Source organism: Capra hircus (assembly GCF_001704415.2).
Source record: "Capra hircus breed San Clemente chromosome X unlocalized genomic scaffold, ASM170441v1, whole genome shotgun sequence".
Classification (NCBI taxonomy): Eukaryota; Metazoa; Chordata; class Mammalia; order Artiodactyla; family Bovidae; genus Capra; species Capra hircus.
In genome coordinates, this window is record NW_017189516.1 from 21,442,872 (window position 1) to 21,514,960 (window position 72,089).

General features: G+C 39.3%; 2 pseudogenes; both read right to left on the minus strand.

Moving 5' to 3' along the window:
• Positions 1-6,827: 6,827 nt before the first annotated feature.
• On the minus strand, positions 6,828-31,568 carry LOC102178343 (annotated as a pseudogene).
• Positions 31,569-60,988: 29,420 nt separating this feature from the next.
• LOC108634291 lies at positions 60,989-63,419 on the minus strand (annotated as a pseudogene).
• Between the last annotated feature and the right edge of the window lie 8,670 nt (positions 63,420-72,089).

Genomic DNA, 72,089 nt, shown 5'->3' on the forward strand with positions numbered 1-72,089 from the left:
CCTGACAGACAGAAGGACCAAGGCAAGCTTGGCAGTCAGCCCAAACAGGCCTCATATTTGCACACTACTATCGTCAGGAACTCATACCTACCATGTAGTGCAGATGGGCCAATAAATAGTCACCCTCAAAGCCAGTGGACAAAAAAATTACCTCTAAAATGAGAACACTTTTCTATTTGATATTTTAAAACACTCCAGATATTAATGAATTCTGTACAGTGATTTCAACACCTTATTGTTTTTATTTTGAATTACATATTGGCAAGGGGACCAGAATCTATTCAACTTTTGAGGCCTTTAAAGGTTTTCCCCTGATGTGCCACCATGGATCTAGGGGCTAGTGTACAGTGATGAAATGACATGCTTTCCTTCTGGACCTGTTTGGATGCCTCTCTGACTGCTCATTTTCAATCATTTTGTCAGAGTCCTTGGACAAGAAGTAGAAACTTTCGAGCCAAAGCCTGTCCTTTGGGGGTTGCAAGGACCAGTAGGGAGAGAACAAAGAGATTTGACCAAGAAAGTGAAGAAGGGGTGTCTAATATACTAGTAAGGCATTGGACCACATAGGCTTAAGGCCCAACTTTGCCCTAAAAACAGTGTGAGCTTCAGTATGTGACTTTATCCTTCTGAAATTCAACATCCTTTTTAATAAAATAGAGCTAATATCCATCTTGGAGAAGGAAATGGCAACCCACTCCAGTACTCTTGCCTGGAGAATCCCATGGAGGGAGGAGCCTGGTAGGCTACAGTCCATGGGGTCGCAAAGAGTCGGACATGACTGAGCGACTTGCCAGAGTACTCATGACGTTGACAAGAGAATAAACCATTAGAAACTACAAGTGTTTCTAATACTCGGGTGGTTCAGTGGTCAAGACTGTTGTTGTTGCTCAGTCGTTAAGTTCTGTCTGACTCTTTGTGACTCCATAGACTTCAGTACACCAGGCTGCTCTGTCCTCCACTGTCTCCCGGAGTTTGTTCAACTTTATGTCCATTGAGTTGGCAATGCTATCTAAACTTATCTCATCTTCTGTCGGCCCCCTTCTCCTTTTGCCTTCAATCTTTCCCAGCATCACGGTCTTTTTCATTGAGTCGGCTCTTCACATTTGGTGGCCGAAGTATTGAAGCTTCAGCTTCAGCAACAGTGGTTAAGAATCTTCCTGCCAAAGCCTGGGTTTGATCCCTGGTCTTAGAAGATCCCACATGCTGTGAGGCAACTAAGCCCATCTACCACAACTACTGAAGCCTTCGTGCCCTAGAGCCCATACTCTACAACAAGTGAAGCCCCCACAAGGAAAAGCCTTGAAAGCAGCCTCTGCTCACCGCAACTAGTAAAAGCCTGTGTGCAGCAATGAAAACCCAGAACAGTCAATAAGTTAAAAAAATAAATTAAAAGAAAATAAAGAATCTACAAGTGTGAGAAGAGTTCAAATTATTACAAATAGTTTTGGGGAATGCCAGACCATTAAAGAAAACACACTTCCTGGTACAGATGAGGCAACACAGATTTTCTGAATTTTGCTAGGGCAGGAACAGGAGGAGAAAGCAAGAAATCCTGAAAGAAGCCTGGGGAAAAATGGGAAACTGGAGGAGGGGGTTAAAAATGGAAACCTATATTTATTGTCTTAAGAAGAACTGAAATGTGATTAATGATGTGTTTATGGCCATGTTTGGGCTTTGTTTGGTGATAGGTTGGGGAGGAATTATAAATATGTCTAATATGTAGGGAGCTTTTTGTAAGAAACCATTGAAAAGGGAGTATGGCCAGCCCGTCAGAGACCCAGAAACTAGCCAGCTCCTTGCCAACAAGAATCTGAGCAAGAAGCCTTAGGAGATGAAGGGCACCGTAAAAGTCTCCAATCTGGCCAAATGTCACTTCTGGGGATTTCGTGGCTCCCCAGTACCTATGAGATTAATTCTAAACTCCATTTTGTAGTAAGTCCCTGCTTGATCCCTCACTGCTTTCCCCCAGCCCCATCTATGACTTTTCTTCACTGCAATGTCATATATCATAGCCATATTAAACTTCTGAACACCATACTCCATATGTACTATCTATCGGAAATGCATCCATGCCACCCCTCCTTTTGCTTAGCTAAACTAACTTGTTCTTCAGAATTTAGCTAAAAATCACCTTTCCTAGGAAATCTTCCTTAACCATCTTTTATCCCCAGTCTGGAATCTCATAATTTCTGATTAATGCCATCTCCATTTAATGTCATCTGGATTGATATTGTTTGACATTATGTGTCCCCATGTCTTTTTCTCCCATAAGATAATGACTATTTCGAGGATGGGGACGATATCATTAACATTTTTGTGATAACTATAGGTGGCATTACCTATCTATGCTATACACTTTACACACATGAACTCTCACATGAACTTCATTAAGGTGAACACTATGAAAAAGCTCAGGTTATATAATGAGATATCACTATAAACCCACAAAAATGTCTAAAGTAAAAAAATGACAGCACCAAATGCTGATAACGATGAAGAAACTGAATCATTCATACATTGCTGGTATGAATTCAAAATGGCACAACTCTGAAAGTTTGGCACTTTTTAAAAAATAAATTTACTTATTTTAATTGGAGGTTAATTACTTTACAATATTGTATTGGTTTTTCCATACATCAACATGAATCTGCCATAGGTATACACATGTTCCTTATGCAATTAAAAATGCAACTACCATGTGATCTAACAATTACACTTGGGCATTTATCTAGATAAGTGAAAATTTCTGTTCACACAAAAACCTGTGTGAAAGTTCATAATGGCTTTGTTCATAGTAGCCCCAAATTGGAAACCAACCAAATGTCCTTCAGTGGGTGAATGGTTGAACAAGCTATGGTGTATCCATAACATGGAATACAACTCAGCAATAAAAAGGGAATGGACTATTAAGACACACAACACCAATGTATGAACCTCAACAACAGAAGAATTATGCTGAGTGAAAAAAGTCAGTCTCCAAAGATACAATTGCAAAATTATATTCACTTAACATTCCTGAAATGAAAAAAAATTATATATATGGAAAACAGATAAGAGGCTACAAGAAATTAAGAATGGAGTGGAATTAGGAGAGTGGTGAGTGTGGCTATAATATAACAGGAAAACATGAGGGGTCCTTGTAGTAATGAAAATATTATGTACTTTAACTGTATCAATGTCAATATCCTGGTTGTGATATTGAACTATAGTTGTAGGTAACTAGGAAAATACTGCAGAGGATACCCCTGTCTTATTTCTTATAACTGCATGTGAATCTATCACTATCTCAAAATTAAGAGTTAATTCTTTTTTAAAAGGAGTAGAGTACTGATACATATTATGGCATGGATGAGCCATGTAAAAATTATACTAAGTGAAAGAAGTCAGTAACAAAAGACCACATAATGCACGGTTCTATTTATATGAAATATTCAGAAAAGACAAATCCATAGAGACAGAAATTGGACTAGTCATTGCCTAGAGCTGGAGGAGGGGTGGAATGGAAAGGGACTGATAAAGTCACTTTTTATGGTGATGAAAATGTTTGAAATTAAGATAATGATGATGATTGCAAAACTCTGTGATACACTAAAGCCCACTGAATTGTACATTTTTAAAGGTAAAGTTGATAGCACTTGACTATATCTCAATAAAGCTATTGTTTAAAAAATTATAGATCATATAACAAAACAACAGAGTAGACAATTCCAAGCTCTCATTTCTCCACAGAAACATCAAAAAATAAGCAGAAACTGTCAGAGCCAACTTTGTCAGAGCTCTGAAAATCAGTCAAATATTTCTGGCAATCAAGTGGAGATTAAATCAAGAAAAAGACAACTGCAAATAAGAGAGTTTGTGGTGCATTTGCATGCCTTTGCCTCACCCCTTCCTGGGTATTGTGGCAGCTATTTTCTTTCTTTGAGCTTTGTGTTTTTTATTTTTTTCCTTTATATGCAAGGACTTTTGCTTTCAATGTAAACAGAAATTCAAGTCTATAACAGAGTTGCAGCTCAAGTAAAATACCATGCACAACATTTGAGTACTTCAAAACAGTAAGCACACACAGGGTGAAGCGAATGGTCAAATAGGGCTTACTGTTCTCAAAAATTAGGTATAACAGCAAAAGCATTACCATCCATAGCTAAAGTTATTCCTCGAGCCCTAGCTTGTGAGGCAGATAATAAAAGCATCAATTACTGGTAGATGAAGTAGGGCTTCTTAAACTTATCAGTTTAATCAATAAACAAGTTTTTTTTTTTAAGTTACTTTTTTGTGTCAGTTCCACGAAGGAAAATCATTTGATTTGTACTTAAAAATTTATTATTCCACTTAAAGAGTATGAAATATGTTTATGGAGGACATTGATGGACTTCAGATCAGACTGCACCTCTTTAAATTCTTCCAACATGTGTGTGTATGTGTCATACAAAAACGTCTTGATCCATAGCACACAATTTCCCAAAGGAATATCAAGTGGGCTGACATGCCACCACTTCACTTCAGTTCAGTTGCTCAGTCATGTCAAACTCTTTGGACTGCAGCACCCATGGAATGCAGCACACCAGGCTTCCCTGTCCCTCACCAAATTCCGGAGCTTACTCAAGCTCATGTCCATGGAGTCAGTGATGCTATCCAACCATCTCATCCTCTGTCATCCCCTTCTCCTCCTGCCTCCAATCATTCCCAACATCAGGGCCTTTTCAAATGAGTCAGTTATTTGCATCAGGTGGCCAAAGTATTGGAGTTTCAGCTTCAGCATCAGTCCTTCCAATGAACATTCAGGACTGATTTCCTTTAGGATGGACTGGTTGGATCTCCTTGCAATCCAAGGGACTCCCAAGAGTCTTCTCCAACACCACAGTTCGAAAGCATCAATTTTTCAGTGCTTAGCTTTCTTTATAATCCAACTCTCACATCCATACATGACTACTGGAAAAACTAAAGCTTTGAATATATGAACCTTTGTTGGCAAAGTAATGTCTCTGCTTTAAAATATGCTGCAAATGTTGGTCATAATTTTTCTTCCAAGACACAAACATCTTTTATTTATTTATTCTTTTTACTTTACAATATTGTATTGGTTTTGCCATACTTGAACATGAATCTGCCACGGGTGTACACGTGTTCCCAATCCTGAACCCCCCTCCCACCTCCCTCCCCATACCATCCCTCTGGGTCATCCCAGTGCACCAGCCCCAAGCATCCTGTATCCTGCATCAAACGTAGACTGGTGATTCATTTCTTATATTATACATGGTTCAGTGCCATAGCTGCAGTCACCATCTGCAGTGATTTTGGAGCCCCCAAAAATAGTCAGTCACTGTTTCCATTGTTTCCCCTTCTATTTGCCATGAAGTGATGGGATCAGATGTCATGATTTTAGTTTTCTGAATGTTGAGTTTTAAGCCAACTTTTCCACTCTCATCTTTCACTTTCATTAAGAGGCTCTTTAGTTCTTCTTCACTTTCTGCCATAAGGGTGGTGTCATCTGCATACCTGAGGTTATTGATATTTCTCCTAGCAATCTTGATTCCAGCTTGTGCTTCTTCCAGGCCAGCATTTCTCATGATGTACTCTGCATATAAGTTAAATAAGCAGAGTGACAATATACAGCCTTGATGTACTCCTTTCTTGATTTGGAGCCAGTCTGTTGTTCCATGTCCAGTTCTAACTGTTGCTTCCTGACCTGCATACAGATTTCTCAAGAGGCAGGTCAGGTGGTCTGGTATTCCCATCTCTTGAAGAATTTTCCTCAGTTTGTTGTTATCCATACAGTCAAAAGCTTTGGTATAGTCAATAAAGCAGAAATAGATGTTTTTCTGGAACTCTCTCTTTTTCAATGTTCCAATGAATGTTGGTAATTTGACCTCTGGTTCCTCTGCCTTTTCTAAATCCAGGTTGAACATCTGGAAGTTAATGGTTCACATACTTTTGAAGCTTGGCTTGGAGAATTTTGAGCATTACTTTACTAGCGTGTGAGATGAGGACAATTGTGCAGCAGTTTGAGCCTTCTTTGACATTGCTTTTCTTTGGGATTGGAATGAAAATTGACCTTTTCCAGTCCTGTGGCCACTGCTGAGTTTTCCAAATTTGCTGGCATATTGAGTGCAGCACTTTCACAGCATAATCTTCCAGGATTTGAAACAGCTCAACTGGAATTCCATCACCTCCACTAGCTTTGTTCATAGTGATGTTTTCTAAGGCCAACTTGACTTCACATTCCAGGATGTCTGGCTCTAGGTGAGTGCCCATACCATCGTGGTTATCTGGGTCATAAAGGTCTTTTTTGTATAGTTCTTCTGTGTATTTTTGCCACTTCTTCTTAATATTTTCTGCTACTGTTAGGCCCATACTATTTCTGTCCTTTATTGTGCCCATTTTTACATGAAATGTTCCCTTGGTATCTCTAATTTTCTTGAAGAGATCGCTAGTCTTTCCCTTTGTATTGTCTTCCTCTATTTCTTTTCATTGATCGCAGAGGAAGGCTTTTTTACAATCTCTCCTTGGTTTTTTCTGGAGCAAAGCTACCACCTCAGAATATTTTAAACTGGTTACTGCACTTGTCAGCATGTGGCACCAGGGAACAGGGAAAATAGGGTAGTTGAGGTTGTTAAAGGAGAATTCTAAAACAGTTTAAGCAATTATATGCCTTTATAGTCCATTTGATTAGTGACTTTTGGCATTTGCAGAGTGATTGAGACATGGCTTGCTTTAGAAGCATCAAAACAAGGGGGCATGTATGTTTTGGAGCCTTTTCTAGTTGTTGTTTTTGTTACTTGGTAGCCATCTGGTGGTGCTTCACATTGATTGTGGGAAACATGCTGCACTCAATTGAACTCAAATATAAATTCTTTTGTTTGAAGGTTGGCTGTTGGATCAAAGTTGTAAGTAACTCCTTGTGTTGCTTCACAATGAGGCTAGGATTTTCATCAATATCGTTGCCAGAGAAATACTGATCTATGATTTCAAATGCTAAATATATGTCTTCATTTTTATATTGCTGTAAAACTTCTCCAAACCACTGCATTCTTTATTACTTCAGCTATCATGCTTGCTTGATCACTAGCCATTATAGACCATCTAAAACCACCTGAAAAACTTGAGAATCTTTTACTGAAAGTAAATTAGAGAAAGGCGGTATTGTGCTGTACTCAACTTGATATTTTTTGCCACTTATTATTAAGCTGCTAATTGCCCCCAAAGCTCCCTTTTGTGTTCCAAAGTCCCCCTTAGCAAGCTTATAAATAATCATAGGATTAATCCAGCATCTATTACAGCTTGAACTTTTTGCTGGTTGCCTGCTGTAATGTTGGAAAGGAATCACACTGCTTCCTTATTTATCTTCTCCTTTGGAAGTGATAAGATATTTGGAAATGTGACAGGACATTGCAGTTGAGAACAACCTGGGTCTGCTCGTTGGCACCTGTCCCTATGTTGCCAACTGCTCTGAGTGCTGCTGTTTGAACTTTCATTTCCTGATGGCTCAGAAGGGGCACAATAAATGCCACAGCCCTTGAATCAATAGCCATCTGTATCTGCTCTTTAACTCCATCTATCAGATGTGACAGCACCCAAACAGTATTCACAAGAGTGTCTATGTCCATATGATATATTAAGACACACAATCCTGGCAAAATCTCCAGACTCTCTACATAGGTGATAGAGTCGGTCCTTATTTCTGCAGAGACTGAAAATAACCCATAAGACATTCCAAAAGAAGGCAATAGAAGATGGCAGAGGAATAGGATGGTGAGACCAATTTCTCCCCCACAAATTCATTAAAAGAACATTTAAACACTTAGTAAATTCCACAAAACAACTTCTGAATGCCGGCAAAGGACATCAGGCACCCAGAAAAGCAGGTAGTAAAAAATATAAAAGACAAAAAAGGAGACAAAAGAGGTAGGGAAGGAGCTTCATCCCAAGAAGGGAGTCTTAAAAAGAGAGAAGTTTCCAAACACCAGGAAACACTCTCACTGCCGAGTCTGTGGCGAGCCTTGGAAGCACAGAGGGCAACATAACAGGGAGGAAAAATAAATAAATAATTAAAACCCACAGATTAGGAGCCCAATGGAAACTCCCCCAGTGGAGAAGCAGCACAGATGCCTGCATCTGCCACTAGCAAGTGGGGACTGGGCAGGGAGGGGCAGGCTGTATTGCTTAGAGTAGGGACCAGGCCTGAATGCCCCGAGGGCAATCTGAAGGAACTAACTTGGGCTAGCAAACCAGACTGTGGGATAGCTACCACGCAAAAAGCCCTAACCTAAGACACCGCCAGACCCACACACAGAACAAAGGACTGAACAGAACTAGCTGGCTTCAGACCATCCCCCTCTGGTGACAGGCAGCCAGAGCCAGAAGAGGGCAACTGCAGCCCCAGAGAGACATTATCTACCAAGCTGCAAGCAGGCTTCTTTGCTAACTAAGACTTCCTGGGGTTCTTGACAGTCAACATTTGCCTGAGAAGGTGCGCCAGTTGTACACCCAGAAAAATGAATGGCAAGGATGGGGGAGGTGATAAGTCACAGCGACTGCACTCGCCAAACACCTCATCACCTGAGCTGCTCGGACCTAGGAAGGGTACAAAACGCAGGCCCAACCGAGTCTGCACCTCTGAGGACTACCCAAGTGCCTGAACCTGAGCAGATTAGACCTGGGAGGTGCATGCAGCACAGGGCCGGCCTCGCATGGTTCCTGGCGGAGCAACCTAGAGCCTGAGCTGTGTGGGCAGAGAGGGCACACGCGCCATGAGCAGGGGCAGGCCCAGTGTGTCTGAGACACTGTGAGCACATACCAGTGTTATTTGTTTGCAGTGTCCCTCCCTCCCCACAGTGCGACTGAAAAAGTGAGCCTAAAAATAGTGTCCACCACTGCCCCCCTTGTGTCAGGGTGGAAATCAGACACTGGAGACCAGCAAACAGAAGCTAAAACAGGGAACCACCTTAGAAGTGACCGTTGCAATAGATGACAATGCTGTAGTTAGTACTGACTACATAAGAAGGGGCCTATAGATCTTGAGAAATATAAGCCGGACTAAGGAACTATCCGAAAATGAACTGACCCCACACTGCCCACAACAACACCAGAGAAATTCCTAGATATATTTTTACAATTTTTATAATCATTGTTCTTTTTCTTTTTTTAAAAAAAAACTTTAGATCCTCTATTACTCCTTTAATTTTCATTTTTATAACCTACTATTACTTAAAAAAAAACCCTATTTTTTTTTAGCAAACTTCATATATATATATATTTAAATAATTTTTGTGAACTTTTTTCTTCTTCTTTTCTTTAATATTGTAATTTTCAAAATCCAACCTCTACTCTAGATTTTTAATCTTTACTTTTTGGTATATGTTATCAATTTTATACCTTTAAGAACCCAATCTTCAGTACACATTTTTACATGGAAGTGAGATTACTGGCTTGACTGCTCTCTCCCCCTTTGGAATCTCCTTTTTCTCCAGCAGATCGCATCTGTCTCATCCCTCCCCCTTCTCTTCTCTACCCAACTCTGTGAATCTCTTTGTGTTCCAGATGGTGGAGAACACTTAGGGAATTGATTACTGACTCGATCTGTCTCTCTCCTTTTGATTCCCTCCGTTTATCCTCCTGGCCACCTCTGTCTCCTTCCTCCCTCTTGTCTTCTCTGTATAACTCCGTGAACATCTCTCAGCAGTCCAGACTGTGGAGCACACATAAGGAACTCATTACTGGCTAACATGCTCTCTCCTCTTTTAATTCCACCTCATGTCATTTGGGTCAACTCTAACTCCCTCCTCCCTCTTCTCTTCTCCATGTAACTCTGTGAATCTCTCTGGGTGTCCCTTACCATGGAGAAACTTTTCATCTTCAAACTAGATGTTTTATCACTGGAGCTGTATAGGAGAAGTCTTGAGACTACTGTAAAAATAAGACTGAAAACCAAAAGCAGGAGGCTTAAGTCCAAATCCTGAGAACACCAGAGAATTCCTGACTCCAGGGAACATTAATTGATAGGAGCTCATCAAATGCCTCCACACCTGCACTGAAACGAGGAACCACCCAAGGCCCAACAAGTTCCAGAGCAAGACATACCATACAAATTCTCCAGAAACACGGGAACACAGCCCTGAGCTTCAATATACAGGCTGCCCAAAGTTACTCCAAAACCATCGACATCTCATAACTCATTACTGGACACTTCATTGCACCCCAGAGAGAATAAATCCAGCTCCACTCACCAGAACACTGATACAAGCTTCCCTAACCAAGAAACCTTGACAAGCCACCTGTACAACATCACACACAGCGAGGAAACTCCACAATAAAGAGAACTCCACAAACTGCCAGAATACAGAAGGGCCACCCCAAACTCAGCAATATTAACAAGATGAAGAGACAGAGGTATATCCAGCAGGTAAAGAACAGGATAAATGCCGACCAAACCAAACAAAAGAGGAAGAGATAGGGAATCTACCTGATAAAGAATTCTGAATAATGATAGTGAAAATGATCCAAAATATTGAAATCAAAATGGAATCACAGATAAATAGCCTGGAGACAAGGATTGAGAAGATGCAAGAAAGGTTTAACAAGGACCTAGAAGAAATAAAAAAGAGTCAATATATAATGAATAATGCAATAAATGAGATCAAAAGCACTCTGGAGGCAAAAAATAGTAGAATAATGGAGGCAGAAGATAAGATCTGTGAAGTAGAAGATAGAATGGTAGAAATTAATGAATCATAAAGGAAAGAAGAAAAATGAATTAAAAGAAATGAGGACAATCTCAGGGACCTCCGGGACAATATTAAACCCTCCAACATTTGAATCATAGGAGTCCCAGAAGAAGAAGACAAAAAGAAAGACCATGAGAAAATACTTGAGGAGATAATAGTTGAAAACGTCCCTAAAATGGGGAAGGAAATAATCACCCAAGTCCAAGAAACCCAGAGAGTCCCAAACAGGATATATCCAAGGTGAAACACCCCAAGACACATATTAATCAAATTAACAAAGATCTAACACAAAGAACAAATATTAAAAGCAGCAAGGGGAAACCAACAAATAACACACAAGGGGATTCCCATAAGGATAATAGCTGATCTTACTATAGAAACACTTCAGGCCAGGAGGGAATGGCAAAACATACTGAAAGGGATGAAAGAAAATAACCTACAGCCCAGATTACTGTACCCAGCAAAGATCTCATTCAAATATGAAGGAGAAATCAAAAGCTTTACAGACAAGCAAAAGCTGAGAGAAATCAGCAGCACCGAACCAGCTTTCCAACAAATGCTAAAGGATCTTCTCTAGACAGGAAACACAAAAAGGGTGTATAACCTCGAATGCAAAACAATAAAGTAAATGGCAAAGCGATCATACTTATCAAAAAAACAATACAATATTATAAAGTAATTAACCTTCAATTAAAATAAATAAATTTATATTTTTTAAAAATAATAATTGCCTTAAATATAAATGGGTTGAATGCCTCAACCAAAAGACAAAGACTGGCTGAATGGATACAAAAACAAGTCCCCTATATATTTTGTCTACAAGAGACCCACCTCAGAACAAAGGACACATACAGACTGAAAGTGAAGGGCTAGAAAAAGATATTCCATGCAAACAGAGACCAAAAGAAAGCAGGAGTTGCAATACTCATATCAGATAATATAGACTTTAAAACAAAGGCCGTGAAAAGAGGCAAAGAAGGACACTACATAATGATCAAAGGATCAATCGAAGAAGAAGATATAAATATATATGCACCCAACATAGGAGCACTGCAACTCAGTTCAGTTCAGTTCAGTTCAGTCACTTAGTCGTGTCCGACTCTTTGCGATCCCATGAATCACAGTACGCCGGGCCTCCCTGTCCATCACCAACTCCCAGGGTTCACTCAGACTCACGTCCATGGAGTCAGTGATGCCATCCAGCCATCTCATCCTTTGTCGTCCCCTTCTCCTCCTGCCCCCAATTCCTCCCAACATCAGTCTTTTCCAATGAGCCAACCCTTTGCATGAGGTGGCCAAAGTACTGGAGTTTCAACTTCAGTATCATTCCATCCAAAGAAATCTCAGGGCTGATCTCTTTCACAATGGACTGGTTGAATCTCCCTGCAGTCCAAGGGACCCTCAAGAGTCTTTTCCAACACCACAGTTCAAAACCATCAATTCTTTGGTGCTCAGCTTTCTTCACAGTCCAACTCTCACATCCATACATGACTACTGGAAAAACCATAGCCTTGACTAGACAGATCTTGTTGGCAAAGTAATGTCTCTGCTTTTGAATATGCTATCTAGGTTGGTCATAACTTTTCTTCCAAGGCGTAAGCATCTTTTAATTTCATGGCTGCAATCACCATCTGCAGTGATTTGGGAGCCCCCCAAAAATAAAGTCTGCCTCTCTTTCCACTGTTTCCCCATCTATTTCCCATGAAGTGATGGGGCCAGATGCCATGATCTTCTTTTTCTAAGTGTTGAGCTTTAAATCAACTTTTCTACTCTCCTCTTTCACTTTCATCAAGAGACTTTTTAGTTCCTCTTTACTTTCTGCCATATGGGTGGTGTCATCTGCATATCTGAGGTTATTGATATTTCTACCAGTAATCTTGATTCCAGCTTGTGTTTCTTCCAGTCCAGTGTTTCTCATGATGTACTCTGCATAGAAGTTAAATAAGCAGGGTGACAATATACAGCCTTGATTTTCCTATTTGGAACCAGTCTGTTGTTCCATGTCCAGTTCTCACTGTTGCTTCCTGACCTGCATAAAGATTTCTTAAGAGGCAGGTCAGGTGGTCTGATATTCCCATCTCTTTCAGAATTTTCCACAGTTTATTGTGTTCCACACAGTCTAAAGCTTTGGCATAGTCAATAAAGCAGAAATAGATGTTTTCCTTGAACTCTCTTGCTTTTTCCATGATCTAGCAGACGTTGGCAATTTGATCTCTGGTTCGTCTGCCTTTTTTAAAACCAACTTGACGAGCGCGAAAAGGAAGAGTTGGAGAACCCCAGAGTTAGTAGAAGGAAAGAAATCTTAAAAATTAGGGCAGAAATAAATGCAAAAGAAACAAAAGAGACCATAGCAAAAATTAACAAAGCCAAAAGCTGGTTCTTTGAAAGGATAAATAAAATTGATAAACCATTAGCCAGACTCATCAAGAAGCAAAGAGCGAAAAATCAAATCAATAAAATTAGAAATGAAAATGGAGAGATCACAACAGACAACACAGAAATACAAAGGATCATAAGAGACTACTATGAGCAGTTGTATGCCAATAAAATGGACAACGTGGAAGAAATGGACAAATTCTTAGAAAAGTACAATTTTCCAAAACTGAACCAGGAAGAAATAGAAAATCTTAACAGACCCATCACAAGCACAGAAATTGAAATGGTAATCAGAAATCTTCCAGCAAACAAAAGCCCAGGTCCAGACGGCTTCACAGCTGAATTCTACCAAAAATTTCGAGAAGAGCTAACACCTATCCTCCTCAAACTCTTCCAGAAAATTGCAGAGGAAGGTAAACTTCCAAACTCATTCTATGAGGCCACCATCACCCTAATACCAAAACCTGACAAAGATGTCACAAAAAAGGAAAACTACAGGCCAATATCACTGATGAACATAGATGCAAAAATCCTCAACAAAATTCTAGCAATCAGAATCCAACAACACATTAAAAAGATCATACACCATGACCAAGTGGGCTTTATCCCAGGGATGCAAGGATTCTTCAATATCCGCAAATCAATCAATGTAATTCACCACATTAACAAACTGAAAAATAAAAACCATATGATTATCTCAATAGATGCAGAGAAAGCCTTTGACAAAATTCAACATCCATTTATGATAAAAACTCTCCAGAAAGCAGGAATAGAAGGAACATACCTCAACATAATAAAAGCAATATATGACAAACCCACAGCAAACATTATCCTCAATGGTGAAAAATTGAAAGCATTCCCCCTAAAGTCAGGAACAAGACAAGGGTGTCCACTTTCACCGCTACTATTCAACATAGTTCTGGAAGTTTTGGCCACAGCAATCAGAGCAGAAAAAGAAAGAAAAGGAATCCAAATTGGAAAAGAAGAAGTAAAACTCTCACTGTTTGCAGATGACATGATCCTCTACATGGAAAACCCTAAAGACTCCACCAGAAAATTACTAGACCTAATCAATGAATATAGTAAAGTTGCAGGATATAAAATCAACACACAGAAATCCCTTGCATTCCTATACACGAATAATGAGAAAGTAGAAAAAGAAATTAAGGAAACAATTCCATTCACCATTGCAACGAAAAGAATAAAATACTTAGGAATATATCTACCTAAAGAAACTAAAGACCTATATATAGAAAACTATAAAACACTGATGAAAGAAATCAAAGAGGACACTAATACATGGAGAAATATACCATGTTCATGGATCGGAAGAATCAATATAGTGAAAATGAGTATACTACCCAAAGCAATTTACAAATTTAATGCAATCCCTGTCAAGCTACCAGCCACATTTTTCACAGAACTAGAACAAATAATTTCAAGATTTGTATGGAAACACAAAAAACCTCGAATAGCCAAAGCAATCTTGAGAAAGAAGAATGGAACTGGAGGAATCAACTTGCCTGACTTCAGGCTCTACTACAAAGCCACAGTCATCAAGACAGTATGGTACTGGCACAAAGACAGACATATAGATCAATGGAACAAAATAGAAAGCCCAGAGATAAATCCACACATATATGGACACCTTATCTTTGACAAAGGAGGCAAGAATATACAATGGAGTAAAGACAATCTCTTTAACAAGTGGTGCTGGGAAAACTGGTCAACCACTTGTAAAAGAATGAAACTAGATCACTTTCTAACACCGTACACAAAAATAAACTCAAAATGGATTAAAGATCTAAATGTAAGATCAGAAACTATAAAACTCCTAGAGGAGAACATAGGCAAAACACTCTCAGACATAAATCACAGCAGGATCCTCTATGATCCACATCCCAGAATTCTGGAAATAAAAGCAAAAATAAACAAATGGGATCTAATTAAAATTAAAAGCTTCTGTACAACAAAGGAAAATATAAGCAAGGTGAAAAGACAGCCTTCTGAATGGGAGAAAATAATAGCAAATGAAACAACTGACAAACAACTAGTCTCAAAAATATACAAGCAACTTCTGCAGCTCAATTCCAGAAAAATAAACGACCCAATCAAAAAATGGGCCAAAGAACTAAATAGACATTTCTCCAAAGAAGACATACGGATGGCTAACAAACACATGAAAAGATGCTCAACATCACTCATTATTAGAGAAATGCAAATCAAAACCACAATGAGGTACCACTTCACACCAGTCAGAATGGCTGCGATCCAAAAATCTGCAAGCAATAAATGCTGGAGAGGGTGTGGAGAAAAGGGAACCCTCCTACACTGTTGGTGGGAATGCAAACTAGTACAGCCACTATGGAGAACAGTGTGGAGATTCCTTAAAAAATTGCAAATAGAACTACCTTATGACCCAGCAATCCCACTTCTGGGCATACACACGGAGGAAACCAGAATTGAAAGAGACACATGTACCCCAATGTTCATCGCAGCACTGTTTATAATAGCCAGGACATGGAAACAACCTAGATGTCCATCAGCAGATGAATGGATAAGAAAGCTGTGGTACATATACACAATGGAGTATTACTCAGCCGTTAAAAAGAATTCATTTGAATCAGTTCTGATGAGATGGATGAAACTGGAGCCAATTATACAGAGTGAAGTAAGCCAGAAAGAAAAACACCAATACAGTATACTAACACATATATATGGAATTTAGGAAGATGGCAATGACGACCCTGTATGCAAGACAGGAAAAAAGACACAGATGTGTATAACGGACTTTTGGACTCAGAGGGAGAGGGAGAGGGTGGGACGATTTGGGAGAATGGGAATTCTAACATGTATACTGTCATGTAAGAATTGAATCGCCAGTCCATGTCTGACGTAGGGTGCAGCTTGCTTGGGGCAGGTGCATGGGGATGACCCAGAGAGATGTTGTGGGGAGGGAGGTGGGAGGGGGGTTCATGTTTGGGAACGCATGTAAGAATTTAAGATTTTAAAATTTAAAAAAAAAATAAATTAAAAAAAAATAAAAAAATAAAACCAACTTGAACAACTGGAAGTTCACGGTTCACATATTGCTAAAGCCTGGCTTGGAGAATTTTGAGCATTACTTTACTAGCATGTGAGATAAGTGCAATTGTGCAGTAGTTTGAGCATTCTTTGGCATTGCCTTTCTTTGTGCTTGGAATGAAAACTGACCTTTTCCAGTCCTGAGGGCAGTGCTGAGTTTTCCAAATTTGCTGATATATTGAGTGCAGCACTTTCACAGCATCATCTTTTGGGATTTGAAATAGCTCCACTGGAATTCCATCACCTCCACTAGCTTCGTTCATAGTGATGCTTTCTAAGGCCCACTTGACTTCACATTCCAGGATGTCTGACTCTAGGTGAGTGATCACACCATTGTGATTATCTTGGTCATGAAGATCTTTTTTGTAAAATTCTTCTGTGTTTTCTTGCCACCTCTTTTTAATATCTTCTGCTTTTAAGGCCATACCATTTCTGTCCTTTACAGAGCCCATCCTTGCATGAAATGTTCCCTTGGTAGCTCTAATTTTTTTGAAGAGATCTCTAGTCTTTCCCATTCTATTGTTTTCCTGTATTTTTTTTTGCATTGATCGCTGAAGAAGGCTTTCTTATCTCTCCTTGCTATTCTTTGGAACTCTGCATTCAGATGCTTGTATCTGTCCTTTTCTCCTTTGCTTTTCACTTCTCTTCTTTTCACAGCGATTTATAAGGCCTCCCCAGACAGCCATTTTGCTTTTTTGCATTTCTTTTCCATGGGGATGGTCTTGATCCCTGTCTCCTGTATAATGTTATGAACCTCATTCCATAGATCATCACGCACTCTATCAGATCTAGGCCCTTAAATCTATTTCTCACTTCCACTGTGTAATCATAAGGGATTTGATTTAGGTCATGCCTGAATGGTCTAGCGGTTTTCCCTACCTTCTTCAATTCAAGTCTGAATTTGGCAATAAGGAGTTCATAGTCTGAGCCACAGTCAGCTCCTGGTCTTGTTTTCGTTGACTGTATATAGCTTCTCCATCTTTGGCTGCAAAGAATATAATCAGTCTGATTTCGGTGTTGACCATCTTGTGATGTCAATATGTAGAGTCTTCTCTTGTGTTGTTGGAAGAGGATGTTTGCCATGATCAGTGCATTTTCTTGGCAAAACTCTATCAGTCTTTGCCCTGCTTCATTCCACATTCTAAGGCCAAATTTGCCTGTTACTCCAGGTGTTTCTTGACTTCCTACTTTTGCATTCCTGTCCCCTATAATGAAAAGGACATCTTTTTGGGGTGTCTGTTCTATAAGATCTTGTAGGTCTTCATAGAACCGTTCAACTTCAGCTTCGTCAGCATTACTGGTTGGGGCATAGACTCGGATTACCGTAATATTGAATGGTTTGCCTTGGAAACGAACAGAGATCATTCTATCATTTTTGAGATTGCATCCAAGTACTACATTTCAGACTCTTTTGTTGACCATGATGGCTACTTCATTTCTTCTGAGGGATTCCTGCCCACAGTAGTAGATATAATGGTCATCTTAGTTAAATTCACCAATTCCAGTCCATTTTAGTTCGCTGATTCCTAGAATGTCGACGCTCAGTCTTGCCATCTCCTGTTTGACCACTTCCAATTTGCCTTGATTCATGGACCTGACATTCCAGGTTCCTATGCAATATTGCTCTTTACAGCATTGGACCTTGCTTCTATCACCAGTCATATCCACAGCTGGGTATTGTTTTTGCTTTGGCACCATCCCTTCATTCTTTCTGGAGTTATTTCTCCACTTATCTCCAGTAGCATATTGGGCACCTATTGACCTGGGGAGTTCCTCTTTCAGTATCCCATCATTTTGCCTTTTCATACTGTTCATGGGGTTCTCAAGGCAAGAATGCTGAAGTGGTTTGCCATTCCCTTCTCCAGTGGACCACATTGTGTCAGACCTCTCCACCAGGCTCGCCTGTCTTGGGTGGCCCTACAGAGCATGGCTTAATTTCATTGAGTTAGACAAGGCTGTGGTCCTAGTGTGATTAGATTGACTAGTTTTCTGTGATTATGGTTTCAATGTGTCTGCCCTTTTGCAACACCTACCGTCTTACTTGGGTTTCTCTTGCCTTGGACATAGGAGATCTCTTTACGGCTGCTCCAACAAAGCACAGCCACTGCTCCCTACCTTGGACATGCGATATCTCCTCACTGCTGACCCTCCCGACCTTGAACGTGAAATAGCTTCTCTAGGACCTCCGGTGCCTGCGCAGCCACTGCTCCTTGGACGTGGGGTCACTCCTCCTGGCTGCTGCCCCTGGCCTTGGCCAGGGGTAGCTCCTCTCAGCTGCTACTGCACTTTCACAGCCTGGCACTCTCTGCCAGTGTCCCTACCTTGGACACAGCGTAATTCCTCTCGGCTGCCACCCCTGACCTCGGACACGGGGTAGCTCCTCTAGGCACTGCAATATGTAAGACAAATGCTAACAAGTATGAAAGGGGAAATTAATAATAACACAATAATAGTGGGAGACTTTAATACCCCACTCACACCTATGGATAGATCAACTAAACAGAAAACTAACAAAGAAACACAAACTTTAAATGATACAATAGACCAGTTAGACCTAATTGATATCTATAGGACATTTCACCCGAAAATAATGAATTTCACCTTTTTCTCAAATGCTCACAGAACCCTCTCCAAGATAGATCACATCCTGGACCATAAATCTAGCCTTGGTAAATTCAAAAAACTTGAAATAATTCCAAGAATCTTTTCTGACCACACTGCAGTAAGGTTAGATCTCAATTACAAGAGAAAAACTATTAAGGATTCCAAAATATGGAAGCTGAATATCATGGTGCTGAATAACCAACAAATCACTGAAGAAATCAAAAAAGAAATAAAAATATACATAGAAACTAATGAAAATGAAAACACAACAAACCAAAACCTGTGGGACATTGTAAAAGCAGTGCTAAGGGGAAAGTTCATAGCAATACAGGCATACCTCAAGAAACAAGAAAAAAGTCAAATAATCTAATGCTACACCTAAAGCAATGAGAAAAGGAAGAAATGGAGAACCCCAGGGTTAGCAGAATGAAAGAAATCTTAAAAATTAGGGCAGAAATAAATGCAAAAGAAACAAAAGAGACCATAGCAAAAATCAACAAAGCCAAAAGCTGGTTCTTTGAAAGGATAAATAAAATTGACAAACCATTAGCCAGACTCATCAAGAAACAAAGGGAGAAAAATGAAATCAATAAAATTAGAAATGAAAATGGAGAGATCACAACAGACAACACAGAAATACAAAGGATCATAAGAGACTACTATCAGCAATTATATGCCAATAAAATGGACAACATAGAAGAAATGGACAAATTCATAGAAAACAACTTTTCAAAACTGGACCAGGAAGAAATAGAAAATGTTAACAGACCCATCACGAGCATGGAAATTGAAGCTGTAATCAGAACTCTTCCAGCAAACAAAGCCCAGGTTCAGACGGCTTCACAGCTGAATTCTACCAAAAATTTCGAGAAGAGCTAACACCTATCCTACTCAAACTCTTCCAGAAAATTGCAGAGGAAGGTAAACTTCCAAACTCATTCTATGAGGCCACCATCACCCTAATACCTAAACCTGACAAAGATGCCACAACAAAAGAAAACTACAGGCCAATATCACTGATGAGCATAGATGCAAAAGTCCTTAACAAAATCCTAGCAATCAGAATCCAACAACACAATAAAAAGATCATACACCATGACCAAGTGGGCTTTATCCCAGGGATGCAAGGATTCTTCAATATCCGCAAATCAATCAATGTAATACACCACATTAACAAATTGAAAAATAAAAGCCATATGATTATCTCAATAGATGCAGAGAAAGCCTTTGACAAAATTCAACATCCATTTATGACAAAAACTCCAGAAAGCAGGAATAGAAGGAACATACCTCAACATAGTAAAAGCTATGTATGACAAACCCACAGCAAACATTATCCTCAATGGTGAAAAATTGAAACCATTTCCCCTAAAGTCAGGAACAAGACAAGGGTGCCCACTGTCACCACTACTATTCAACATAGTTTTGGAAGTTTTGGCCACAGCAATCAGAGCAGAAAAAGAAAGAAAAGGAATCCAAATTGGAAAAGAAGAAGTAAAACTCTCACTGTTTGCAGATGACATGATCCTCTACATGGAAAACCCTAAAGACTCCACCAGAAAATTACTAGAGCTAATCAATGAATATAGTAATGTTGCAGCATATAAAATCAACACATAGAAATCCCTTGCATTCCTATACACTAATAATAAGTGAAAGAAAGAGAAATTAAGGAAACAATGCCATTCACCATTGCAATGAAAAGAATAAAATACTTAGGAATATATCTACCTAAAGAAACTATAGACCTATATATATAAAACTATAAAACACTGGTGAAAGAAATCAAAGAGGACACTAATAGATGGAAAATTGTACCATGTTCATGGATCTCAAAAATCAATGTAGTGAAAATGAGTATACTACCCAATGCAATCTACAGATTCAATGCAATCCCTATCAAGCTACCAATGGTATTTTTCACAGAGTTAGAACAAATAATTTCACAATGTGTATGGAAATACAAAAAAAAAAAAAACAAAACAACAAAAAACAAAAAAAATACAACCTCGAATAGCCAAAGCAATCTTGAGAAAGAAGAATGGAACTGGAGGAATCAACCTGCCTGACTTCAAGCTCTACTACAAAGCCACAGTCATCAAAAAAGTAGGGTACTGGCACAAAGACAGAAATATAGATCAATGGAACAAAATAGAAAGCCCAGAGATAAACCCATGCACCTATAGACACCTTATCTTTGACAAAGGAGGCAAAAAGATACAATGGATTAAAGACAATCTCTTTAACAAGTGGTGCTGGGAAAACTGGTCAACCACTTGTAAAAGAATGAAACTAGAACACTTTCTAATACCATACACAAAAATAAACTCAAAATAAATTAAAGATCTAAACGTAAGACCAGAAACTATAAATCTCCTAGAGGAGAACATAGGCAAAACTCTCTCCGACATAAATCACAGCAGGATCCTCTATGACCCACCTCCCAGAATATTGGAAATAAAAGCAAAAATAAACAAATGGGACCTAATTAAAATTAAAAGTTTCTGCACAACAAAAGAAACTATAAGCAAGGTGAAAAGACAGTCTTCAGAATGAGAGAAAATAATAGCAAATGAAGCAACTGACAAACAACTACTCTGAAAATATACAAGCAACCCCTGTAGCTCAATTCCAGAAAAATAAACGACCCAATCAAAAAACGGAACAAAAACCAAAATAAACATTTCTCCAAAGAAGGCATACAGACTGCTAACAAACACATGAAAAGATGCTCAATATCTCTCATTATCAGAGAAATGGAAATCAAAACCACAATGAGGTGCCATTTCATGCCAGTCAGAATGCCTGTGATCCAAATGTGTACAAGCAATAAATGCTGGAGAGGATGTGGAGAAAAGGGAAACCTCTTACACTGTTGGTGGGAATGCAAACTAGTACAGCCACTATGGAGAACAGTATGGAGATTCCTTAACAAACTGGAAATAGAACTGCCTTATGACACAGCAATCCCACTGCTGGGCATAAACACCAAGGAAACCAGAATTAAAAGAGACACATGTACCCCAATGTTCACTGTGGCACTGTTTGTATAAATGGATAAGAAAGCTGTGGTACATATACACAATGGAGAATTACTCAGCCATTAAAAAGAATACATTTGAATTAGTTCTAATGAGGTGGATGAAACTGGAGCCGATTATACAGAGTGAAGTAAGCCAGAAAGAAAAACATCAATACAGTATACTAATGCATATATATGGAATTTAGAAAGATGGTAATCAGTTCAGTTCAGTTCAGTTCAGTTGGTCAGTCGTGTCCAACTCTTTGCGACCCCATGAATCACAGCACGTCAGGCCTCCCTGTCCATCACCAACTCCCGGAGTTCACTCAGACTCACGTCCATCGAGTCCATGATGCCATCCAGCCATCTCATCTCTGTTGTCCCCTTCTCCTCCTGCCCCCAATCCCTCCCAGCATCAGAATCTTTTCCAATGAGTCAACTCTTCGCATGAGGTGGCCAAAGTACTGGAGTTTCAGCTTTAGCATCAGTCCTTCCAAAGAAATTCCAGGGTTGATCTCCTTCAGAATGGACTGGTTGGATCTCCTTGCAGTCCAAGGGATTCTCAAGACTCTTCTCCAACACCACAGTTCAAAAGCATCAATTCTTCGGCGCTCAGCCTTCTTCACAGTCCAACTCTCACATCCATACATGACCACAGGAAAAACCATAGCCTTGACTAGACAGACCTTAGTCGGCAAAGTAATGTCTCTGCTTTTGAATATACTGTCTAGGTTGGTCATAACTTTTCTTCCAAGGAGTAAGCGTCTTTTAATTTCATGGCTGCAATCACCATCTGCAGTGATTTTGGAGCCCCCCAAAATAAAGTCTGACACTGTTTCCACCGTTTCCTCATCTATTTCCCATGAAATGATGGGACCAGATGCCATGATCTTCGTTTTCTGAATGTTGAGCTTATTGATATTTCTTCCAGCAATCTTGATTCCAGCTTGTGTTTCTTCCAGTCCAGCGTTTCTCATGATGTACTTTGCATAGAAGTTAAATAAGCAGGGTGACAATATACAGCCTTTACATACTCCTTTTTCTATTTGGAACCAGTCTGTTGTTCCATGTCTAGTTCTCACTGTTGCTTCCTGACCTGCATACAGATTTCTCAAGAGGCAGGTCAGCTGGTCTGGTATTCCCATCTCTTTCAGTATTTTCCACAGTTTATTGTGATCCACACAGTCAAAGGCTTTGGCATAGTCAATAAAGCAGAAATAGATGATTTTCTGGAACTCTTTTGCTTTTTCCATGATCCAGCGGATGTTGACAATTTGATCTCTGGTTCCTCTGTCTTTTCTAAAACAAGCTTGAACATCAGGGAGTTCACCGTTCATGTATTGCTGAAGCCTGGCTTGGAGAATTTTGAGCATTACTTTAGTAGCATGTGAGATGACTGCAATTGTGCGGTAGTTTGAGCATTCTTTGGCATTGTCTTTCTTTGGGATTGAAATGAAAACTGACCTTTTCCAGTCCTGTGGCCACTGCTGAGTTTTCCAAATTTGCTGACATATTGACTGTAGCACTTTCACAGCATCATCTTTCACGATTTGAAACAGCTCAACTGGAATTCCATCACCTCCACTAGCTTTGTTCTTAGTGATGCTTTCTAAGGCCCACTTGACTTCACATTCCCAGATGTCTGGCTCTAGATGAGTGATCACATCATCATGATTATCTGGGTCGTGAAGATCTTTTTTTGTACAGTTCTTCCGTGTACTTCGTACAGTTCTTCCGAATATTGCCACCTCTTCAATGGTAACCCTGAATGCGAGAGAGCAAAAGAGACACAGATGTATAGAACAGTTTTGGACTCTGTGGGAGAGGGAGAGGCTGAGATGATTTCGGAGAAAGGCATTGAAACATTTATAATATCATATAAGAAACCAATCTCCAGTCCAGGTTTGATGAAGGATACAGGATGCTTGGGGCTGGTGCACTGGGATGACCCAGAGAGATGATATGGGGAAGGAGTTGTAAGGAGGGTTCAGGATTGGGAACACGTGTACACTCGTGGTAGATTCATGTTGATGTATGGCAAAACCAATACAATATTGTAAAGTAATTAGCCTCCAATTAAAATAAATAAATTTAAATTAAAAAAAATAAAAATAAAACCCCATCCTGGCAGAACTTAACTGTGTGCTCATCACGAGCATCAGACCCCAGACTAAAATAAAGAAACAAACAAAAAAGAAAACAGAAGAAGGCAATAAGAATGGAGGGACTGATGAAGGACAGAGCGTTTTGACAACTCTCAGTGAACATGACATAATCTCTACTCTGAGGATCATCACCTACAAAATATCCCAAAGCCCATACTGCTTGTTCACAAACATTTTGATGTGGCTGAAAGAAGTCTTAGAAAAAGAGGTACAGCATTAAACTTTATGATAGTTTGAGTCTGTGCAGAAGTTCCTGATGCTATATTAGTTAACATTTATGCAGCTTCAGACTGTAATGAAGGATTATTATCCCTTTCTAGACACTTCACTAGAATTGTAACATCCAAGGTTTTATTAGGTCATCACCTGTTGGATTTCTGTCACTGGATAAAAGTTTTCTTGCAACCTGTATAGCACTCAACTGGGCCACTGAGTATTTATCATTTGTGGCATTCTGCATTATGGCTTCTAGTATTATACTGTGTGCTTTAAAATCAGCATCAACATCTGAATCTTCTAAATTTTCTTCTTGGGGAACATTTCGTTTTTTCAGTAATTGTTCATCTCTTTTGTTCTTTTGCAGTTGAACAGTCATTTCATTTCTGTATCTTCACATTGTCCACATCATGGCCCTTATTCTTAAAGCTCTTGATGTGGTGGTTCTCCAAGCTGGGGTTCTCAACTATGGCTGTTTGCTGGCTCCATCTGCAGCTGTGTCACAGCAGTAGTGGAGGCAGTGAGTCTCAGTAAGGGAAGGGGAGGTGGAGGGCGAGAGGGGAAGAGAGGGAAAGGGGGAGAGGAGTGCATATTACTCTATGCTGCCAAGCACTGGCAGCAGTCTTTGAGTGGTAAAAGCTCATGCTCCCACTGTGGGATCCTGGTCCTTGGTTCTAGAGGGAGCAGAGAAGACCTTATTTGCAAAGTATTATATATGTCTGTTCTAAGTTTTCTGAGGTCTACTTGAAGGACTAATGCAAGGAACTTGTCTCTATTTTGCCTAACTTAGAATTCAGGTCACACTAAGTTTCACCACAGGCTTAGCATAAACCTGACTAAGTGTTAGATTGCCCCAGCACAAAAGCAATCTGTAAGGACTGCGAGAGGTGTTTAGGGTTTTGTTTTGTTTTGAAAGAGGCTGTTTTTATTTTTTCTTCTTCTTTTTAAAAATATTTATTTAGCCGCATTAGGTCTTAGTTGCAGCACACAGGATCTTCCATGTGTCATGTGGGAACTTTTGGTGTGGCATATGGACTCTGAAGTTGTGCCATGCACAGGCTCAGTATTTGTGGCATGCAAGCTTAGTTTCTTTGTGGCATGTGGAATTTTAGTTCCTGACCAGTGATTGAACCCGTGTCTCCTGCATTGTAAGGCAGATTATTTATTGGCTGTGCTGGCTCTTTGTTGTTGCTTGTGGGCTTTCTTTAGTTGCGGCAAGCATGGGCATCTCATTGTGGTGACATTGAGCCCTGCAGAGCACAAGCTCTAGGCACATAGGCTTCAATAGTTGTGGCACACAGGCTTAGTTTACCAAGGCATGTGGGATCTCCTTGGACTAGGGTTTGAACCAGTATCTCCTGCATTGCAAGATGGATTCTTAACCACTGGACCACCAGGAGAATCCTGAGGGTGCTTTTCTTTTATTATTGGCATTTAATTTTGTTTTTAGCTCCTAGCATTCAAGGAAATCTCTGTCAAAACACAAGTCAAACAAGAGCTAAAGGAATAGATACCTCAGAGACCATTCATGAAAAGGAATACAATCTTTTCAAAAATAGCTTTGAGTACTCACTGAATATATGGATTACTCCAGCTTTCCAACAAAGGCTGCAACAACACAGCAAACCCTGAGAAAGATTGCCAGAGTTACCATATTACAACAATCAAACGTTCAGTTTTTAACAACAACAAAATCACAGGATATACAAGGCAATGGGAAAGTATGGCCTATTCAAAGAATAAAATTGATGAACAGAAATGAAATTAAGATATGAAACTTACTAGACAAAGACTTCAACACAACTATATTAAATATGATCAAAATGCTAAAGGAAAACATGGAGAAAGAACTAAAGATAATCAGGAAGAAAATGTAATCAAAATGTTTTGGACATAAATAAAAAAGAAATTATTAAAAAGAACTAAATAAAAATTCTGGAGTTAAAAAGCAGAGAATCTGAAAAACAATTTAACTGAGGGATTCAATAACATATTTAATCAGGGAGAAATAAGAGTCAGTGAATTAAAGGTAGGCCAATTGAAATTCATAAAGTGAGAAATTTATAAAGTGGAAAGAAAAAATGATAATGAAAAGTGAGCAGAACCAAAAGGACCTGAAGTAAATCAAGTGACCAACACAAACATTATGGGAGTCTTAGAGGGAGAAATGAGAAACAAAGGAGAAGAATACTGGAAGAAATAGTGTTCAAAAACTTCCCAAATCTAGTGAAAGACATAAGTTTACAAATCAAGAACCTTGACAAATTCCAACTACAGTAAATTCAAAGATATACACAGTTTTCTTTCACACTGAGGCTACTTATTTTAGGGCACAAAGGAAAGGCTTCAAAAGGGGGAATTTACCCAGCTGAGAATGGGGAATCTTCCCCCAGCACATGCACATGACACACCCATTGCACTGCAGCCTGCAAAAACACAGGTTTGATCCCTGGTCCAAGAAGATCCAACCTGCCATGAAGCAACTAAGCCTGTGCACCACAACTGTTGAGCCTGTACTCTAGAACTTGGGAACCACAACTACTGAAGCCTGCACACTGGAGAGTTCATTCTCCACAACAAGAAAAGCCACCAAAAGGAGAAGCCCACACACTTCAAGGAGAGTACCCTCCACTTGCAACTACAGAAAAGCCCATGCAGCAAAAAGGACCCAGCACAGTCAAAAAAAAACAAAAAACAAAAAACAAAAAACAACAACAACAGGACAATACTGCATATACAGACTGTGTCACATGGACTCTTCCTTTTTTATTCCATTCAACCAGCTTAGAAGGGTTTCAATAACAGTATTTATAAATTTCCAGAGATCAAGCCCTGAGCTTTTGGAGTGGGAGCACTGACTCCAAGACCTTAGACTACCAGAGAACTAACCTTAAGGAGTATCAAATAGTGAGAAATCACACAAAGGAAATCACTTGAACAAGACCTGACGTCACCTGGCCACCAGTAGCAAACTGTGCACTATGCCTCATCTAAACAACAAAGAAAACAAAAAATATAAACCCAATCATCAGCAGACAGGATTGCCACCTCACTCAGCCTTGCTCATCAGAGGAAAAACACACAAACAAACAAAGAAAAACTCGGCACAAATATCACCCTATGAAAAGCTTATACAAAACATTGGACCATACTTAGGAGGACAGAAACCAAAAGGAAAAAGAATTCAACCTTGAAGCCTGGGAAAAAGAGATATCAAACACAACAAGTTAAAAAAAAAAAAAAAAAAAACCCTGAAAATGCAGATAAATACTAAACAAATGAAGGAACAAACTAGAAACATAGAAGTCCAAATAAATGAAGAGGAAATAGGCAAATTACCTGGAAAAGAATTAAGAATAATGATAGCAAAGATGATCAAAAACCTTGAAAACAAAATGGAAAAAATGCAAGAATCAATTAAGACCTAGAACAACTAAAGAACAGACATACAGAGATAAACAACACAATTACTGAAACTGAAAACACTCTAGAAGGAATCAATAGCAGACTATCTGAAGCAGAAGAACAAATCAGTGAGCTGCTAGACAAAATGCTGGAAATGACTTCTGAAGAGAAGAATAAAGTAAAAAGAATGAAAAGAACTGATGATGGTCTCAGAGACTTCTGGGACAATATCAAACACAACAACATTCAAATTACAGAGGTCTCTTAGAAGAAGAGAAAAAGAAAGGGCATGAGAATATTTTTGAAGAGACTACATTTGAAAATTTCCCCAACATAAAAAGGAAATAGTCAATCAAGTCCAAGAGGCACAAAGAGTCCCATACAGGATAAACTCAAGGAGAAACATGCCAAGACACATACTAATCAAACTAACAAAGACTAAACACAAATAAATAATATTAAAAGCAGCAAGGGAAAAGTAACAAGAAACAGACAAGGGAAACCCCATAAGCTTAACAGCTGATCTTTCAACAGAAACTCTGCAGGCCAGAGGGGAATGGCAGGACCCTTATGGCAGAAAGTGAAGAGGAGCTAAAAAGCCTCTTGATGAAAGTGAAAGAGGCGATTGAAAAAGTTGGCTTAAAGCTCAATATTCAGAAAACGAAGATCATGGCATCTGGTCCCATCACTTCATGGGAATTAGATGGGGAAACAGTGGAAACAGTGTCAGACTTTATTTTTTGGGGGGCTCGAAAATCACTGCAGATGATGACTGCTGCCATGAAATTAAAAGACGCTTACTCCTTGGAAGAAAAGTTATGACCAACCTTGATAGTATATTCAAAAGCAGAGGCATTACTTTGCCGACTAAGGCCCGCCTAGTCAAGGCTATGGTTTTTCCTGTGGTCATGTATGGATGTGAGAGTTGAACTGTGAAGAAGGCTGAGTGCCAAAGAATTGATGCGTTTGAACTGCGGTGTTGGAGAAGAGTCTTGAGAATCCCTTGGACTGCAAGGAGATCCAACCAGTCCATTCTGAAGGAGATCAACCCTGGGATTTCTTTGGAAGGAATGATGCTAAAGCTGAAACTCCAGTACTTTGGCCACCTCATGCGAAGAGTTGACTCATTGGAAAAGACTCTGATGCTGGGAGAGATTGGGGGCAGGAGGAGAAGGGGACGACCCAGAATGAGATGGCTGGATGGCATCATGGACTCGATGGACATGAGTCTGAGTGAACTCCGGGAGATGGTGATGGACATGGAGGCCTGGCGTGCTGCGATTCTTGCAGTCGCAAAGAGTTGGACATGACTGAGCAACTGAACTGAACTGAACTGATTTACAGCAGTGAAAAGGAAAAATCTACAACCAAGATTACTTTATCTGGCAAGGATCTTATTTAAAATTGATAGAGAAATAAAAAGCTTTTCAGACAAGCAAAAGTAAAGAGAATTCAGTACCACCAAATCAGCTTTACAACAAATGTTAAAGGGACTTATATAGTCATGAAATACAAGAGAAGAAAAAAGATCCACAAAATCAACCCCAAACAAGTAAGAAAATGGCAATAGGAACATATATATCAATAATTACTTTAAATCTTTGAATGTAAATGCATTAAATGCTCCAACCAAAAGACACAGACAGGCTGAATGGATATAAAAACAAGACCCATATATATGCTCTCTACAAGAAATCCACTTCAGACCTCAAGACACATATAGACTGAAAGGGAGAGGATGGAAAACTATATTCCATGCAAATGAGAAGTAAAAGAAAGTTGGAGTAGCAATCCTCATATCAGATAAAATAGACCTTAAAATAAAAAAGTTTACAAGAGATAAGGAAGAACACTACATAATAATCAAGGGATCAATCCAAGACAAAGACATGACAATTGTAAATATCTATGCACCCAATATAGGAGCACCTCAATACATAAGACAAACAGTAACAGACATAAAAGGGGAAATTGACAGTAACACAATCATAGTAGGAGACTTTAACACCCCACTTACACTAATGAACAGATCATCAAAACAGAAAACTAATAAGGAAACACAAGTCATAAATGATACATTAGATGAGATGGATCTCATTGATATCTTCAGGACATTCCATCCAAATGCAGAACACTACACTTTCCTTTCAAGTGCACATGGAGCATTCTCTAAGATAGACCACATCTTGGCTCACAAATCAGTTCAGTTCAGTAGCTCAGTCATGTCCGACTCTTTGCAACCCCATGAACCGCAGCATGCCAGGCCTCCCTGTTGCTCACCAACACCCGGAGTCCAACCAAACCCAGGTCCATTGAGTCAGTGATGCCATACAACCATCTCATCCTCTGTCATCCCCTTCTCCTCCTGCCCTCAATCTTTCCCAGCATCAGGGTCTTTTCAAATGAGTTAGCCCTTCACATCAGGTAGCCAAAGTACTGGAGTTTCAGCTTCAATATCAGACCTTTTAATGAACACCCAGGACTGATCCCCTTTAGGATGGACTGGTTGGATCTCCTTGAAGTCCAAGGGACTCTCAAGAGTCCTCTCCAACACCAGTTCAAAAGCATCAATTCTTCAGCACTTAGCTTACTTTATAGTCCAACTCTCATATCCATATATGACCATTGGAAAAACCATAGCCTTGACTAGACGGACCTTTGTCTGACCTTCAGGTCACAAATAAAACCTCAGTAAATTTAAGAAAATTGAAATCATACCGAGCATCTTCTCTGACTACAAAGCTATGAGACTAGATATCAATTACAACCAAAAAAATTGTAAGAAACACAAACACATGGAGATTAAACAACACGTTTCTAAATAAACAACAGATTATTGATGAAATCAAAGGGAAATAAAACAAAAATTCTTGTAACAAATGGCAATGGAAACACGACAACTCAAAACATATGGGAAGCACCAAAAGCAGTTTTAAGAGGGAAATTTATAGCAATACAATCCTACCTCAAGAAACAAGAAAAACATCGAAGAGACAACCTAACTTTACACCTAAAACAACTGAAAAAAGAAGAACAAAAAACCCTCAAAATTAGTAGAAGGAAATAAATCATAAAATTATAGCAGAAATAAATGAAAAAAAAAGAGAGAAACAATAGTAAAGATTAATAAAACTGAAAGCTGGTTCTTTGAGAAGATAAACAAAATTGACAAATCTTTAGCCAGACTTCTTAAGAAAAAAAAAAAAAGAGAAGAATCAAATCAACAAAATTAGAAATGAAAAAGGAGAGGTTACAACAGACAATGCAGAAACAAAAAGGATTATAAGAGACTATTATGAACAAATATGTGTTAATAAAATGGATAACCTAGAAGAAATGGACAAGTTCTTAGTAAAGTTCAATCTTCCAATATTGAACCAAGAAGAAATATAAATTATGAAAAACCTAATTACAAATACTGAAATTGAAGCTGTGATCCAAAATCTCCCAAAAAAACAAAAGCTCAGGACCAGAGGGAGTCACAGAAGAATTCCATCAAACATTTAGAGAAGAGCTAATGACTATCTTTCTAAAACTCTTTCAAAAAATTACAAAGGAAAGAACACTTTGAAACTTATTCTATGAGGCCACCATCACCCTGATACCAAAACCAGTGAAAGACAACACAAAAAGAGAAAACTACAGGCCAATATCATTGATGAACATAGCGGCAAAAATCCTCAACAAAATTTTAGCAAACAGAATTCAGCAACACATCAAAAAGCTCATACACCATGATCAATTTGGGTTTATTCCAGGGATGCAAGTATTCTTCATTGTATGCAAATCAATCAATGTGATACACCATGTTAACAAATTGAAAGATAAAAACCATATGATCATCTCAAAAGATGCAGAAAAAGCCTTTGACAAAATTCAGCACCCATTTATTATTAAAACTCTTCAAAAAATGGGCATAGAAAGAACCTACCTCAACATAGTAAAGGCCACATATGACAAGCCTATTCCAAACATTATTCACAATGGTGAAAAACTGAAAGCATCCTCCCTAAGATCAGGAATAAGACAAGTGTGTCCACTCTCACCACTATTATTCAACATAGTTCTGGAAGTCCTAGCTACAGCAATCAGAGAAGAAAAAGAAATAAAAGGCATCCAAATCAGCAAAAGAGAAGTAAAGCTCTCACTGTTTGCAGATGACATTACACTGTACATAGAAAACCCTAAAGATAGTATCAGAAAATTACTAGAGCTAATCAGTGAATTTAGCAAAGTCATAGGATACAAAATCAACACACAGAGATCACTTGCATTTCTATATACTAATAATGAAAAATCAGGAATACATATTAAGGAATCAGTCACATTCACTGCAAAAAAAAAAAAAGAATGATATATCTAGGAATAAGCTTACCTAAGTAAACAAAAGAACTGTTTATGGAAAATTATAAGACACTGGTGAAAGAAATCATAGATGGCATAAACAGATGGAGAGATATTCCATGTAGGAAGAATCAATATTGTGAAAATGATGATACTACCAAACACAATCTACAGATTCAATGTGATCCCTATAAAATTACCACTGACATTTTTCACAGAACTAGAATAAAAAATTTCACAATTCATATGGAAACACAAGAGACCCTGAGTAGCCAAAGCAGTCTTGAGAAAGAAGAATGGGGCTGGAGGAATCAAGCTTCCTGTCTTCAAGTTATACTACAAAGCTACAGTCATCAAGACAGTAGCTAGAACATGGAAGCAACCTAGACGTCCATCAACAGATGAATGGATAAAGAAGTTGAGGTACATATAAAGAATGGAATATTACTCAGCCTTAAAAAGGAGCACCTTTGAGTCAGTCCTAATGAGGTGGATGAACCTAGAGTCTATTATACAGAATGGAGTAAGTCAGAATGAGAAAGATAAATATCGTATTCTAATGCATATATACAGAATCTAGAAAAATGGTAAAAGAATTTATTTACAGGGAAACAATGGAGAAGGAGACATATTAAATAGACTTATGGACATGGGGAGAGGGGAGGAGAGGGTGAGAGAAATGGTAAGAATAACATTGAAGCTTACATTACCATATGTAAAATAGATAGCCAACCGGGAATTTGCTGTATGGCTGAGGAAACTCAAACAGGGGCTCTGTATCAATCTATAGGGGTGGGATGGAGGGGGGGGAGATGGGAGGGAGTTTCAAACAGGAGGGGATATATATATTCCTAAGGCTGATTCATGTTGAAGTTTGACAGAAAACAACAAAATTGTGCAAAGCAATTATCCTTCAATAAAAAAATTAATTGGTTAAAAAAGATATCCACATAAAGACACACGATTGAACTGTTGAAGGCAAAGAATCTTAAAAGCAATAGAAGAGAAAAGTGAGTCATCATATACATGGTATTCTGAAGATTAACAGCTGATTTGTCATCACAAACCACATGGGCACAGAACATATTGAGATGATATATTTAGAGTGCTGAAAGTAAAAGACAACAACAACAAAAAAAAAAACCAAAAAAACCTCTCAGCCAAGAATTCTGTATCTGTATCTGTAAAGCTCTTAATTCAAAAACAAGGATGAAATTGAGGCATTTCTATATAAACAATAGCTGAGGCAATTTGTTAACACTAGGTCTGCCCTACAAGAAATGCTAAAGTGTGTCTTTTTGGTTGAAATGAAGGGACACTAGACAGTAACTAGAAACCGTATGAAGAAATACAGATCTCTGATAAAGGTCCACAGATAAGTAAGCATGAAAGCCAATACTATTGCATTTTTAGTTTTCAATTTTTATTTCCTGCATTATTTAGAAGACATATGAGTAAAAACAATTATAAAATGTTATTGGGCACACAACATATAAAGTTATAATTTGTGAAACAATAACATAAAAAGGACTGGGCTGTACAGTAGTAGAGTTTTTGTATGCTATTGAAGTTAAGTTTTTAATAATTCAAACTAGACTGTTTTAAACATAATATGCTATTAACATATACATATGTTAAACATAATCCCTATGATAACCATAAAAAATCTAAATAATATACACATAAGGAAAATATAAGAGACTCAAAAACTTTCCCTTGGAAAAAAAAATAAACACAAGAGTAGGCAGTAATGAAGAACATGAGGGACAAAAAGAATACAAAATAAAAATAGCAAAAGGGTAAAGTAAGTCTTTACTTGTCAGTGATATTTTAAAATGCAAATGGATTAAATTGATTAATCAAAAGTCAGAGACTGATGAAGTGATTAAAAAACATGACCTAACTACATACTGTCTACAAGAAACTCACTTTGTATCCAAAAAATGCAAATAGATTGAAAAATGAAAGAATGTAAAAAGATTACCCATGGAAACAGTAACCAAAAGTAGCTGGGTGGCTATATACATATCAGATAGAATAAAATTTAAGTCAAAATGTTATAAAACACAAAAAGGAAATTATATACTGATAAAGTGTCAATGCAACCAGAATATATAATCATTAGAAATATATATGCACCAAACAAGTGAGTACCCCCAAAATGATGTAAGTATTGACAAAATTGAAGGAGAAATAGATAATTGTAAAAAATAGTGGCAAATTCAATACCCCACTTTCCATAATAAATAAAATATCTATACAGAAGATAAATAAGAAAGTTCAGTTCAGTTGCCCAGTCATGTCTGACTCTTTGCGACCCCATGAATCGCAGCACACCAGGCCTCCCTGTCCATCACCAACTCCTGGAGTTCACTCAGATTCACATCCATCGAGTCAGTGATGCCATCCAGCGAGCTCATCCTCTGTCGTCCCCTTCTCCTCCTGTCCCCAATCCTTCCCAGATCAAAGTCTTTTCCAATGAGTCAACTCTTTGCATGAGGTGGCCAAAGTACTGGAGTTTCAGCTTTAGCATCATTCTTTCCAAAGAAATCCCAGGGTTAATCTCCTTCAGAATGGACTGGTTGGATCTCCTTGCAGTCCAAGGGACTCTCAAGAGCCTTCTCCAACACCACAGTTCAAAAGCATCAACTCTTCGGTGCTCAGCCTTCCTATACATGGCCAATGGAAAAACCATAGCCTTGACTAGACGGACCTTAGTCAGCAAAGTTATGTCTCTATTTTTGAATATACTGTCTAGGTTGGTCATAACTTTTCTTCCAAGGAGTAAGCATCTTTTAATTTCATGGCTGCAATCACCATCTGCAGTGATTTTGGAGCCCCCCAAAATAAAGTCTGACACTGTTTCCACTGTTTCCCCATTTATTTCCCATGAAGTGATGGGACTGGATGCCATGATCTTCGTTTTCTGAATGTTGAGCTTTAAGCGAACATTTTCGCTCTCCTCTTTCACTTTCATCAAGAGGCTTTTTAGTTCCTCTTCACTTTCTGCCATAATGGTGTCATCTGCATATCTGAGGTTATTGATATTTCTCCCGGCAATCTTGATTCCAGCTTGTGTTTCTTCCAGTCCAGCGTTTCTCATGATGTACTTTGCATAGAAGTTAAATAAGCAGGGTGACAATATACAGCCTTGACATACTCCTTTTCCTATTTGGAACCAGTCTGTTGTTCCGTGTCCAGTTCTAACTGTTGCTTCCTGATCTGCATACAGATTTTTCAAGAGGTAGGTCAGGTGGTCTGGTATTCCCATCTCTTTCAGAATTTTCCACAGTTTTTCACTCTCCTCTTTCACTCTCATCAAGAGGCTTCTTAGTTCCTCTTCACTTTCTGCCATAAGGGTGGTGTCATCTGCATATCTGTGGTTATTGATATTTCTCCCGGCAGTCCGGCGTTTCTCATGATGTACTCTGCATATAAGTTAAATAAGCAGGGTGACAATATACAGCCTTTTTGTACTCCTTTTCCTATTTGGAACCAGTCTGTTTTTCCATGTCCTGTTCTAACTGTTGCTTCCTGACCTGCACACAGATTTCTCAAGAGGCAAGTCAGGTGGTCTGGTATTCCCATCTCAGAATTTTCCACAGTTTATTGTGATCCACACAGTCAAAGGCTTTGGCATAGTCAATAATACAGAAATAGATGTTTTTCTGGAACTCTCTTGCTTTTTCCATGATCCAGCGGATGTTGGCAATTTGATCTCTGTTTCCTCTGCCTTTTCTAAGAAAGTAGAAAACTTAAAAAGGACTGTAAACCAGCTAGACCTAACAGATACATGTAGAACACTCTACCCAACAGCTTAATGCATTCTTCTCAAGTGCATGTGGTGCATTCTCCAGGACAGATCATATGTCAAGTCACAAAACAAATCCCAATAATTCAATTTTTTAAAAAACAGAAATTATACAAAATATCTTCTTCAACCACAGTGGAATGAAGATAGAAATCACTAACAAAAAGAAAATGAAAATGATGCAAATATGTGGAAATTAAACATGATATTCTTAAAAGACCAATGGATCAAAAAATAAATCACAGGGAAAATTAAGACATGCTTAAATATAAATTAAAATAAAAATGCAACATGCCAAAGTTTTTGAGATGAGGTGAACACAGTTATCAGCAGGAAATTTATAGCTGTCAATACCTGCATTTAAAAAGAAGAGAAATCTCTAACCAGTACCCTAAATTTATAAATTGGGGAACTATAAAAAGATGAACAGATGAACACACTAAACCCAAAGGTGGCAGAGTAAAAGAAGAAGAAAAATTAGACTAAAAACAAGAAAAGCAGAGAAAAGAAAACCTAAAGGGAAAATTGCTGAAACCAGAAGTTGATTCTTTGAAAAGATCAATCAAACTGATAAATCTTTAGCTAGAATGACAAAGAAAAAGAGAGAAAAGCCACATGAAACTAAAGACAGAAATGACAGCAGGGACATTACTACCAACTTTACAGAAATAGAAAGGATTATAAGAGAATATTGTGAAAAATTATACACCAACAAATTAGATAACTTAGATGAAATGGAAAATTCCTAGAAACAAGCAAATTGTGTGAGTCAAGAAGAAATAAAAATCCTTAACAGAATTATATTAAGTAAAGAGATTAAATCAGTAATCCAAAACCTCCCAACAAAAGAAAATCTAGACCAGGTAGATTCACTGATGAATTCGACTAGTTAATGAAGAATTGCCTTATTGGCTTTATGAGATATGACACCAAAAGCTAAGAAAGAGAAACCTGGATAATGTGGACTTCATGAAAATTTTAAAAAAACAAAAACAAAAAAAAACAACTTCTGTGTATCAAAAGACATCAACAAACTAAAAAGATGATTTACACAATGAGAGAAAACATTTGAAGATTATATATATATATATATATATATATATAAAGGTTTTAATATCTAGATGATGTTAAAAAAATGCATACACGTCAACAACAAAAATGCAGAAAATCCAATTTTTTAAATGAGAAAATAATTTGAATAGAGACAAAGGAAATTGACATCATGCTCAAGGAATCAATACAAGAAGATATAATAATTGTGTATATGTATGCACCCAGCATGCTGCTGCTGCTAAGTCACTTCCGTCGTGTCTGACTCTGTGCGACCCCATAGACGGCAGCCCACCAGGATCTACCGTACCTGGGATTCTCCAGGCAAGAACAATGGAGTGGGTTGTCATTTCCTTCTCCAATGTGTGAAAGTGAAGTCGCTCAGTCATGTCTGACTCTTCTCGATCCCATGGACTGCAGCCTACCAGGCTCCTCCATCCATGGGATTTTGCAGGCAAGAATACAGGAGTGGGGTCCCATCACTTTCTCCGCACCCAATATAGGGCCACTTAAATATATAAACCAGATATATATATATATATATATATATATCAGATATATATATCAGTTTCAGTTCAGTCGCTCAGTTGTGTCCGACTCTTTGCGATCCCATTAATCGCAGCATACCAGGCCTCCCTGTCCATCACCAACTCCCGGAGTTTACGAAAACCCATGTCCATTGAATTGGTGATGCCATCCAGCCATCTCATCCTCTGTCGCCCCCTTCTACTCCTGCCCCCAATCCGTCCCGGCATCAGGGTCTTTCCCAATGAGTCAACTCTTTGCATGAGATGGCCAAAGTATTGGAGTTTCAGCCTCAGCATTAGTCCTTCCAATGAACACCCAGGACTGGTCTCCTTTAGAAAGGACTGGACAGATCTCCAAGGGACTCACAGGAGTCTTCTACAGCACCACAGTTCAAAAGCTTAAATTCTTTAGTGCTTAGCTTTCTTCACAGTCCAACTCTCACATTCATACATGACCACAGGAAAAACCGCAGCCTTGACTAGATGGACCTATGTTGGCAAAGTAATGTCTCTGCTTTTGAATATACTATCTAGGTTGGTCATAACTTTCCTTCCAAGGAGTATGTGTCTTTACACTGTTTCTCCATCTATTTGCCATGAAGTCATGGGACCAGATGCCATGATCTTCATTTTCTGAATGCTGAGCTTTAAGCCAACTTTTTCAATCACCTCTTTCACTTTCATCAAGAGGCTTTTTAGTTCCTCTTCACTTTCGGCCATAAAGGTGGTGTCATCTGCATATTTGAGGTTATTGATATTTCTCCCAGCAATCTTTATTCCAGCTTGTGCTTCTTCCAGTCCAACATTTCTCATGATGTACTCTTTGTATAAGTTAAATAAGCAGGGTGAAAACATACAGGCTTTTTGTACTACTTTTCCTATTTGGAACCAGTCTGTTGTTCCATGTCCAGTTCTAACTGTTGCTTCCTGGCCTGCATACAGGTTTCTCAAGAGGCAGGCCAGGTGGTCTGGTATTCCCATCTCTTTGTTATTCCCATCTCTTTCAGAATGTTCCACAGTTTAGTATGATCTGCACAGTCGAAGGCTTTGGCCTAGTCAATAAAGCAGAAATACATGTTTTTCTGGAACTCTTCCTTTTTTTGATGGTCCAGCAGATGTTGGCAATTTGATCTCTGGTTCCTCTGACTTTCCTAAAACCAGCTTAAACACCTGAAAGTTCACAATTCACGTATTGCTGAAGCTTGGCTTGGAGAATTTTGAGGATTACTTTACTAGCATGTGAGATAAGTGCAATTGTGCAGTAGTTTGAGCATTCTTTGGCATTGCCTTTCTTTGGGATTGGAATGAATATGGACCTTTTCCAGTCCTGTAGCCACTGCTGAGTTTTCCAAATTTGCTGGCATATTGAGTGCAGCACTTTCACAGCATCATCTTTCAGGATTGAAATAGCTCAACTGGAATTCCACCACCTCCACTAGCTTTGTTCGTAGTGATGCTTTCTAAGGCCCACTTGACTTCACATTCCAAGATGTCTGGCTCCAGGTGAGTGATCACACCGTCGTGATTTTCTGGGTCATGAAAATCTTTTATGTACATTTCTTCTGTGTATCTTTGACACCTCTTCTTAATATCTTCTGCTTCTGTTAGGTCCATAACATTTCTGTCCTTTATCGAGCCTATCTTTGAATTAAATATTCCCTTGATATCTCTAATTTTCTTGAAGAGATCTCTAGGCTTTCCTATTTTTTTGTTTTCCTCTATTTCTTTTCATTGATCACTGAGGAAGACTTTCTTACTTCTCCTTGCTATTCTTTGGAACTCTGCATTCAAACAGGAATATCTTTCTTTTTCTCCTTTGCTTTTCCCTTCTCTTCTTTTCACAGCTATTTGTAAGGCCTCCTCAGACAGCTATTTTTCTTTTTTGCAGTTCTTTTCCATGAAGATGGTCTTGATCCCTGTCTCCTGTACAATGTCACGAATCTCCATCCATAGTTCACCAGGCACTCTATTAGATCTAGTCCCTTAAATCTATTTCTCACTTCCACTGTATAATCATAAAGGATTTGATTTAGGTCATACCAGAATGGTCTAGTGTTTTTCCTTACTTTCTTCAGTTTAAATCTCAATTTGGCAATAAGGAGTTTATTATATGAGCCACAGTCAGAGCCCAGTCTTGTTTTGGTTGACTGTATAGAGGTTTTCCATCTTTGGCTGCAAAGAATATAATCAATCTGATTTCGGTGTTGACCATCTGGTGATGTACATGTATAGAGTCTTCTCTTGTGTTGTTCGAAGAGGGTGTTTGCTATGACCACTGTGCTCTCTTGACAAAACTCTATTAGCCTTTTCCCTGCTTCATTCCGTATTCCAAGGTCAAATTTACCTGTTACTTCAGGTGTTTCTTGACTTCCTACTTTTGCATTCCAGTCCCTTATAATGAAAAGGACATCTTTTTTGGGTATTAGTTCTAAAAGATCTTGTAGGTCTTCATAGAACCATTCAACTTCAGCTTCTTCAGCATTACTGGTTGGGCATAGGCTTGGATCACCGTGATATTGAATGGTTTGCTTTGGAAATGAACAGAGATCATTCTGTTGTTTTTGAGATTGCATCCAAGTACTGCATTACAGACTGTTTTGTTGACCATGATGGCTACTCCACTTCTTCTAAGGGATTCCTGCCCACAGTAGTGGATATAATTGTCATCTGATTTGAATTCACCCATTCCAGTCCATTTCAGTTTGCTGATTCCTAGAATGTTGACATTCACTTTTGCCATCTCCTGTTTGACCACTTCCAATTTGCCTTGATTCATGGACCTAACATTCCAGGTTCCTATGCAATATTGCTCTTTACAGCATTGAACATTGCTTCAATCACCAGTCTCATCCAAAACTGAGTGTTATTTTTGCACATATATATATATATATATATATATATACATACACATATATATGTATATAACATTCCATCAAAAAGCAATAGAATACACATTCTTTACAAGCATGGAACATTCTCCAGGATACATTACATGTTAGGCCACAAAAAAGTCTTGGCAAATTAAGAAAATTGAATGCAGTCAAGCATCTTTTCTGACTATAACACTATGAGACTAGAAATCAACTACAAGGAAAAAAATGGAAACAACAACAACAAACACATGGATACTAAACCAGGTACCACTAAGCAACCAATGTATCACTACAGTAAACAAATTAGAAATAAAAAAAAAAATACTTGGAAACAAATGAAAAAGAAAACACAATGATCAAAAATCTATGGAATGAAGGAAAAACAGTTCTACGGGGGAAGATTAAGTGATACAAACTTCCCTCAGGAAATAAGAATATCTCAAATAAACAATCTAACCTTATATCTAAGGGAACTAGACAAACACACAAAACCTAAAGTTAGTAGAAGGAAAGCAGTCATAAAGATCAGAGGAGAGATAAACGAAATAGAGGATATTAAAACATTTAAAAAATCACTGAAATGCAAAATTAATTGAAGACTTAAGTGTAAGACCAGAAACCATAAAACTCCTAGAAGAAAACATGCACAGAACATTCTTTGACAAAATTGTAGCAATATTATTGGAATCTATTTCTTATGGCAAAGAAATCAAACACAAACATAAACAAATGGAAACGAATTAAACTTAAAAGCTTTTCAATAGCAAAGGAAACCATTGACAAAGTGAAAAGACAGCTCATTGAATGGGAGAAATATATGCAAATAATATGACCAACAAGGGACTGATATACAAAATAAATTTGTAGCTAATACAACTTGATGTCAAAAAAAAAAAAAAAAACTCAGTGGCCACAGGACTGGAAAAGGCCAGTTTTCATTCCAATTCCAAAAAAGGCAAGGCAAAAGAATGCTCAAACTACCGCACAATTGCACTCATCTCACATGCTAACAAAGTAATGCTCAAAATTCTCCAAACCAGACTTCAGCAATACGTTAACCGTGAACTCCCTGATGTTCAAGCTGGTGTTAGAAAAGGCAGAGGAACTAGAGATCAAATTGCCAACATCCGCTGGATCATGGAAAAAGCAAAAAAGTTCCAGAAAATCGTCTATTTCTGCTTTATTGACTATGCCAAAGCCTTTGACTGTGTGGATCACAATAAACTGTGGAAAATTCTGAAAGTGATGGGAATACCAGACCACCTGACCTGCCTCTTGAGAAATCTGTATGCAGGTCAGGAGCAACAGTTAGAACTGAACATTGAACAACAGACTGGTTCCAGCTAGGAAAAGGAGTACGTCAAGGCTGTATATTGTCACCCTGCTTATTTAACTTCTATGCAAAGTACATCATGAGAAACGCTGGACTGGAAGAAACACAAGCTGGAATCAAGATTGCTGGAAGAAATATCAATAACCTCAGATATGCAGATGACACCACCCTTATGGCAGAAAGTGAAGAGGAACTAAAAAGCCTCTTGATGAAAGTGAAAGAGGAGAGTGAAAAAGTTGGCTTAAAGCTCAACATTCAGAAAACGAAGATCATGGCATCTGGTCCCATCAATAATGGGAATTAGACGGGGAAACAGTAGAAACAGTGTCAGACGTTTTTTTTTGTGGCTCCAAAATCATTGCAGATGGTGACTGCAGCCATGAAATTAAAAGATGCTTACTTCTTGGAAGAAAAGTTATGACCAACCTTGATAGTATATTCAAAAGCAGAGACATTACTTTGCCAACAAAGGTCCATCTAGTCAAGGCTGCGGTTTTTCCTGTGGTCATGTATGGATATGAGAGTTAGACTGTGAAGAAGGCTGAGCACCGAAGAATTGATGCTTTTGAACTGTGGTGTTGGAGAAGACTCTTGAGAGTCCCTTGGACTGCAAGGAGATCCAACCAGTTCATTCTGAAGGAGATCTACCCTGGGATTTCTTTGGAAGGAATGATGCTAAAGCTGAAGCTTCAGTACTTTGGCCACCTCATGCAAAGTGTTGACTCATTGGAAAAGACTCTGATGCTGGGAGGGATTGGGGGCAGGAGGAGAAGGGGATGACCCAGGATGAGATGGCTGGATGGCATCATGGACTCGATGGACATGAGTCTGAGTGAACTCTGGGAGATGGTGATGGACAGGGAGGCCTGGCATGCTGCAATTCATGGGGTCTCAGAGTCAGACACGACTGAGCGACTGAAGCAAACCGAACTGAAACAGGAAACATTAGAACAAATGCTGCTGGGTTAATAAATTGAATCATTCATTTAAAAAAAATGAGAGAAAGAAAGAAAGAAATGGGCATAAGACCAGAATAGACATTTTCTTCTCTTAATCTTTATTAAAATATAGTTGATTTATAATGTATTAGTTCCTGGTGTACTGCAAAGTTACTCAAACATATATATATGTATGTGTGTGTGTGTGTAAAATATTCCTTCTTACATTCTCTTCTCTGGCAGCTTATTTTAAGATATTGAGTGTATTTCCCTGTGCTATACAATAGGTCCTTATTGGTTATCTATTTTATACATAGTACTATGTATATTTTAACCCCAAACTTGCAATGTATCCCTCCCATGATCCCTTTTGGTAACCATATTTCTTTTCTATGTTTGTGAGTCTATTTCTATTTTGTGTATAAGTTCGTTTTTACAATTTTTAAAAGATGTCACATATAAGCAATATCGTAATGATGTTTGTTTTTCTCGATCTTGTTCAGTTTCAGTTCAGTTCAGTCGCTCACTCGTGTCTGACTCTTTGCAACCCCATGAATCGCAGTACACCAGGCCTCCCTGTTCTTCACCATCTCCCAGAGTTCACTCAGACTCATGTCCTTCAAGTCCGTGATGCCATCCAGCCACCTTATCTTCAGTCGTCCCCTTCTCCTCCTGCCCCCAATCCCTCCCAGCATCAGAGTCTTTTCCAATGAGTCAACACTTTGCATGAGGTGGCCAAAGTACTGGAGCTTCAGCTTTAGCATCATTCCTTCCAAAGAGATCCCAGGGTTGATCTCCTTCAGAATGGACTGGTTGGATCTCCTTGCAGTCCAAGGGACTCTCAAGAGTCTTCTCCAACACCACAGGTCAAAAGCATCAATTCTTCAGCGCTCAGCCTTCTTCACAGTTCAACTCTCACATCCATACATGACCACAGGAAAAACCATAGACTTGACTAGATGGACCTTAGTTGGCAAAGTAATGTCTCTGCTTTGAATATACTATCTAGGTTGGTCATAACTTTTCTTCCAAGGAGTAAGCGTCTTTTAATTTCATGGCTGCAATCACTATCTGCAGTGATTTTGGAGCCCCCAAAAAATAAAGCCTGACACTGTTTCCACTGTTTCCCCATCTAATTCCCATGAAGTGATGGGACCAGATGCCATGATCTTAGTTTTCTGAATGTTGAGCTTTAAGCCAACTTTTTTGCTTGCTTCTTTCACTTTCATCAAGAGGCTTTTTAGCTCCTCTTCACTTTCTGCCATAAGGGTGGTGTCATCTGCATATCTGAGGTTATTGATATTTCTTCCAGCAATCTTGATTCCAGCTTGTGTTTCTTCCAGTCCAGCATTTCTCATGATGTAATCTGCATAGAAGTTAAATAAGCAGGGTGACAATATACAGCCTTGACGTACCCCTTTTCCTAGCTGGAACCAGTCTGTTGTTCAATGTCCAGTTCTAACTGTTGCTTCCTGACCTGCATACAGATTTCTCAAGAGGCAGGTCAGGTGGTCTGGTATTCCCATCACTTTCAGAATTTTCCACAGTTAATTTTGATCCACACAGTCAATTCATTGTAAATGGCATTATTTCCTTCTTTTTTTATGGCTGAGTAATATTTCATTATATATACATATACATGTATCACATCTTGTTTATCCATTCCTCTGTTGGTGGACACATAGGTTGTTTCCATGTTTAAGCTACTGCATGCAAATTGTGGTGCTATAAACATTGGAGAGCATATATCTTTTCAAAGTATGGTTTTCTCCAAATATATGCTTAGGGGTGGGATTGCAGGATCATATGTTAGCTCTATTTTTAGTTTTTTAAGGAACCTTCGTACTGCCTTCCATAGTGGCTGTACCAATTTACATTGCACCAAGAGTGTAGAAGGATTTTTCCTCCACATCTTCTCCAGCATTTATTTTTTGTAGACTTTTTTATATTGATCACTGTGGCTGCTGGGAGGTGATACCTCTTTGTAGTTTTCACTTGGATTTCACTAATAGTTAGTGATATTGAGCATCTTTTCATGTGCTTTTTAGCCATCTGTATGTCATCTTTGGAGAAATGTCTATTTATATCTTCTACCCATTTTTTGACTGGATTGTTTGTTTCTTGTGATATTGCTCTGTATGACCTGTTCGTGTATTTTGCATAATAATCTCTTATGAGTCATTTTGTTTGCAAATATTTTCTCCCACAGACAGATTGTTATCCAGTGACTATTCTTCAGTCAATAAGTCATTTCCAACTCTTTATGAATTTATGGACTCTAGCACATCAGACTTCCCTGTCTTTCACTATCTCCTGAAGTTTGCTCAAACTTATGTCCAACATTTCAAACGGGAGAAAATATTTCCAAATGAAGCAATCAACAAGAGAAATCTCCAAAATATAAAAACAGCTCCTGCATCTCAATATAAAAAAAATCAAACAACACAATTTAAAAAGTGGGTGGAAGATCTAAATAGACATTTCTCCAAAAAGAACATATAGATGGCTAAAAAGCATATGAAGATATCTCAACAGCTTTCATTATTGGAGGAATGTAAATCAAATCTATGATGAGGTCTCATCTCATACTTGTCAAAATGGCCATCATCTAAAAAATCTACAAACTATAAATGCTGGAGAAGGTGTGGAGAGAAGAGCACTTTTCTGCACTGTTGGTGGGAATGTATTTTGGTACAGCCATTACGGAGGCTCTTTTAAAAACTAAAAATAGAACTGACATATGATCTTGCAATCCTGTTCCTAGGCATATATCTAAAGAAAACCATAATTTGAAAAGATATTGCAACTCTATTTACAATAACCAGGATATGGAAGCAACAACCAAAATGTCCATCAACAGATAAATGGATAAAGAAGATGTGGTGTATACATAATATACAATATATGTATACATACATATATATATTATAATGTATAATATATGCATTATATATATAATAGAATATTACTCTTCCATAAAAAGAAGGAAATAATGCCATTTATAGTGACACAATGGACCTAGATATTCTCATATTGAGTGAAATATGTCAGACAAAGACAAATATCATATGATATCACTTATATATGGAATCTAGAAAAGGGTACAAATGAACTTATCTACAGAACAGAAATAGAGTGACAGATGTAGAAAGCAAACATGGTTACCAGGGAGCAAGCAGGTGAGGGATAAATTGGGAGGCTGGGGTTGACATATGCACACTACTATATATAAAATTGATAACTAATCAGAACCTACTTTATAGTACAAGGAACACTACTCAATACTCTGCAGTGGTCTATACAAAAAAAGAATCTAAAAATGAGTGTATATATGTGTGTGTGTATATATATATATATATATATATAAAACACATTCTTTGCTGTACACTTGAAACTAATACATTGAAAATCAATGCTTATACCAATAAAAATTTTTAAAAATTAAAATAAAGTACCTATGGTAAAAATAAACAAATAAAAATAAAACTAGTGAATGCAACCCAAAAGAAGTAGACTTACAAATATAGAGTGCAAACTACTGGTTACCAGTGGGGAGATGGTAAGGGGAAGGAGCAAGATAAAAGTAAAGATTTAAGAGGTACAAATTACTATGCATAAAATAAACTACGGGGATATATTGTAAAGTACAAAGAATACAGCCTATGTTTTAAATATTATAAATGGAGTCTAATATATAAAACATTTTGAATCACTATGCCCTTCACCAGAAACTAATATAATATTATAGTTCAACTATATCTCAATTTAGAAAATAAAATAAGTAAACTATAGACAAACATTTAAAAATGCATAATGTGCACACAGTAGAATATTATTCAGCTTTATAAAAAGAAGGAAATTCTGATGTATGCTATAACATGGATGAAACTTGAGAACACTACACTAAATGAAATAAACCAGTCACAAAAAGAGAAATAGTGCATGATTCCATATATATGAGGTATCTAGAATAATCAAATTCACTGAGACAGAAAGAAGAATGGTGATTTCCAGGGACTGGAGGAAGGTGAAAATAAGAAATTATTGTTAATGGATATCGAGTTTCAGTTTTGCAAGATGAAGAGTTCGGTAGATTGTCTGCACAACAATGTGAATGCATTTAACACTACTGAACACTGAAAATTTTCTAAGACTGTAAACATTGCTTTATGTATTTCACCATAATTTAAAGTAAATAAATAAATACCAAAAGCTTAAAAAAAAAGAATGGAAATTAAAGGTTGGCAAATTGTGGAGAAATTTGGACCCTCCTATATTGCTGTGGGAATGTTAAATAGTGCAGCCACTGCAGAAAACAATTTGTTAGTTCCTCTAAAAGCTAAACATTGAATTACATATGACCAAGCAATTCTTTTCATACTGTTCATGGGGTTTTCAAGGCAAGAATGTTGAAGTGGTTCGCTATTTCCTTCTCCAGTGGACCACATTTTGTCAGAACTCTCCACTGTGATCCACCTGTCTTGGGCAGCCCTACATGGGATGGCTCATAGATTCATTAAGTTACACAAAACTGTGATTCATTTGATCATTTTGGTTAGATTTCTGTGATTGTGGAAGAATGATGCTGGGAAAGATTGAGGGCAGGAGGAGAAGGGTGTGAAAGAGAATGAGATACTTGGATGGCATCATCAACTCAATGGACATGAGTCTGAGCAAACTCAGGTAGATAGTGAAGGACAAGGAAGCCTGGCGTAGAGCAGTCCATGGGATTGCAAAATATCAGACATGACTAACACACTGAATAACAACAGTAGCAATTCTACTCCTATGTATATACCCAAAAGAATTGAAAACAGACTCAAATAGACATTTGTATGCTAATATTAATTGTTGTATTATCCACAATAGCCAAAGGTGGAAACAACCCAAGTAATCATGAATGAATGAATAGATAAAGTGGGTACACGCATACAATAGAATCTTATTCAGTCATTAAAAGGTATGAAATTTGATACAAGCCAATGATACATGGATGAACCTTGAAAACATGCTGAGTGAAACGAATCAGAAACTAAAGGACAAGTATTGATTGCATGCTTCCACATACATGAAATATCCAGAATAGGAAAATTCAAAAACAGAAAGTAGATTGTGGGCTACCAAGGGCTAGAGGTGGGAGGAGAGTAAAGAATTATTAATTAATGGTTACAGTTTCTATTTGGGATAATGGAAAAGTTTCAGAAATATCAATAGATAGGTGTTAATGATGGAAGAAGCACAAGCTGGAATCAAGATTGCCAGGAGAAATATCAATAACATCAGATATGCAGATGGCATCACCCTTATGGCAGAAAGTGAAGAGGAACGAAAAAGCCTCTTGATGAAAGGGAAAGTGGAGAGTGAAAAAGTTGGCTTAAAGCTCAACATTCAGAAAATGAAGATCATGAGATCTGGTCCCATCACTTCATGGGAAATAGATGGGGAAACACTGGAAACAGCGTCAGACTTTATTTTTGGGGGCTCCAAAATCACTGCAGCTGGTGATTGCAGCCATGAAATTAAAAGACGCTTACTCCTTGGAAGGAAAGTTATGACCAACCTAGGTAGCATATTCAAAAGCAGAGACATTACTTTGCCCACAAAGGTCCATCTAGTCAAGGCTATGGTTTTTCCAGTGGTCATGTATGGATGTGAGTTGGACTATGAAGAAAGCTGAGCACTGAAGAATTGATGCTTTTGAATTGTGGTGTTGGAGAAGACTCTTGAGAGTCCCTTGGACTGCAAGGAGAAACAACCAGTCCATTCTAAAGGAAATCAGTTCTGGGTGTTCATTGGAAGGACTGACGCTGAGGCTGAAACTCCAATACTTTGGCCACCTCACGAGAAGAGTTGACTTGGAAAAGACTCTGATGCTGGGAGGGATTGGAGGCAGGAGGAGAAAGGGACGACAGAGGATGAGATGGCTCGATGGCATGGGTTTGAGTGAACTCCAGGAGTTGGTGATGGACAGGGAGGCCTGGCATGCTATGATTCATGGGGTCGCAAGGAGTCAGACACGACTGAGCGACTGAACTGAACTGAACTGAACTGAATGGTTGTACAACACTGAATATAATAATGTCACTGAAGTGTACAGTTCAAAATGGTTAAATTGGCAAGTGTTATATTATACACATTTTATCATAGTAAAATATGTCCAAAAAAGAGGGAGAAGTGAAAAATAACACCTACAAGTACTACTCTTACTTCTATGATCTAGCATAACCATTTGTTTTACCTTAGGTCCCGGGGAAACAGTGTGAAGAACAGTGAGAAAAAAAAAAAAAGATGGTATATAAACAAATAAGGAGTCAGGAAACCTAATTTATAGCCCAACACTGTTATGACTCTGGCACTATGTGGTTTCTGTTTTCCATGACCACTTCATGAACTCCTGCCTTGGGCCAGACTATAGAGACCTAGGTTGTAGAACTGTACTTGGCATATGTTCAAGTTCATGGCAATGAGTAGCTACTCTGCAAGCAGTTTTGCCCCTCTGCTTTATAGGTAGCCAATTTTACCTTGTACTGGAAGGAACTGACCCTCAAACACAAGAGCTGCCTTGGAATAACAGAACTCATGCCAGACGTGGAGAATTTAGATTTTTCTTACTCTTCACAATATTCCCTTGACTCTTGACACCTCACTGCCTTCACCTCTCTTTGAATAAATTCCTTAAGTGCCTGGGAAGCTCCTGGCACTGTCTCTTTCCCTATTTTGTTGTCAAGGCTTGGCTGATTGACTTCAGTCATCACCTAACTTCTTCATCTCACACATCATGGACTTTGAAAATCCAGGGCTCCAGCTCCAGGGCTCTGAACATAGACAAAATAATAGTCCAATTCAAGACACAATTTAGTTATCAACTGAGTGCTTGGTGTCAAACAAGCAAAACCAAACCAAAGTCACTCATTCCTTAATTTGACAATTATTTAAAGAGCCCCTGCTCTGACCCAGATGTTAGCCACTTCACTTTGCAACCAGAATAATGGCAATAAGCATTTTTTGAGCATGTATTATGTGCTGGACATGTCCCATGGATTAACTCACTGACTTTTCATACAACCCTGTGCAAGGGTGTGGGTTATCCACATTTTTCAGTCGAGAAGCTGAGGTTCAAAAAGACCTGGCTAAGGTCACTGAGGGGCCTGATGCACCTAAACCATTCCACAATTCATGTTTTATTCACACAGTCAGTGCACCATGCACTCTCCAACACCTTGCTTTTCAATGTACCTCTACAATCCACAGCACACACTGCTCACTTCACCCATGTTTCTCTTGCATTTTTTTTCAGTTGCTAAGTCATGTCCAACTCTTTGTGACCTCATGGACTGAAGTACGCCCAGGCTTTCCTGTCCTTCACTATCTCCCGCAGCTTGCTCAAACACATATCCATTGAGTCGATGATGCCATCCAACTATTTCATACTCTGTTGCCCCTTTCTCCTTGTTAGATAAATTAAATAGACAATAACCTCAGATATGCAGATGACACCACCCTTATGGCAGAAAGTGAAGAAGAACTAAAAAAGTCTCTTGATGAAAGTGAAAGAGGAGAGTGAAAAATTGGCTTAAAGCTCAACATTCAGAAAACGAAGATCATGGCATCTGGTCCCATCACTTCATGGGAAATAAATGGGGAAACAGTGGAAACAGTGTCAGGCTTTATTTTTGGGGGCTCAAAAATCACTGCAGATGGTGACTGCAGCCATGAAATTAAGAGACACTTACTCCTTGGAAGAAATGTTATGACCAACCTAGATAGCATATTCGAAAGTAGAGACATTACTTTACCGACTAAGGTCCGTCTAGTCAAGGCTATGGTTTTTCCAGTAGTCATGTATGGATGTGAGAGTGGGACTGTGAAGAAAGCTGAGCACCAAAGTGTTGATGCTTTTGAACTGTGGTGTTTGAGAAGACTCTTGAGAGTCCCTTGGAATGCAAGGAGATCCAACCAGTCCATTCTGAAGGAGATCAACCCTGGGATTTCTTTGGAAGGAATGATGCTAAAGCTGAAACTCCAGTACTTTGGCCACCTCATGCGAAGAGTTGACTCATTGGAAAAGACTCTGATGCTGGGAGGGATTGGGGGCAGGAGGAGAAGGGGACGACCCAGGATGAGATGGCTGGATGGCATCATGGACTCAATGGACGTGAATCTGAGTGAACTCTGGGAGTTGGTGGTGGACAGGGAGGCCTGGCGTGCTGCGATTCATGGGGTCAGAAAGAGTCGGACACGACTGAGCAACTGAACTGAACTGAACTGATTTAGGCTTAGGAAACAAAGCAGAGCAGGTCTCTGATCTTACTTCTAACCTGCCTGGACATGGTCCTGACTGTTAGTGCCCGAACTGCCTGCTGTGAGTGCAAGACTTGGAATACCATAGATAAGATAGGAGACAAATCTTGAGATTGTTGAGCTCTTCAGAGGGGTCTGGTATACCATGCCCTGGGCTTAACAACATTCCAAGTTTTACAAGACAAAACAAACAACATTAACGTGAATCCAGAGCTGCAACTTGCTCACGGACTGATGACATATCAATTTATGTCCTGGGATTATAATTATAAGAGGAACACAAACTGCAATTTTTGAAGTCTCACCCACAGAGCAGATGCCCTGCCTGGGGCTTTTTCCCAATTGGAACTCCAGATGTGCTGTGTCTAGGGACTTCCCAGCACTGTTTAAGTCTGGATGTTAGTCAAAACCCATTTTGGTGAGGTAGCCTTTGCTATTTCTATTTCTCTTTTCTTTTAATGTTAGTATATTGAAAGTAAAACTAGATAATTCCCTAATATTGGCATTATTTAGTTGCATATAATGAGTGGCTTACTTTGTTAATAAATCTTTCAACCTGAGGGGCTTTCCTGTTAGCTCAGCTGGTAAAGAATCTGCCTGCAATGTGGGAGACCTGGGTTCAATTCCTGGGTCAGAAAGATCTGCTGGAGAAGGGATAGGCTACCCACTCCAGTATTCTGGCCTGGAGAATTCCATGAATTGTATAGTCCATGGAGTCGCAAAGAGTTGGACATGACTGATCGACTTTCACTTCACTACAACCTGAGAAAAAATTGAAAACTTTCTGTAAAACACTCATCCTGTTCTCAATCTTTCCCAGCTTTAGGGACCTTCCAGTGAATATTCATGGTTGATCTCCTTTAGGATTGACTGGTTTGATCCTCTTGCAGCCCAGGGGACTCTCAAGAGTCTTCTCCAGCATCACAATTGAAAAGCATCAATTCTTCAGTGCTCAGGCTTCTTTATGGTCCAACTCTCACATCCATACATGATTACTGGAAAAGCCATAGCTATGGACCTTTGTCAGCAAAGTGATATCTCTGCTTTGTAATACACTGTCTAGGTTTGTCATAGTTTTTCTTCCAAGGAGCAAGTGTCTTTTAATTTCATGGCTGCAGTCACTGTCTGCAGTGATTTTGGAATCCAAGAAAATAGTCTGTCATTGTTTCCATTTCTTCCCTTTCTATTTGCCATGAAGCGATGGGACCAGATGCCATGATCTTAGTATTTTGAATGTTGAGTTTTAAGCCAGCTTCTTTTACTCTCCTCTTTCACGTTCATCAAGAGACTCTTTAGTTCCTCTTTGCTTTTTGCCGTTAGAGTGGTATCATTTGTATATACGAGGTTGTTGATATTCCTCCTGGCAATCTTGATATCAGCTTCTGATTCATACAGCCTAACAGTTTTCATGATGTACTCTGCATATAATAAGCAGGGTGAAAATATACAGCCATGACATAGTCATTTCCCAATTTTGAACCAGTCCATTTTTCCGTGTCTGGTTCTAACTGTTGCTTCTTGATCTGCATACAGGTTTCTCAGGAGATAGGTAAGGTGAACTGGTATACCTATCTCTTTAAGAATTGTTACAGTTTGTTGTGATCCTTACAAAGTCTTTAGCATAGTCAATGAAATAGAAGTAGATGTCTTTCTGGATTTCCCTTGCTTTCTCTCTCAGACATACTGTCTATACCTAATGTTTGCTGAATACCACACACAAACCTACATGCAATCCATACAGACAGACTTTACAAATACACTGGTACAACTCCTCTTCCCCTGGCACTTTACACATACACATATGCTTGCATAGGCCATGAAAATGATAAGTCCTGCCTCCTTCCAACCCACCCAAGTATGAACATGTCTCTCAGAAATAGACAATCACTCTGTTCTGGCAATAAAACTAGACAGAGATTCTTCACTTACTCTGCCACACCACCCTCTGAATCTCCTCCCTTCCCAGACCTGTTCTATCTCCATGCCAAGTTGTCTTCATTTTACCCACAAACAGACGCCACTCACAGGCTTGTATTGATAGGCCCTGCCCAGGTTACACCCAGGGGCTGCCAACTCCTCCCCTATTTCCTTTGTTTGTCTCCCTGACACTGTGGATTGGGAATCACTTAGCAGAAGGTGGGTATGCAGACAAAGCTCTGTCCCAGACCTCAGGGAAGACCTATCTGGTAGGGTTATGCCCCCTTTTACCTATTCTTGCATCTTACCCCCACTTTCAGTGTTGGAGTCTTTTCCTAGCATCTGCCTTGATAGTAGTAGAAGATGAACCACTGAACCATTTCCTCTGGCTCTTATCTTCCAGATATTGGCCCAAGGTAAGGAGGAATTGGAGATCAGTGCTCATATAAAGGCATGGAAGGGAGGTCTTCCCTAGGAGTTGAGGTTTTAAAGTGACAATAAGTCGTTGTTCTGTAACTACTACTGCCTTCTCCTTTCCTGGAGTTAGCCCTCAGTGTCCTATTCTATGGGCCTTAAATAAAAGAATACCAGAGTCTTTCTTCTCAGTCAATATGCCTTTGGGTGACTCTTTCCCTGACTCTCTCTCTGTTTCCCCCATCTGCCCAATAGAAACCAATTGTGAGGTCCACCCCATCACTCTGAGAGGTGGAGAATGCAAAAAGAGCCATATCAAGCTTGGTCTAGACTGGAAGTATTCCTGTGTGCCTATATTTTCTCAAGGTCTTCTGGGTCAGCAACTCTGGAGGGTTCTTGCATATCATTTTAGGCCCAGAACTGACATGTCAAAAGTAGCCTGCTACATTGTGGCAATTAAGCTAGCAGGCTTTGTGGCCAAATTGCCTGCACTTGACTCCTTACTAGTTATTTGACCTATGATGTGTTGCTAAATCATTCTGACTTCTGTTATTGTGTTCTAGAAATGGGATTCATGATGATATCTTTCATAGGAGTGTTTTGAGGATTAAATGAAAGGATGCAAAAGTCCCTGTTCAGAAGATATTTGTTGAATAAAGGAATAAACTAAGTGATATAGTTTCTATTCTGGCTCAAGATCACAGATCCAATAAACACCAAATATAATACCTGCCACTCACTGTGTGTCCCTCTGTAATACAAGCTTCATGAGGGCAGAAGCTTTATGTCTGTTTTGTTCCCCAACCTTCTAGAGCAGGGCTTGAAAAATAATAAGGGCTTGATAAATATATCTCATGAATGAATGAATGACAAAATGAATGAATACTATATTCCAAGTACTATATTAGGCATGTGGGACAGAGTTCTAAGACAGACAGTACCTGTCCTTACAGAGTTTGCAATCTAATCATTAAATTGATATGTGCTTAGTCACTCAGTCACATCAAGCTCTTTGCAACCACATAGACTGTAGCCTGCTAGGCTCCTCTGTCCATGAGGATTCTCCAGGCAGGAATACTGGAGTGGATTGCCGTGTCCTCCTCTAGGGGATCTTTCCAGCCCAGGGATCGAACCCAGGTCTCCCGCATTGCAGGCAGATTCTTTACCACCTGAGCCACCAAGGAATCACAACAATAATTGAATCTGGGATAAATACTGTGAAAGAATAAGGGAGGATTCTGTGATAGTAATACACAAAAGGAATTTCCTAGTCTGGAAGGTTAGAGGGAGTCTTCCAGGGCCAGCACCATCTGAACCTGAAGAAGGAGTGAATTAGATGACATGTAAAGAGGAGAATGTGGTAATGAGCTTGGATCACTCAAAGATCAGAAAATGGTCAGCATGGCTGGATTGTGGTAAGAAAGGGAATGAGCAACAGGAAGTAGGATTGGAAAGCCTGGAAGAGGCCAGATTATGTAGGGGTTTGTGGACCATGGTAAAAAATTTGTCTTGTGGTCCTCATGTGGTAGGAAAATACTGGAGGCTTTTTAGCAGGGTAAAGGCATAATCTATGTTTTACAAATATTCTTTTGGGTTCCTTGTGGAGAATGACTTGTAGGGGGCAAGGATGGAAACAAGGAGACCTGTTAGGTTTCTAGGGCAGCTGTCCAGATGAGAGGTGATTGGGACTAAGGTCCGACAGTTGGAAGTAAATGAGGCGAGAGATAGATATATTAGGGATATATTCTGACTATAACAAGACTTGCTGATAGACTGGATAATGAGGGGTGATAGAGAAAGAGGAGGCCAAAATAACTTAAGTTTCTGATTTGTCACGTGGGTATATAGTGATGCCATCTCTTTTGATAGGAACGGGCTTTGAGGTGGAAGGAAGCAGTTCTGGTTCAGTTGTCTTAGGTTTACCAGCAAGACATCCAAATGGAGATATTAAACATGAGCCTGGAGCCCAAGAGAGAGGCTGGACATCTTTTTCTTTTTTTAATTAATTTATCTATTTTAATTGGAGGATAATTACTTTACAATACTGTGATAGTTTCTGCCATACATCAACATGAATCAGCCATAGGTATACATGTGTCCCCCATCCTCCTGAACCCCCTCCCATATCCCTTTCCACCATATCCCTCTAGGTTGTTCCAGAGCACTGGCTTTGAATGCCCTGCTTCATGCATCGAACTTGCACTGGTCATCTATTTTACATACGGTAATGCATTTGTTTCAATGCTACTCTCTCAAATCCTCCCACCCCCACCTTCTCCCACTGAGTCCAAAAGTCTATTCTTTAAATCTGTGTCTCCTTTGCTGCCCTTCATGTAGGATCATCGGTATCATCTTTCTAAGTTCCATATATATATATGTGTTAATATACAGTATTTGTCTTTCTCTTTCTGACTTACTTCACTCTGTATAATAGGCTTGAGGTTCATCCATCTCATTAGAACTAATTCAAATGCATTCCTCTTTATAGTTGAGTAACATTCCATTGTGTATATGTACTATAACTTCTTTATCCATTCATCTGTCATTGGACATCTAGGTTGCTTCCATGTTCTAGCTATTGTAAATAGTGCTTCAATGAACATTGGGATACATAGGTCTCTTTCACTTCTGGTTTCCTTGAGGTATATGTCCAGCAGTGGGTTTGCTGTTTCATATGGTGTTCTATTCCCAGTTTTTTTTTTTAAGGAATCTCCACACTGTTCTCCATAATGGCTGTACCAGTTTGCATTCCCGCACCCCCCCCAAGCAGTGCACCCCTCCAGCATTTATTGTTTGTAGACTTTTGTTTAACTCAACAGTGACAATTTATTTTCTGAAGGTTATCACTTTTACAAAACAAAACAAAAAGCAGGTATCAAAAAGAGCAGACATTTCTGTTACATACAGAATCACTGCATCAGTTTTCACACAGGTCAGTCTTATGAAACTGGCATTGAATGTAAATATGAGATATAGTTTGATTTCCTACTTGGTCATAAGCATCCAGTGGTTTGTTTCAGAGCTACTGAATAATAACTTTTCATAAGCACTGGTCTTTTTTTTTTTTTTTTTTTGAGGAGCCATTTGGTTTGTCCAACAAAGTAAACACTTTTTGATGTGTGGCATTTTCTTTAAAAAACAAACAAACAAATAAACAAAACGCTGACCTAAAATACAGAATATGTATGTATTTGGATCTGGACCAAATATTTTGAGGTCCCATTTACCCTGAAGAACACTGAAAGCATTTATCAGTTCAGTTCAGTTTGGTCACTCAGTCATGTCCGACTCTTTGTGACCCCATGAACCACAGCACAGCAGGCTTCCCTGTCCATTACCAACTCCTGGAGCTCACCAAACCCATGTCTATTGAGTTGGGGATGCCATCCAACCATCTCATCCTCTGTCGTCCCCTTTTCCTCCTGTCCTCAATCTTTCCCAGCATCAGGATCTTTTCAAATGAGTCAGCTCTTCACAGCAGGTGGCCAAAGTATTGGAGTTTCGGCTTCAACATCAGTCCTACAAATGAACACCCAGGACTGATCTCCTTTAGGATGGGCTGGTTGGATCTCCTTGCAGTCCAAGGGACTCTCAAGAGTCTTCTCCAACACCACACTTCAAAAGCATAAATTTCTCGGCATTCAGTTTTCATTCTTTTTTTTAAATATGGTAGTCACATTTTTTAAATTTTTTAATATAAATGTATTCATTTTAATTGGAGGCTAATTACTTTACAATATTTTGTTGGTTTTCCATAGATCAATATGAACCCACCATGGGTGTACACGTGTTTCCCATCCTGAACCCCCCTCCCACCTTCTTCCCCATACCATCCTTCTGGATCATCCCAGTGCTCCAGCCCTGAGCATCCTGTATCATGCATCAAACCTGGACTGGCAATTCATTTCACATATGATAATATACATGTTTCAATGCCATTCTCCCAAATCATCCCACTTTCACCCTCTCCCACAGAGTCCAAAAGACTGTTCTATATATCTGTGTCTCTTTTGTTGTCTTGCATACAGGGTTATCATTACCATCTTTCTAAATTACATATATAAGGATTAGTATACTGTATTGGGTTTTTCCTTCTGGCTTACTTCACTCTGTATAATCGGCTCCAGTTTCATCCACCTCATTAGAACTGAATCAAAGGTATTCTTTTTAATGGTTGAGTAATACTCCATTGTGTATATGTACCACTGCTTTTTTATCCATTCGTCTGCTGATGGACATCTAGGTTGATCCATGTCCTGGCTATTGTAAAGAGTGCTGCAATGAACATTGGAGTACACGTGTCTCTTTCAACTCTGGTTTCCTCAATGTGTGTGCCCAGAAGTGGGATTGCTGGGTTGTATGGCAGTCCTATTTCCAGTTTTTTAAGGAATCTCCACACTGTTCTCCATAGTGGCTGTACTAGTTTGCATTCCCACCAACAGTGTAAGAGGGTTCCCTTTTCTCCACACCCTCTCCAGCATTTATTGCTTGTAGATATTTGGATAGCAGCCGTTCTGACTGGCATGAAATGGTACCTCATTGTGGTTCTGATTTGCATTTCTCGGATAATGAGTGATGTTGAGCATCTTTTCATGTGTTTGTTAGCTGTCTGTACGTCTTCTTTGAAGAAATGTCTCTAGTTCTTTGGTCCATTTTTTGATTGAGTCATTTATTTTTCTGGAATTGAGCTGCAGGAGTTGCTTGTATATTTTTGAGATTAATTCCTTGTCAGTTGCTTTGTTTGCTATTGTTTTCTCCCATTCTGAAGGCTGTCTTTTCACCTTGCTTAGAATTTGTTTTGTTGTGCAGAAGCTTTTAATTTTAAATAGGTCCTATTTGATTATTTTTGTTTTTATTTCCAATATTCTGGGAGGTGGATCATAGAGGATCCTGCTGTGATTTATGTCGGAGAGAGTTTTGCCTATGTTCTCCTCTAGGAGATTTATAGTTTCTGGTCTTACGTTTAGATCTTTAATTTATTTTGAGTTTATTTTTGTGTATGGTGTTAGAAAGTGTTCTAGTTTCATTCTTTTACAAGTGGTTGACCAGTTTTCCCAGCACTACTTGTTAAAGAGATTGTCTTTTCTTCATTTTATATATTCTTGCCTCCTTTATCAAAGATAAGTTGTCCATAGGTTTGTGGATTTATCTCTGGGCTTTTATTTTGTTCCATTGGTCTATATTTTCTGTCTTTGTGGCACTTAGTTTATTTGTGGTCCAACTCTCACATCCATACATGGCCAATGGAAAAACCATAGCCTTGACTAGACAGACCTTTGTTGACAAAGTAATGTCTCTGCTTTTGCATATGCTGTCTAGGTTGGTCATAACTTTCCTTACAAGAAGCAAGTGTCTTTTAATTTCATGGCTGCAATCACCATCTGCAGTGATTTTGGAGCCCAGAAAAATAAAGTCTGACACTGTCCACTGTTTCCCCATCTATTTGCCATGAAGTGATGGGACTGGATGCCATGATCTTAGTTTTCTGAAGGTTGAGCTTTAAGCCAACTTTTTCACTCTTCTGTTTCGCTTTCATCAAGAGGCTCTTTAGTTCTTCTTCACTTTGTGCCATAAGGGTGGTGTCATCTGCATATCTGAGGTTATTGATATTTCTCCTGGCAATCTTGATTCCAGCTTGTGCTTTATCCAGCCCAGCAGTTCTCATGATTTTAAACATATAAATTAAATAAGCAGGGTGATAATATACAGCCTTGATGTACTCCTTTTCCTATTTGGAACCAGTCTGTTGTTCCATGTCCAGTTCTAACTGTTGCTTCCTGACCTGCATACAGGTTTCTCAAGAGGCAGGTCAGGTGGTCTGGTATCCCCATCTCTTTCAGAATTTTCCACAATTTATTGTGATCCACACAGTCAAAGGCTTTGGCATAGTCAATAAAGCAGAAATATATGTTTTTCTGGAACTCTTTTGCTTTTTCCATGATCCAGCAGATGTTGGAAATTTGATCTCTGGTTCCTCTGCCTTTTCTAAAACCAGCTTGAACATCTGGGAGTTCATGGTTCACATATTGCTGAAACCTGTCTTGGAGATTTTTAAGCATTACTTTACTAGTGTGTGAGATGAGTGCAATTGTGTGGTAGTTTGAGCATTCTTTGGCATTGCCTTTCTTGGGATTGGAATGAAAGCTGACGGTTTTTCAGTCCTGTGGCCACTGCTGAGGTTTCCAAATTTGCTGGCATATTGAGTGCAGCACTTTCACAGCATCATCTTTGAAGATTTAAAGTAGCTCAACTGGAATTCCATCACTTCAACTAGCTTTGTTCATAGTGATGCTTCCTAAGGCCCACTTGACTTCACATTTCAGGATGTCTGGCTATAGGAGAGTGATCACACCATCGTGATATTCTGCATCATGAAGATCTTTTTTGTTCAGTTCTTCTGTGTATTCTTGCCACCTCTTCTTAATATCTTCTGCTTCTGTTAGATCCCTACCATTTCTGTCCTTTGTCAAGCTCTATACATTCAGAAAAAACAAGATCAGGAGCTGACTGTGGCTCAGATAATGAACTCCTTATTGCCAAATTGAGACTGAAATTGAAGAAAGTGGAGAGAACCTCTAGACCATTCAGGTATGACCTAAATCAAATACCTTTTGACTATACAGTGGAAGTGAGAAATAGATTTAAGGGACTAGATCTGATAGACAGAGTGCCTGATGATCTATGGATGGAGGTTCGTGACATTGTACAGGAGACCAGGATCAAGACCATCCTCAAGAAAAAGTAATGGAAAAAAGCAAAGTGGCTGCCTGAGGTGGCCTTACAATAGCTGTGAAAAGAAGGGAAGTTAAACGCAAGAGAGAAAAGGAAAGATATACCCATTTGAATGCAGAGCTCCAAAGAATAGCAAGGAGAGATAAGATAGCCTTCCTCAGTGATCAATGCAAAGCAACAGAGGAAAACAGTAGAATGGGAAAGACTAGAGATCTCTCCAAGAAAATTAGAGATACCAAGGGAAAATTTCATGCAAAGATGGGCTTGATAAAGAAGGCATTTATAGGATATACTAAATACTAGTTATATACCTCATGAAGTCAAAGGCAGCTACTGCAATTCTGAAGAAAATATTTCTTCATTCATAGGCTGTCCAGAGTTTGAACTACATCATAGTTTCTACATATTTCCTGATTTGGAGTAGTTTCCCAAAATAGGTCATATTATTCAAAAACAAATTTATCCTTATGCAAAACAGGTTCTAGCATTTTATAGATACATTTGTGTACAGCAAGAATCCTTGCTCTGTACCCTAGGTGACCACAGAGAAATTAAGAAGCCATGATTACTGTTGTTGAGAGGAAGAAGCATACTTAAAACTCACATAATCTGGAGGCAAGCAGAAACAGAGATGGACTTGGTTGTGGTTTTCAGCCACCATTTGTTCCAGAAACACATTTCATTTAAATAAGGAAAGTTTGGTCCAGTTTTGCAATGTTAATAGCTGCCAGTCTCTCAAACTTTTTTTTTTTTTTGATAAAGATCTTTTCCTGGCTAGCAATGAGTTAAGAAGCTGCCCTCTAATTCTGATCTAATTTCTCACCATTAGTCAAAAACAAACAAACAAACAAAACTCCCCCAAACAAACAACAAACAAAAAACCCCCACACCGGCCAATAGAAGTTAGCAATTGCACAATTAAAGTTGAATGCAAATTATGCTATTTACAGACTGGTATACCCATCACTGAAATCATTCTGAGATTGTGATTCATTTTTGTTGAAACATTTCCTCTATTTTATACCAATTTTCATTAAAGGAAAACTAATATGTAATTTTCTTCTTTATAGATATGAAAAGGAAGCAGGAAGGCAAAGATGAGAGAAACGGATGCTACTCGAATAGCAGCGGTGCCATTTGCTTGTTTTGGTCTTTCTACCAGCAACTCCCACACCATGGGGGAAATCCAGTTCCCGCCCGACTACACGGTTTCCTTGCAGTCAAGACTCACACAATGTATCCCACTCCTTTTCATGCCAGTGCAATAACACAGACTGCTATTGTCAGGGGGGGCTTTCAAAGCCTATATAAATATATTTCATTAGGAGATCCATACCATTCTTATCCAAGGATTGGACTGCCTTTTCAATATCATTAGCTCTAAATGAGAGGAGCACCTTCAAGACAATGTTGCCTGCTGGATCCTTCACTGCCTGAGGCTTGGTGTTGATGTGTGTGTGGGGCGGGGGCGGGGGGGCGGTGGGTGGGTTTCAGAACTGCCTGTGGGGCCACTGTCATTTTTCTTTGCTGCAGGAAGGAATCTACCTCGTCCTGATTGGGCTTGGCCTGCCCATTATCCCTGTCTTCCTCATCTGGGAACTTCTTCTCATCGTACTCATCCATGTCCACCTTCCGGAAGCAGGCTGAAGACACTGTTCTTTGACATCCCCCATCTGGACCAATAGTGAAGGCCTCCTCTCGATTCTGCCTCTACCTTAGCAAGCCCAGCCCAGCTGGAATCCGCAGATTTGTGCCTGCCTGTTTGTAGACATTTTGATGATGTCCATTCTGACAGGCATGAGATGATTCTTTACTGTGGTTTTGATTTGCATTTCTCTACTAATGAGTGATATTGAGCATCTTTCCATGTGTTTATTAGCCATCTGTATATCTTCTTTGGAGAAAAGTCTGTTTAGGTCTTTTGGCCATTTTTTGATTGGGTTGTTTGTTTTTCTAGTATCAAACTTCATGGGCTGCTGTATATTTTGGAGATTAATCCTTTGTCAGTCGTTTCATTTGCTAGTATTTTCTCCCATTCTGAGGATTGCCTTTTTCACCTTCCTTAGAGTTTCCTTCACTGTGCTAAAGCTTTTAAGTTTAATTAGATACTATTTGTTAATTTTTGTTTTTATTTCCATTACTCTGGGAGATGGGTCATAGAGGATCTTGCTGTGATTTATGTCAGAGAGTGTTCTGCTTATGTTTTCCTCCAATAGTTTTATAGTTTCTGGTCTTACATTTAAGTCTTTAATCCATTTTGAGTTTATTTTTGTGTATGGTGTTAGAAAGTGTTCTAATTTCATTCTTTTACATGTAGCTGGCCAGTTTTTCCAGCACCACTTGTTGAAGGGACTATCTTTTATCCATTGTATATTTCTGCCTCCTTTGTCAAAGATGAGGTGTCCATAAGTGTGTGGATTTATCTCTGGACTTTCTATTTTGTTGGGTTGATCTATATTTCTGCCTTTGTGCCAGTACCATACTGCCTTGTTAATTATAGCTTTGTAGTGTAGTCTGAACTCAGGCAGGTTGATTCCTCCAGTTCCATTCTTCTTTCTCAAGGTTGCTTTGGCTATTTAGGGTCTTCTGTGTGCTGGGCAACTTTAACAGAATTATAAATCCTGGGTGTGAGGGGGAGCCATGGGGCAGTTGTAAGCAGAGCAGCAATATGAACTAACTTTTGTTTTAACATGATCATTCTGGATCCTTGGTTGAGAACTGATTGTAAGGGCTGACTGTAAGAACCAACTATAAGTAAGACCAAGAAGGAGGCTATTTTAGTCTTATGGGAAAAAAAGTAATGGTAGCTTAGACAAGGGAAATGGAGATGAGGGCAAGTGGTCAAGTTCAGAATATATTTTGGAAAAAGAGCCAACAGACCTTGATAATAGATTGGATATGATAGGTGAGGGAGATGGAAAAGTCAAAGATGACCCCCAGGTTTTTGATTTGCATGATTTGCAAATAGTTGTGTTCATGATGGAGCCATAGTCTGAGCTAGAGACCACTGGTTAAGCATAGGCTTTGGGGAAAGACATTCATGCTGGGGGAACCCAGAGAAGATTTGCCTCACAGGGGAAAATGTTAAGTTTCTTGTTTCTTTATTTTTTTTTTCTTGTCTATCTGCAACAAGCTTCAAAAGTTCATACATTCTACATCAAATTCCACTGTCAGGGAATCTCTCCTTCATGTTGATGCATTGTATTTTCTGGCCTTTGTTAATAGTACAAATTATACCCGGGAAATCACATCTACTCCTCTAACTTCAATTACCATTATTATTCTGAAGACTTTCAATGTTCTATCTATAGCTCTGCACACTTCTCTGAGCTCCAGACCCACATGGTCAACCATCTACTGGTTATCTTCCCCTGGACATCTTATATGCATCACAACCCTGTTATGAACCAAACCAAAGTCTTCATATTGCACCCTGTACATTTGTTCCTCTGCCCCAGTGTTCCCTAGGTGCATGTGTCCTACTGGATACCCAGAGTTCCCTGACCCCCCCCAAAAAATGTAAGTCATCTTTGATTGAGATGAGTCCTCACATCTCACCCAACACTGAGTCCACAGAAACTATCATCTTCTGCACAATATAGAGTGGTGGCTAAGATCGGGTTCTAACACTGGCTTTTCTTAGCTTATATCCTGGCTCTGTAACTTACTAGTTACTTAAATTTTCTGTTCTTCAGTGCCTTCACCTGAAAAATGATGATGATAACAGTACTTATATCTACTTTATCAGGTTGTGAATTAATCCACATAGAGCACTTAGAACAGTTCCTTCTCACATAGGAAGTATTTAATTCCTGTTGGCTATCTATGATAATGGCTATTACAATGATTTCTCAAATATCCCTCCTGACTATGACTGCCATAGTATAGACCTCCTTCTTGCCTGAATCACAAGATCCTCCTAAATTCGCTGAATTTAAACTTAACATATGTGCCATGACCCAAGTTTATTAAATATGATTCCTATTCTTCTAGAGTCTGGAGAAGCTACCATGTTCTCTGTCCAACATGGTAGCCACTAGTTTCAAGTGGCTATTAAATTTTAACTTTAGATTTATTAATATAAAGTTAATAAATATTAAAATGTACTTTAATATAACATCAAAAATTTAATTCCTTCTGCTCAATGGTATGTGGCAGCCTGGATGGGAGGGGGGTTTGGGGGAGAATGGATATATGTATATGCATGGCTGAGTCCCTTTGCCATTCACTCAAAGCTATTACAACGTTTTTTATTGGCTATGTGTGTTAGATGCTCAGATGTATCTGACTCTTTGTGACTCCATAGACTGTACTCCGTTAGGCTCTTCTGTCCATGGAATTCTCCAGGCAAGAATATTTCAGTGAGTTGCCATTCCCTTCTCCAGGGGGTCTTCCTGGCCCAGGGGTTGAACCTGGGTCTCCTGCATTGCAGGCAGATTCTTTACCTCCCGAAACACCAGAGAAACCTGCTATACACCAATACAAAATAAAAGAAAAATTAAAAAATTAAATTCCTTAGTAAGAGTAACCACATTTAAGTGCTCATCAACTTGAAGTCACGTAATAGGCTACTATTTACATCCCAGACCTGTCATTTCTAGCACTGTAACCTTGGGCAAATTATACAACCCATCAGAGCCTATCTTTTCATCTATTAAATGGGTCTAATAATATTAGAACCTACCTCAAAGGGTTGTTGTAAGGATGAAATGAGTTGATACTTATAAAGTGTTCATAATAATGCTTGATAAAATTATTATTGTAGTTTCGCAGTAGTGATACTACACAAACACACACACACTAATACACACATCATCTCAGAGTAAACAAGTATTACAGTTGATTAATCTTAAGGGGTAAGGGTTTAGTCTAGCAGTTGGTGTTGTATAAATTCAGCAAGGTGCACTGGAACCATTGTTAAGCTAGGATTCTGGAGAATCCAAATTTTAGTTCTAGTAGTGGTTTTAGCCACGATTATAGAATTTGTTTTCTATATAACCTTGGGCACATTGTTTCCCCCTCACTGGCCTCAGTGGAGTGATTGGACAGCTCTAGGTGATATTTCTGCTCTACAAGTTGAAACAGGCTTAAAGAGAAAGGATCCTCTTTCAGATGGCATAAAGAAGCTAGATAGATTAAAAGAAAAATTGGTATATCTGTCCATCAGCAGATGATTGGATAAGGAACTCGTGGTACATATGTGCAATGGAATATTACTCAGCTATTAAAATCAACACATTTGAGTCAGTTCTAATGAGATGAATGAAACTGGAACATATTGTACAGAGTGAAGTAAGTCAGAAAGAGAAACACCAATACAGTATATTAACACATATTTATGGAATTTAGAAAGACAGTAACAATGATCCTATATGCAAGGCAGCAAAAGAGATATAGATGTAAAAAACAGTCTTTTGGACTCTGTGGGAGAAGGTGAGGGTGGGATGATTTGAGAGAATAACATTGAAACATGTATATTACCATGTGTAAAATAGATGATCAGTGCAAGTTCAGTGCATGAAGCTGGACACTCAAAGCCAGTGCTCTGGGACAACCCAGAGGGATAGGGTAGGGAATGAGTTGGGAGAGGGGTTCAGGGTATGGGGCACATGTGCACTGGTGGCTAATTCGTGTTGATGTATGGCAAAAACCACCACAATATTGTAAAGTAATTATTCTCCGATTAAAATAAATTTTAAAAACTTGGTATATCTGAGAAATAGTAATTAAAATCACCATTTATCAAGTGTTAACTCTGCGCTGGACACCATATAAGCCATACATTACTTCATTTAATTCTCAGAACATCCCTGTGCTTTAGTTTTTATCCTCATTCAGCTAATGAAGAAACTAAGGCTAGAGAAGAAAGGGTTTGGAAAAGCAAAGCCACTGTTCACTTTCAAATAGCCAGTGGTGAGTAATAAGGTAGATATTCAAACTCAGGTCTGCCTGGCACCAAGACCACAGAATGGTCCTAGCTATTGCAAACAGTGCTGCAAATGAACATTAGGGTACATGTGTCTCTTTCAATTCTGGTTTCCTTGGGGTGTATGCTCAGTAGTGGGATTGCTGGTCCTATGGCAGTTCTATTTCCAGTTTTTTAAGGAATCTCCACACTGTTCTCCATAGTGGCTGTACTAGACAGAAAGAACCACTCTGTCATACTGCCTAGGAGCTTGAAGAATGTGAGGGGGGCTAGAGAAGTGGGACAGAGTCACTTTAGTATAAGGCATGGGAGGGGAAAAGAAGGGAAATAGAGACCACTTAAAAGACTGTTGCATTACTGATTGACTCTTCTTTATTTCTTCTCTCTGTGTGTGTTAGTCGCTCAGTCATGTCTGACTCTTTGTGACCCCATGGACTGTATAGACTTTATCCTGCCAGGATTCTCTGTCCATGGAATTCTCCAGGCAAGAATACTGGAGTGGGCTGCCATTTCCTTCTCCAGGGGATCTTCCTGACCCAGGGATCAAACCCAGGTCTCCTGCATTCTAGGCAGATTCTTTACCGTCTGAACCACCAGGGAATTTCTTCTATGTCCTTGTTAAACATTTCTTGCATTTTCTCAATCCTTGTCTCTAGTCTATTTATCTGTGATTCTATTTTGTTTTCAAGATTTTGGATCATTTTTACTATCATTATTCTGAATTCTTTTTCAGGTAGACTCCCTGTCTCCTCTGGAGAGAGTGTGGAGAAAAGGGAACCCTCTTACACTGTTGGTGGGAATGCAAACTAGTACAGCCACTATGGAGAACAGTGTGGAGATTCCTTAAAAAACTGGAAATAGAACTGCCATAGGACCAGCAATCCCACTACTGAGCATACACCCCAAGGAAACCAGAATTGAAAGAGACGCGTGTACCCTAATGTTCATTTGCAGCACTGTTTGCAATAGCTAGGACATGGAAGCAACCTAGATGTCCATCAGCAGACAAATGGATAAGGAAGTCGTGGTACATATACACAATGGAATATTACTCAGTTATTAAAAAAAAAATACATTATAGTCAGTTTTGATGAGGTGGATGAAACTGGAGTGAAGTAACTGAAATATGTCCACTCCATATACAGAGTGAAGTAAGTCAGAAAGAGAAACACCAATACAGTATATTAATGCATTTATATGGAATTTTAAAAGACATTAATGACGACCCTATACACAAGACAGCAAAAGAGACACAGATGTAAGAAACAGACTTTTGGACTCTGTGGGAGAAGGCAAGGGTGGGATGATTTGAGAGAATAGCATTGAAACATGTATATTACCATATGTAAAATAGATGACCAGTGCAAGATCGATGTATGAAGCAAGGCACTCAAAGCCAGTGCTCTGGGACAACCAGAGGAATGGGGTGGGGATGGAAGTGGGAGGGGGTTCAGAATGGGGGGACACGTGTACACCTGTGGCTGATTGATGTCCATGTATGGCAAAACCCACCATAATATTGTAAAGTAATTAGCCTCCAATTATCTAATTAAAATAAATAAATTGATTAAAAAATACTGCTGCATGAAGGTGGAAAGTGATAGGGTCCCTGAACTGGTGGAAAAACCTGAGGGATGAAAGAACAAAATAGATGGAGGAAATCCCACTGCCACTATATCACTCTATCATCAGTTGTTGAGGGTAAGAACTGTCTTTTCCATCATTATATCCCATATAGACACACACACAGCACAGCACAGCACTTAGCACACAAATTCACTGTTGATTAAATGGATTCAATTCAGTTGAATTCATAAGACTTGGTGATTGATTTGATCTAAGAAGACCAAGATGGCTTCCAAGTTTATAACTTAAGTCCTAGGAAGAATTCTGAAGTTGTTCTCTGTGGAGTTGCAGAGCACTCAGAGCATATATTCTAACTGCCTTGCTTCCTCTCCTAAGGTCTGTGCTTGGCAGGGCCCCAGCTAGAGTAATTCTTGCCTTCTCTCCCAATCATCTAGCCCTCTGGTCTGGGAAGGAGGCTGTTTCTTCTGAGGTCCTCCCTTCCGCTTTTTCTGGCCTGGTCAGTGAGTCCTTCTTCATAGTATTTGAATCAGAGGAAACAGATAGACTGAGGAAGTGAAGAAAAAACAGGCTGCCTGGGCTCTACAAGCCAATGTAAACACTCAGTGGTTTCCTGTTGTTGCAGCCCAAAGCGTCCTATGACATCATTCCTGTCCTTTCCAGAACACACTGGCTTGGCCCAGTCTGCCAATCTGCCCAGAGCTGAGTGGTAGTTGCCCCCCTCACCCACCAGGATTATATCCTCCGGAACTGGATAACTTCTCTGGGCCAATCATTCCCCACCTGCCCAGCCAGTCATTTACGTCTTTCTAGCCCTATAAGGTTTTGGAGGCTACAGAGGCCCAGTGACTTTTGGGTCAGAGTAAGATTTCCTAAACTGGAAAAGTTATTTCACTTCTTTTAATAGAGACTTGGAGTCAGGAGAAGGGGGAAGGGCATAACACAGAGATACAGGCCCTAATTGCTTCCTCCCTTCTCTACTTCACCAAAGAGCATACAAGTTTCTGTTCTCAGTGTTGGTCACAGATTCCTAGGAACAGAATTGTAAAGGCCCATTTAAGACCTCATCGTCTAATCTTTCCATGGTAAAGATGAGAGCACTAAGGCCCAGAGAAGGAAAAGGAACCGGTCCCAGTCACATCATTGGTCAGTGCAGCATAAGCCATTCACTCTAGAGGTCTGAACCTGAGCTATCCTAATCCTGAGCAGCATAATATGGTTACAAGAGCTCTTAACAGGAAATTCAGAAACCAGGGTTTGAGTTCTCATTCCTTTATGAGAGCTTAGATAAATTTCTTTTTTTTTTTTTTCCTTTGAGCCTTGGCTTATTTCAACTCAAGGCAACACAAACCTATTGACAACTTACTCGGCTTGGTGGAACTGATGACTCCTGGGGATGAGAACAAAGCGTGATGAGAAGACTCCCCATTTCACAGGTTGAAATAAAAAGAGAATGAAGTGGATGATCTAAACTCTAAGTGACCTAAAGCCTGTGGACTCCATGCTTCTGTCTTGAGGCATAATGAAACCATAATCAGGGATCTGGAGTCCTTCAGGGCTGCAGCCCCCTCCTCACTTCATTCAAGGCATCAGAGTGCTCTCATCGAGCTGGAGTTCCATTTGCAAAAAAAATCTCCCAGATATGGTCTCATTTAGCTGGATACATTTGCATAGATGAGTGGTAAGGCCCTGAATTCTTGTCTGGAAATTAAGCCAAACACATTATGGTAGTTCCTACAGCCAGCAGTAATTTGATTTCAAGTTGTAGCTATGCCATGAAGCTCAGGCAATTTGAAATAGCTGTTTTAATCAATCAAGTTCATTAGAGTCTATATTGACAAGTAGAATACAGAAGCACATATAGGGAAAAGGATGACTATTCCTACACCCCAAATTGCATAAGACATTGTTAAGTCATTCTGTTAGTCAACAATTTAACCACAGCATGGATTAGACAAAACACACAGAAAATATAGACTCACTTAGATGACTGGAGACACACATCCATACACAGATGCAGGAAACTGCATAGGCATATTGGGAAACACAAAGTAACACACATACACACACTCTCAGAGTAATAGACACACACACAAAAGACACACATATATATGTGCATGTGCAAGCTTGCACTCCAGCGGGAAGCTATGAAAAAAGATATCTGTCTGGAAGTTCTGGGGGGCTACTTCCTGAATCTCTACTCATCTATCTCCTTCCCCTCAACAACAATTGTCCTAATTCAAATCCTATAAGAGTATTTTTTTCCAAAGAAGCCTTAAAAGCCATTGTCTCATTACCACATCCATAGCCACTTGCACTCTACTGCATCAGACTCTCATTACTCGTCTATCATTGGACAACAGCAAAGATTTTTTGCCAGGGTTCCCTGAGGCCAGTATCTTTCCACTAATACATCTTCTCCGAGATTGCTTGCCCCAGAGGGAATCTTACTATAGCTCAGCCCTTTTCTTATCTCTGCTCAAAAATCCTTCCTTTTCTCCGCACTGTCAGCACAAGCCAACCCAGGCACCTGACATTCTTGGAGTGAACAAAACCTGGAGCTTCTTTTCTCTGTTCATGCCCTCTGCCCTTCAGAAAGCAGATGGCACCTTGCCCAGCTCCTTACCCATGCCCACAGTAAGCTGTCCTGCCCTTTGTGTTATTCACTTGAACTAGAACCACTCTCTCTGCACTTATTAAAATCTTACTCACATTAGATTTTCCTGGGTTGTTTGAATTTTTCAAAAGGATGACTCCAATTTTGCCATGACACTTTTTTTTAATGTTTTCATCCTTTAAGGTCCAACCATCAAGTAACCTTTTTCATGAAGTCTCCCTCCAAAATCACCCAAAAGCACTGTGTAAGAGAACTTACCCTATTTGGCTTTCACAGGTATGTATGTTTTAGTCCTCAGAGGAAAGCTGATGGGGGAAAAAGACAAAATTCCCTTATGCTTGTGCCTCCTCTGTGGCAAATGATGTGCTGGCACTCTTCTTGTGTTGCTGCATTGCCCATAGTCCAGCAAAGACGGACTGACAAAGCCCAGGGCTCTGGAGTATCATTTCAGTCTCTTTTTGAATAGCTTTAACTCAAAAAGACTCATGGGTTTGCTTCTTGACACTGCCACTAGCTTACTGTGTGACTATGTGCCTTGGGCTTAGTCACTCAGTTGTGTCCGACTCTTTGCGACCCCCCATGGACTGTAGCCCACAAGGCTCCTCTGTCCATGGAGATTCTCCAGGCAAGCATACTGGGGTGGGTTGCCATACCCTCCCCCAGGGGATCTTCCCAACCCAGTGATCAAACCTAGGTCTCCTGCATTGCAGGCAGATTCTTTACTGTCTGAGCTGCCAGGGAAGCCCATGAATACTGGAGTGGGTAGCCTACCCTTCTTCACGGGAACTTCTCAACCAAGAATCGAACCTGGGTCTCCTGCATTGCAGGCAGATTCTTTACCCGCTGAGCTACCAAGGAAGCCCAGTCGCAAGCCCTCTCCAGTCTCATTTACTTCAAGGATACTTCCAGTTTTGGACTCCATTATTGCAAGATGCAGGATTTTATCCAGCTACTCTCATGAAGATGTCAGGGACTAAGTATGTACTGTATCATTATCATTCTCTCTTTCTCTGCAACCTCCCTCTATCCCCATTGCTACCTGTCTCTCTCTCCTCTCTGTTCCCCGTTTCCCTTTCTCTTTTCTGTTCCTCTCTCTTCTCTTTTTGTCTCTTTCTCTTTGGCTTTCTCTCTCCTTCCCTTTCCCTCTCTCTCCCCTTCAATCTTTGTCTCTTTTTATTCTTGTCTTCTCTCCCTCCCCCCATCCTTCTTTCTCCTCCCTCTTTGTTTCTCTTCTTCTCCCTTTCCACCCCTCTTTCTTCTTTCTCTCTGTTTCTGATTCTCTCTCTATCTCTGTCACACCGCTGATCCCAGAGAGTGAATCTGGCTGAATAGCTTCTAACTCAAAACAGCTCTGATACTTCTTGAGTGTTGCTGGTGAGTACAGGTAGAAATGAGATCCCTCCAAGGGCTCAGGATACTCATATCCCTCACCTCTCCCCTCAGAAAGTTCTCACAGAGCTAAGGAGGGCAGCAGTATGAAGGGTCTCATTGCAAAATCACCTGACTCCTACCCTCCAACTTTTCACCCAAACAGAGGGCATTGCCCGTGGACCACAAAGGATCCCCATCTCCTAGACAATCTGAACCAGAGGTTCTTCACACCCAAATTCTCCATATTCCCATTCCCCAGCCCTATCACTTTTAAAAATTTGTTTATTTTTTAATTGAAGGATAATTGCTTTACAGAATTTTGTTGGTTTCTACCAAACAGCAACATGAATCAGCCACAGGTATACATATGTCCTCTCCCTTTAGAACCTTCCTCCCATCTCCCTCTCCATCCCATCCCTCTAGGTTGTTACAGAGCCCCTGTTGGAGTTCCCTGAGTCATACAGCAAATTCTTATTGGAAAAATACTGGAGTGGGTTGTCATGCCTTCCTCCAAGGGATCTTCCAGACCCAGGGATTGAAACTGCATCTCTTATGTCTCCTGCTTTGGCAGGTGGGTTCTTTACCACTAGTGCCACCTGGGAAGCCCCTATCATTTTACAGATGTGAAAATGAAGGCCCACAGAAAACAGGGAAAGAATGGCCCAGCACTCCACAGTAAAGTAATGAAATGACTGACATTAGAATGCTGGTCTCCTGACTCCTAATCAAGTGCCCTGAAAAAATTATAAAATTGATTC